This window comes from Oppia nitens, unplaced genomic scaffold (assembly GCF_028296485.1).
Source record: "Oppia nitens isolate AA-2021 unplaced genomic scaffold, nextdenovo-longstitch-racon4-pilon3 scaffold1_pilon_pilon_pilon, whole genome shotgun sequence".
Taxonomy (NCBI): Eukaryota; Metazoa; Arthropoda; class Arachnida; order Sarcoptiformes; family Oppiidae; genus Oppia; species Oppia nitens.
In genome coordinates, this window is record NW_026533199.1 from 12852808 (window position 1) to 12924896 (window position 72089).

At 23.5% G+C, this 72089-nt stretch overlaps 4 protein-coding genes across 4 annotated transcripts in view; 2 read left to right on the top strand and 2 right to left on the bottom strand.

Moving 5' to 3' along the window:
* The window catches only part of LOC128951574 (twitchin-like), an 8450-nt gene extending 3400 nt beyond the window's left edge, over nt 1–5050 (bottom strand). Inside the window, exons 1-2 of the mRNA XM_054296821.1 lie at nt 3268–5050; nt 1–3235 (exon numbers count right to left, since the gene is read on the bottom strand). The exon at nt 1–3235 is cut by the window's left edge and continues 3400 nt beyond it. Coding sequence (XP_054152796.1) covers nt 1–3235; nt 3268–4891 — 4859 coding nt within the window. The 5' untranslated portion in view covers nt 4892–5050. The remainder of the gene's footprint in view (nt 3236–3267) is intronic.
* A 23339-nt stretch (nt 5051–28389) lies between these two features.
* LOC128951576 (fatty acid synthase-like) lies at nt 28390–34596 on the bottom strand. Its single transcript, XM_054296822.1, has 8 exons — nt 34455–34596; nt 33425–33577; nt 32564–32836; nt 31575–31936; nt 31244–31508; nt 29735–30007; nt 28439–28908; nt 28390–28395 (listed from the first exon to the last, which is right to left on the bottom strand). The coding sequence occupies exons 1-8, from the start codon at nt 34594–34596 to the stop codon at nt 28390–28392; spliced, it is 1944 nt and encodes a 647-aa protein (XP_054152797.1).
* A 1554-nt stretch (nt 34597–36150) lies between these two features.
* On the top strand, nt 36151–39196 carry LOC128951577 (uncharacterized). Its single transcript, XM_054296823.1, has 3 exons — nt 36151–37266; nt 38532–38813; nt 39188–39196. The coding sequence occupies exons 1-3, from the start codon at nt 36151–36153 to the stop codon at nt 39194–39196; spliced, it is 1407 nt and encodes a 468-aa protein (XP_054152798.1).
* A 921-nt stretch (nt 39197–40117) lies between these two features.
* Nucleotides 40118–41808, top strand: LOC128951578 (NADPH dehydrogenase-like). Its single transcript, XM_054296825.1, has 2 exons — nt 40118–40669; nt 41194–41808. Exons 1-2 carry the CDS (start codon nt 40118–40120, stop codon nt 41806–41808), a joined length of 1167 nt encoding a protein of 388 aa, XP_054152800.1.
* The last annotated feature ends 30281 nt before the right edge of the window (nt 41809–72089 follow it).

Genomic DNA, 72089 nt, shown 5'->3' on the forward strand with positions numbered 1-72089 from the left:
ACCACCAAATTCTTGAGATCGTCACCAATAATAAAAGGTTTGACAAACCGTGCCTTTACTATCAAGTTTTTAGTCGGATCACTGGGTTCGGAAGGACCGGCCTTATTGATGGCTCGAACTCGGAACTGGTATTGTTGGCCCTCTTTAATAGCTGGCGGAACTACTTTTCCTTCTAATTGATTGCCTGACACTTCCAGTGCTGTGACCCAATCGGCTGAGAGTTTATCATTTGATTCAACAATATATTTTTCAATGGGTGCTCCTCCATCTTTTTCGGGTGCTTTCCATTTGAGGTCCACGTGATCCCTATCCCAGTCGACAATCTCCACGCCTTTAGGTTTGGATGGTTCGTCGTACGGATCTTCTGCCAAATAAGTTTTCGGTGCAGTCAATGGTTCGGACGCACACTTCTTGTTGACGGCACGGACACGGAATTTATACTCTTTCTTATGCGCCAAATCTGTGACATCCATATTGCAGTCGGGAGTGGTTCCCACTTCAACCCAACCGCCTCTCATTGATAAATCTTGTCGTTCGACGACATAATACAATGGAGGTAGACCTCCAGTATCTTTGGTTGGATTCCACGCCAGTTTGCAGCGATCGCGGAACACATCGGTCACATCCAACGATCCCTCTGGAGGTGACGGCACGTCCACAAAGTTAAACTTAAGCGGTGTCTTAGACTCGCCCTGACTGTTGCCTAAACTGAAATCATACGGACCTGAGCTCTCACGCGTCGGTTTCTTAAATGTTATTATAATTTTGTCTTCTTTTATAACAGTATCAACATCTTTAGTACTGACAGGCTCTCCATTGCGCATCAGTTTCGGTAAAACATTAGAAGTACGGGTTCCTTGAACTTTGTACGTAATCTCTATACTGAACAGATGGTTAGCGTCTACCTGATAGTCAGTTTGTGTTAATCGTAGCTCCGGTTTCTTCTCTACCTCTTTGACTTCCACATTACAACTGCATTCAATACCCTTATCCGATGCCACACTATACTCTCCGATATCATCTTTTTGTAATTGTTTGACTCCATTATCTGTCGGCGTCTTTTCACGTGATTTCTCAATTGAAAGTCGTTTTTTCGGTTTTTCAACAGTAATTGAATCCTTTCTTTTGTCATCGATTATAGTTGTCTTTTTGATTTCCATTTCATTTTCTTTGACCTCTTTAGTGGTCTTCTGTTTCGCTCCGGTATCGGTCGGTTGTGGAGTTTTTTTGCGAGATTTCTTCAGTGATAACTTTTTCTTTGGTTCTTCAATAACAATAGAGCCCTTTCTTTTTTCTTCTATCACGTCTTTTTTAATAATCGATTGTTTTGTTTTGTCTTCGACAGTGTTTTTAACAGTAATGGATTCCTCCTCTTTAGTTGACTTTTTAACGGCAACTGATTCTTTGTTCATTTCTTCTTTTCCACGTATTCTACGACCCGAGTCGTCCGTTTGACAACCTTTACGTCGTCTATCCTTTTCTGATGGTTTGGTCGTGATTTTCTGTGTCTTTTCCGACGGTCCACTCTTTCCGAACATATTTTCGGCGAACACTCGGAATACATAGTCGCGATTGGGGTTAAGTCCTGTTATCTGATGCATCAAAAACCTGGTGGTTCCGCATAGGACCCAACTATCTATTGTTGGTTCCCTTTTCTCATTAATATAGTTAGTGATGGTTGAGCCCCCGTCCCACAGGGGTGCCTTCCATGAGAGGGTCACGAAGTCGTCGCCTACCAGTTCGACAATTGGGAATCGCGGCAAATCCGGACAGTCACTGATTTGCATTTTAATAACTTTCGAGTCAATACCCAGCTCATGCTTAGAGGTCGTATTGTAGGGGCCGGAGTCCAGTTTGGATACCCCTTGTGTTGTTAGAATTGCGTGCCTTTCCCTAACTTCGACTTCAAAGTGATCGCCGATTTCAATCTTTTTTTCATCGGCGTCTTTTCCGAAAACTTCAAATATGGTTAATGTATAAGTGTCCCCGTCTTTAATCATACTATACTTTCCGCTGTCATATAACTCTTCGACTCCTTTAAACGACGTAATTGCTGGTTTGGGAACACCCATTACAGTACAAGTAAATATTGTGTTTTTATTCTCGACGGCCATCATTTTTTTTTGTACAATAATAAACACTGGATGAGTGATTCTTAAGTTTTTGATTTTAATGTATCCGGTGTTCTGTAAGGAAGGACAGAGGCCGGCATCGTTGACGGCAAATACTTTGAACTCGTACTGTCGGTCTTTGATTAGATTAATTATATTGATTTGTGTTGAAGGACAGTACGCAACGTTAACTCTTTGCCAGGTTTCCGATCCTGTCTCTCGTTTCTCGACAATATAGCTCTGAATTCTAAATCCGCCATCCGATTGTGGTTTCTCCCAATGAAGGTTAACAAAATCGCCGCTAATATCGGTTTTATTTGGTACTCCCGGTGCCGACGGCTTATCGTAGGGTGGTTTAGCAACGATAGGATTTTTGCCGACTAATGGTTCGCTTTGTCCGTTCTCGTTGACGGCCATAACTCTGAAGAGATACTCTCCGCCCTTATTCAATCCCTGACACGTAAAAGTGGTGTCCTTACAGAAAGAGGTAGCCGCAACCCATTGATTATGTATCGTCTCTTTTCGTTCAATGATATAATGTGTTGTTTTACATCCGTCGTCATATTTAGGTGGTTTCCACGAAATAGTCGCCGAACTCTTGTTGATATCAGTGACATCCAGAGGACCGGTTGGCTTACCAAGCAGTTCATTGACAAACACCTGAACTATGGCGTCAGTCTGTCCGGAGTCGTTCTTAACCATAATCTTATACTTCGTTTCATCCGATTTGTTGACATCTTTGAAAAATACAATCAAATATTCGTTGAATACAGTGAACCGCAAGTGATCCGATTCTTTGACTTCGAGTCCGTCCTTATATAGCGAGACATCGAATGGAGACAAACCCGAGAGATATATCTTGATCTTTGAGTTGTCTTTTTCTGGGAAATACACTTCATTCGGACACTTAATGATTTGAGGCGGCGCTGCAATAGTCACCGAAGCACTGCACCTATCGGTGCCCAAAGCGTTGACCGCTTCACAAGTGTAGTCGCCTTCGTCTGTACCCAAGACTTCGGAAAATATTAATTTAAAAACTCCTTCTTCAGTATCGACTGATCTGATTCTTCTGGTGTGAAGTTCTCTGCCGTTGCGGAACCATCTGCTTGTGGGCACCGGTTTTCCTATGGCTTCGCACTCGAGTGTCATCTCTGACTTAAGAGTAGTGTTTTGTTGAATAGTTTGCGTACAAACTCTGGTTTGGCTCTGCCGGTGATCTTCTGTTCTTTGACTGATGTACTCATAAGACACGTCTCACTCTTACCGGAGCTGTTGACGGCACTGACTCTGAAGTCATACTCATTATCAGTGGTCAGGTTGAGAACAGTATGTTCACAATCAAGACATCCGTATTCATTAACTTTTATCCAATAACTGCTGTTATGTTCTTTACGTTCGACAACGTAACCAGTAATCTTGGATCCGCCGTCACTTCTCGGCGGTTCCCACTTGAGGTCGACATATGTTTTACCAACCTTCTTGACGTGAAGATTCTGCGGCGGCGATGGTTCGGCTCCCTTACCCTTCATTCTGAATGTGGCCGACGGCGGACTCGGTTTACCCCAACCGGCGGCGTTCTTGGCTTTAATACGGAACTCATACTCTTTGCCTTCAATGAGTCCACAGATTGTAAAGTTGGTGTCCTTGACAAGAAATTCATTGCCAATAAGCCATCTACTATCAGTCGGTTCCTTGTATTCCACACAATAGCCCTGTATTTTGAAACCGCCGTCACTGTACGGTCGTTCCCAACTAAGACTCGCCGTATTTTTGGTGGAATCAGTGATCGTTGGTTTTCCGGGTGCGTCGGGAGTGTTGAGCAGAAACTTAGCAGTAATGGGTCGATCCGTTTCAAGTGGTTTACTGACGCCGTACTGGTTCTCAGCACTTACTCGGAAGTGATAGACTTTGTTTGGTTCCAAACCAATCACTTCGTAATGACATTTGCGTACAAAAGCGCTCACTTTAATCCATTGTTTAGTTGTTTGGTCCTGTTTTTCGATGATGTAATTAGTGATAGGACTGCCCCCGTCATCGAGCGGTGGTTCCCACGTCAAAGAGCAGGTCTCAGGCGTCACATCAATCACTTCAAGCGGTCCTTGAGGTACACCGGGAACGTCAACGACCAGTACTTTACAGAAGGGTGAATCACTTCCCTCAGTGTTAGTCAATTTGACGCCACATTTGCCGCCGTCTTTGCGTTTGGCTTTTCTGTTGAGCAAAATTGTGAAACACTCGTTCACTTCTGAGGTCACTCTATCGTCCGGCAAAATAACGGTTCCGTTTGCAGTCCATTCAACCTTCGGTGTCGGCGAACCACTAAATGGTATTCTAAGTCTGAACTGTTCGCCAGCCATTAAAATAATGTCTTTCACTGTAAAGTCGGCATCGATTTTGGGTGCTGTTGGCGGTCGGTGAGCAATAATGGCATCGGAGGCATAACTGAAAGCCCCCTGACCGGCGGCATTTTGTGCGGCCACTCGGAACTCATATTCCTCATTGTTTTCAAGTCCTGAAACTTTGTAAGTGAGGTCAGCTATAATGCCGACGTGACTGCGAGTCCAGTCTTTATCGCCAACCTTCCGCTTTTCGAGGACATACCCAGTAATTGGGGATCCGCCGTCATTGCGAGGTTTAGTCCACTTAAGTGTAACCGAATCGTCACTCGTGTCAATAGCTTTAGGAACTCCGGGAGCGTCGGGCGTATCGAATGGATATTTTGCCAAAACTGGTTCATCAGTTTGTATCGGATCACTAGTTCCGTATTGATTCTCAGCCATGACTCGGCAAAATTTTACGGATAACTGTTAGACGTTTTACTTTAAGATTAGTTTCGTTGACTTAACTGTTAACTTTTGTTCAATTATGATTCACTTATTAACTGATACAGTGTTTAGTTGCAATTTTTCTGTACTATTGAAATCAGACTACAATGCAAGCGTTGGTAGTGGTAGCTATAAATATCTATTAATTTGTTGGGCAACAGATATAACTTTAACTATACTAATAAGTTAATGCTACGAAAATAGCATCAGTATTTTAGGTTACATGACTGTATGCTTGACAAAATTTTCTAAACTTTTATTTTTTTTGTTGAAAATTTTTAAATGCATTTTTTTTTTATTTATTAATTTTTCTAAACTTTATTTTCGTATTTGTGTTGGTATGTGCATTAGTTTGCATATACAAAGTTAAAAAAAAGCTTATTCTCTGTAATTAAAGAGATTGATTTATGCATAAAATGTTTATATAACTTATTTTATAAAAGTTACTTCTGTACTGTATATAAATAAATAAATTTTTGTATGTTATATTTTTAAATGGATATTGAATGTTATACAAAATATTTTGTTAAAAATTTTCTGCAAACTAACTGAAAGTCTGAACTAACTATTATAACAAAAAAAAAATATTATTAAAATAAACTAAAAATTTTTTTGCAAAAATTTTTTTTTCAAATTTATTATGCGATACAAAACTTCTCTAATAACAATCGGATTCAGTAATGCTATTGAATTTAATTAATTGTATTGATTGATTCATTATTACATAATAATATACTTCGCAAAACTTTCATGTTATTCAAGTCAATACCATTTAATTCATTGAAACTTAAGTCTAGATTCTTTAAATTCAAGATATACCCAAAAATAGATCAATTGCTAAATCAGTTAGCCTGATATTAGCTACTGAAAAGTTAACTAATTTAGAAGTAGTTTTGAATGATAGTGAATCCAAACGCTTGGTTTTTTTTATAGTGTGGATCTAGACTCCTAAGGGATAACAATCGGGTGGAACCGTCGTCCGGTAATTCATTTATTCGGTTTGATAGCAGTTTTAATGATACGAGTGCTTGGAGGCGACGGATGGCTTGAAAGGGGAGGCGGTCTATCAAGTTATTAGTCAATAATAACCCTATTAATGTCTTTTCCAGTCTAGATGTAACACATAGAAAGCATATGCATCTGCTTCTTCAATCTTTAATTTTAAATCTTAAATTAATCTTCACCAGAGAAGACAATGAGATATACATCCGTTCTATGGTTGAAAAATTATCAAACAATATGTTGGGCAATTCATTCAATGATTCATTAATGGGATGTACGCTAAAAAGACTTAATCGGTAGTGAAATCAATAGTTTTAAATCATCTCTTATGTCTTTATATAAAATTATTTTTCAGTCAATAAGAAATGCTTTGTCCAATGGATAGCGCGAGCACCGAGACACTCGGCCTTAAATGGCTATCAATGATAATGCTTTTCCATCATTGCTTGTATTGACTGAATCAATATTTGCAACAGATATGCTTTCAGATAAAACAAGAGCTTTTGATACAAACGGTTGACACCGTTACCGCTCAGCTTAATCATTGTTGTTACTGCTATACACTAGATAACTAGATAATTGGTTAGCAAAACAATTGCAAAAGAGCTCAATGATAATGACAGTGATCACCAACACATCCAAGTTATTTGAAAAAAATGTATTTTTTTATAAAATAAAATTAATAATAAACTTATCAATACTTATAACTAGAGATACAGCACTATTGTAGTCAATTATTTCATATAAGTATGTCAAATATTGGCAATTATAACGACATTTCATTAAATAGTAATTAAAAATATGGCTTCAAATAGTAAACAGTTTGTCCACCTAATGGACACTACCTTAAAATTGACTTACTAAGTTATAATAAGAAAATTATAATCTTTATAAAATTAATAATTTTAACAAACAAAACAGACATTTATTATAAAAAAAAACAAAATAAAATAAAGTTACTTACTGTGGTTTTTGTTTATGAATTAATTGTTAGGCCATTTTATATTTGCGTTTTTTCTTTCTTGGACTTACCTGTAGTTGGAAAATGTCGAATGTGGATCTATTGGGCATTTTCATCCCGAGTTCTGATAAAATAGTCAACGGTGTCGGCAATCTCGCTTTCCGCTGGCCAGACATTGTTGGCTACTTGAATGAAAATCTGCTTCGCCTCCTGTGGGTGGGCGGCGGTCCTGGTGCGGGCTCCCGGTCGTCCAACCGACTGCTGATCGCTGGCTAGTTGTTAATTAATTAGTCACACTCACTCATAATTGTAATATTTATTTTCAACACAATTAATAGCAATTTTACAACAATTATAATCAGCAAAATGTTGGGTAACGGTTGTAACCGACTTTTACATAACAACTGACTGTGTTTACTGTACTTCTGCTTCTGCCCTCCGTCCTCAACGACTACCCACCTAATTATACCAGACCGACAACCGAGTTGTGCGCATCAACCCTGTCGTCGGTCCAAATACGGGTGTAGGACGGGACATCGGTTTACATACCTTACTAAATAAGTCTTTAATCTAATGATTCAGCTATTACGTACCAAATACTGTTACAATCTTATAATAATTAAATTTTTTACTTTAAATTTTTAAATTTTAACCTATTTAAACTAACAAAACTTAATCTAAAAAGTATCTCAAACAATATCGAAATTTTTAACTTTTAATTGTTATTCAATACATAAAATATTGTTTGCTTTTTATTGAGCATTTTGTTATGCAAATCTTAAAATTTATAATAACTTAATTTTTAAAAAAAATATTTTAAATTAAATTAAATATTTGATATTTTATTTTAATATGCTAAATTATGATATTATTAAATTTGTATTTTTAGTTTACGTTTTGAGTACTTTAATATTTAATAAATTAAATCAAATAATTTATTAAAATTAATAAAATTTATTGGGAACCAAGAAATAATCTAAATTTTTTATATTTAAATTTTTATAAAAATTATTTTATAAAAACTATTAAATTTTACAGTTTAGAAATAATTAATATAAGTTTTGTTAATTAATATATCTATTTAAATTTAAAATTTTTTTATTTAATATAATATATTAATAGTTTTTAAAATTTATTTTAGTATTTAACACAAAAAAACAATAAAAACATTATATATATTAAAAAATATATATGTTTTATTTTACCAACACTAATAAAAAATAAAAAATTTTAAATATTAAATTTGTATAGATCATCTTTATTAATTAATTACAGTTTAACAAAATATTATTATTATTATTTCAGTAACCAATATATAAAATTTTATATTGAAATACATTTATAATTAATAGATATAATAATGTAAAACACATTTTTAAACAATTAAATAATATAAAATAATTAATTAATGGCACAAACATGCGTCGACAATTGCAATCAATTTAGTTAAGTTTAATTATTTTTATCAAAAAAAAATCATTAAAAATATAATAATTTTTTTTATAATAAATTATTTTTGGCATTAAATCATTAAATATTTAACACTTTAGGAAAAGCTGTCAAATGTTCAAAGAGCTGAAAGAGGGACAGCCGGCCAACGCAGCCATAGCATCGAGTCGAGGACCGGACGCGGAGTTCGACCGATATGTCCAGCTCCGGAAGCATTCATTATTATAATACTATTTTATTATTTAATATGTTTTAACCAATTTGTATATCATTTAATAATACTTCGATAATAAATCTATTTAACCATTGATTGCTGTCTGAGTCATGAGGGAAGCGTAACGATCGCGAAGACACCGACGGAAGCCATAGACGGGAGCCTCAGAAGAAAGTAAAGCCGAGATCAGAGCCGTGAAGTAGATCTGAAAGTGAAGACACGTGTTGTCAGCCCTCGCCTCTCGTTAGCCATATATAAGCGTTGCGCACACCCCTGAGCGCAGTGGTCACCCGGCAGTTGGTGGACCAAAAAAATAGGTTGATAGAGTACCGGACAGGTAGTCCGAGTCCCGCAGAGTCAAGCAGTCAATCAAAGTCATACCACACGCGTGGACACGCATGCTAGCACACGCACGTGTAGCAGATCTACGCATTACATAAGCACTCGTGTTAAGTCTTGTATCGAACAAACTGACGTCGACTTCATCCTCGATGTCATCCTTCTTCAGCGGGCATCGGCTTAAGTAATCCGCGTCGACGTGTTTTACTCCTGAGTTGTGTACCATCTCTAACTCATATCCCTGAAGTGCTAAATTCCAGAACGATAAGTGTCTGTTCGGGTCTTTGATTCGCATCAGTTTACACAATGCGTGGCAATCCGTCACCACTTGAACGCGTCGTTTGTGTACATAATGCCTGAGTTTCTTCAGCGCGTAGATGATTGACAAATACTCTAACTCTGTGGCACAATATTTCCGTTTCTCCACTTCGGTTGTCGCTCTGCTTACACACGCCAATAGTTTCTCGCCTTCGGGTTCTCTCTGTAAGAGGTGTGCGGCTATGCCTTCTTTGCACGCATCAGTACGTAACACCAATTCGTACTTCGGGTTGTAAAACGTCAGTATCGGCTGCTTTATGATCTCATTCTTGAGATTTTCATATGCTTTCTGTTGACTTTCTGTCCAATTAAACGGCTGATCTTTCCGTAAAAGCTTTGTAAGCGGTTCTTGTAAGGTTGTAAAGTTTCTTATGAATCGCCTGAAAAACCCGACATACCCGAGAAATCCACGGATTTCTTTGACTGTCTTTGGAACCGCTATGTCTATCCAGTCCTTAACCCGCTCTTGTATACCGCTTCCTGATATCGTGTGTCCGAGAAATTTGACTTTTGGTAACGCTATTTGACATTTTGTTGGCTTTAGCTTCAGATCGTAGTCTCGCATCCGTTTGAATGCTTCCTCAAGTCGTTATAAAAGCTGTTCCGTACCTTTCGAAAAGACTAGTATGTCATCGACATAGTAGTATAGCTGATCTCTGTTCATATCGCCTAAGATCTCCTCCATAACTCTTGAGCAAACCGCTGGACTTAAGTGCAGTCCGAACGGTAAATAGTTGAACTCAAACAATCCGCGATATGTGACGAACGCTGTAACCTCTTTGGTTGTTGGATCCAACGGGATCTGCCAAAAGAATGATGCGCAGTCTAAAGTGCTGTACACATCAGTGTCCACTAAGCAAACCATGAATTGGTCCAATTCTGGAAATGGATAGCTGTCGCGACGGATCAATTGGTTTACTTTCTTATAATTCACGCAAAATCTAATTTTCTTATCGCGCTTATCGAGCAGTACTACGGGTGAATCCCATGGGCTCTTACTCTTGCTTATGACACCCCTCCTGAGCATGTCTGTCAGCATTTCATCCAACACTCGCTTCTCATAATCTGAAGTTTTGTATGGCTGTTGAAATACCGGCTTAGCATCGCCGATATCTGTCTTGTGCGGCAATTTCTCAATGCGTCCCAATTCGTCGTCTCCTACGGCAAAATGGTCCCTATATTTACACAATAGGTCTTCGACTCGTTTCTTGTCTTCAGCTGATAATTGATCGCCAATTTTGAATAGACTTAAAAGCTCTTCTTTTTGTTTGTCATCCATTGGCTCGCTTTTTCGTACCGCTGTTAACGCTCTCAAATGATATGTTGTCTTTGACGGTAACGATTCGGGCTCTATTTGTATGTCTTCTGGTTCTATAGGAATCGCTTTATCTATCTGGAAGTTCTTCATTATTGTTATTTCTTCATCCGACCAGTTCCGCACTACGATGTGCTGATTATCGACGCCTGTCGGCAATATACCAGTTCCTAATTTTAAGTATTTTAGACGGCAATTCTCTGTCGGCTCGATAAGTGCTTCCTTTTGATCGCTTTCAATGGCTTTACACGCGACCAATGTATCTGTTTTCGGCTTCAAGACCTTTGTCTGCGCTATCTTTACGTATTGTGGTCTAAACGTTAGGCTTTTTAACGGTATTGAACTGTCAGGGGCTTCTGGAGCGCTCTCTGACATAAATAGACTTTCTCTTATTTCACGGGAAATATACTCCGTGTTTGACCTAAAGCTTTGCTCTCGTTGTTCCTCTGCAGACATTTTCTTCGTTTTCAGCGATTCCTTCGGTTGCGGTTTCGGTGTGACGTCTTTAACTTTCGCCACTGCTTTGGTGCTGTTTTGACCTCCCGGTAAGCGTGATGTATCTTCTGGCCAACACAACCTGATCGTAGGCCGCTCTGTTGTATAGCTTTTCCTCTTCTAGTTTAGCGACACGTAATTGATACGGCGTTCTGGCTTTTATTCTTCGGTAGGCTATCGTCATCGAAAGTGTATCGATATTCAAATGGAATGAACGCATCACATCTGTTCCCAAAAGCATCGGTGGTTGACTATTACCCAGTATTGCGGCATTACAAATGACCAATCGGTCTGCGATCGACCTCCACCAGCTTATGTAATGCGTAGATCTGCTACACGTGTGTGTGCTAGCATGCGTGTCCACGCGTGTGGTATGACTTTGATTGACTGCTTGACTCTGCGGGACTCGGACTACCTGTCCGGTACTCTATAAACCTATTTTTTTTGGTCCACCAACTGCCGGGTGACCACTGCGCTCAGGGGTGTGCGCAACGCTTATATATGGCTAACGAGAGGCGAGGGCTGACAACACGTGTCTTCACTTTCAGATCTACTTCACGGCTCTGATCTCGGCTTTACTTTCTTCTGAGGCTCCCGTCTATGGCTTCCGTCGGTGTCTTCGCGATCGTTACGCTTCCCTCATGACTCAGACAGCAATCAATGGTTAAATAGATTTATTATCGAAGTATTATTAAATGATATACAAATTGGTTAAAACATATTAAATGATAAAATAGTATTATAATAATGAATGCTTCCGGAGCTGTCCTCACGAGTCACGGCTTACTGATCGCTGACCTGATCTTAAGGCCTGATAAACAACTGCTCTCAACTGAGGCTATCACTCGACTGAATCTCAAAGCAGTCCCACTCTATCTCATCGTTTCACAATACGTGACTCCTGATGTCAGCACCGGTACTATAATTACATATAAAACGCTATAATAATTATTGAAACATTAAAACAAATTGAAAGCTTAATTAATAATAATATATTTATATTTTCCGGGACGGGTGTGTGGATCTGTTGTTTCATCTCCCACTACTTCGCATTGTGTCCCCGCCAATCAGCGTGGGCTCCTCCACGGTAACTGAATCGATGACCGTAGGTCTCATTCGGTGCCTGCTTGTTGTCATAATAGACCGGCATTGTATATACTGGTGCCGTATACGGTGGGCGTACTCCTTCCGACGCTCCCGCGAATCGCTGGACATATCGGTCGAACTCCGCGTCCGGTCCTCGACTCGATGCTATGGCTGCGTTGGCCGGCTGTCCCTCTTTGAGCTCTTTGAACAGCTCCACTGCTCCGTAAGTGTTATTATTATTTGGGTTTCCGATATCGGTTCTAGTATGGCATCGGGTGCCTTCTCGACTGTCACGCCATCGGACTTATGGTTGCCGTCATTTCCATCGGATTGTCCACCATCAGCGCCCGTCGGTCCTCCGATGTTGAGAAGGCACCCGATGCCATACTAGAACCGATATCGGAAACCCAAATAATAATAACACTTACGGAGCAGTGGAGCTTATTATAATACTATTTTATTATTTAATATGTTTTAACCAATTTGTATATCATTTAATAATACTTCGATAATAAATCTATTTAACCATTGATTGCTGTCTGAGTCATGAGGGAAGCGTAACGATCGCGAAGACACCGACGGAAGCCATAGACGGGAGCCTCAGAAGAAAGTAAAGCCGAGATCAGAGCCGTGAAGTAGATCTGAAAGTGAAGACACGTGTTGTCAGCCCTCGCCTCTCGTTAGCCATATATAAGCGTTGCGCACACCCCTGAGCGCAGTGGTCACCCGGCAGTTGGTGGACCAAAAAAATAGGTTGATAGAGTACCGGACAGGTAGTCCGAGTCCCGCAGAGTCAAGCAGTCAATCAAAGTCATACCACACGCGTGGACACGCATGCTAGCACACGCACGTGTAGCAGATCTACGCATTACATAAGCTGTTAAAATGTTTAAATTATTTGTTAAAATAAAAATTTTATATTTACTATTATATTGAGAAAAATAATAATATAATCTAAATGTTTTTTTTGTTGTTATTTAAACTAATTAAGAATTATTATTTAAAAAATTTAGCAAACAGATAAATTGATATCCAGTGTATTGAAAAAAAATTGTTTAGTCACATATTTATGAGAAGATTTTTAATCTATAAAATTAATTGAACTTTAGTTATACTCTAAATTAAATTAATTGAAATATTTTAATATTATATTCAAATTATAATAAATTAAATTAAGTTATAGTAGACAAGGAGATATTTTTTAATTTTATATTTAACTTTTTGTTGTTGTTGCTAGATTATTTTTATAACAAATATAAAATAATTATATATACAATAATTATATTTAATATAATTATGTATAATAAGTAAACTAGATTATAATGTAATTAATTAATATAAGATAAATTAAATATATAAATTGTTATTAAAAAAATATTATGAATTAAATTTGTTTTTTACTATTTGATATTTAATTTTAATATGCTAACTTATGATATTTTGAAATTTATATTTTTAGTATAAGTTTTTATTGTTTTGAAAAATAATATTTTACAATAAATTAACTGCAAAATAATCTAACGGTTAATCGAGTTATTGAATACTATTGTATTTAATAAATTAAATTATAATTAATTTTTATAAATTTTTAATTTATCAAATAATTTGTAAAAAACTAAAATCATAAAGAATTTTTAATTAATCTAATTTACAATACATTTAAATATAAGGCACTGACTTACTAACAGCCTAACCGCCTACCCGCCCAACAGCCCCGTCGCGGATATCGATTATCGATATTAACAAAACAGCACCAAACAGCCCCGCCTCACAAAAACAGCCCCGCCTGACCCAAACAGCCCCGCCTGAACCGGCTGTTTGGGGCTGTTTGGGTGAGTCGGGGCTGTTTGGGGCTGTTTTGGTAAATATCGATAATCGATATCCGCGACGGGGCTGTTGGGCGGGTAGGCGGTTAGGCTGTTAGTAAGTCAGTGCCAAATATAACTATTAAAATATTATGAATTTAATTAGTGAATTATTAAAACATAAAAATACCCTAAAACCAAACTAATATATTAATACTTTAAAAACTAATAAATTTTAATATTTAATTTTGAAAATACAGTTTATTTTCATTAATTATATTTTGTTGGTTAAATTTGAAAAAACTGTATATTAATAATTAAATATTACTTATATAACTTAAGTAGTTTGATATTAGGCATTAAAATTTGTTAATTAAATTTTAATTTAACTTTTAGAGTATATTTTTTTATAAAATTAATAAAACTATTTCGAACCTTTCACTATTAAATAATACGGTAAAATAAACAATTTATAATTTATTTAAATTATTGATTATTAAAATTGCTAATTGTTTTTGTATAACAAAACATTTATATAATTAGTATTAAATTATTACAAAAAAAATAATTAAAAATGAATATTGTATAATAAATAATTTTAAAATTACTGTTTTCATTACTAAATAACTTTATTAAAATAAATACATTTACTCTTATTGCTAAATATAAAAATCTTAAATAAAACATATTTAAAAAAAATTAAATTTAATAAAATAATTGACGTAAGATAAAAAAATAGCGTAATTTTTTTTAATAATATTTAAAGAAAAAAATAATACTGTTATAATATATTTAATAATTATTACAATAAAATTATTAAACATATAATAAAATCTAATAAAAATAATATTTTTTTAAAATGTTAGATATTATATATCATATATATATCTATTTATAATTTTTTTTAATAATAATGTTGTACTGTAAATGTATTTTAAATATATACTATTAAATACAATAATTAATTTAATAAATAATTTATATTATTGCATAAAATATATAAATAACAATATTTTAATAAATTATAAGTAATTTTTAACTTTTTTTTAAAAAAATCATTATTTTATTTAATAGTTTAAATTTATAAATTGAATAAAACAATAACAAAATAAATAATAGACATTTTGTTTATAAAATTAAAATAATCATAAAATAAATTAATCAATTTAAAACTTAAAAATTAATAAAATTAAATCAGATATTTTTATTGAAAATAATAAATAATAATTTTTCTGTAAAACTAAAATAAACTATATAAAATTATAATTATATATAATAATGAGTATATTATATTAAATATATTTTTAAAACTTTAATAAATTTCCTATATTAAAATTTATTTCTAGTGAGAAGTATTTATTTTATTATTTGTTTAATCAACCTTTTTATTATATAAAAATATTTTAGTTTTAAAAAATCAATTTTTAACATAATCTCCCAATTATAGATAATAATAATAATTATATAATATTATTATTAAATATATATTTTTAAATGATTTAAAAAAACTGTAATACATTTTTATATTTGAAAAAATTTAGACTAAAAAATTGATTTATAATTAAAATAGGATCAATTAAGTCAGTATTAGTATTGAATATTTACAAGTTAACATAATCATTTAATTTTTTTTAAATACTGTAAATTTATTTTATAAAAAAATAATTAAATTATAAATTTTATAAATTTATTTAATAAGGGTATCAGAACCGAACTCATTAGATAAATTTTTTATTTGATATTTTTTTAATTTATTTATTATTGTAAAATATTTATATATTTAATCATTGAATTAGAGTGATTAATGTTTTAAAAAAAATAATTAAATATTTTTAATTTTTTTTAATTAAGCTGTAAATTGAAATAAAAAAAATATCATATATAATTTTCATGCAACTTAAGTATTTATATTATTCATATGTTAAAACTTGATTTTTATTATAATTTTTTTGAATATAAATATGAATTATTATTTTAATTACTAAATAGATTAATCAATTATTTATTAATCAATTAGTATAACAAAATTAATAAACAATTAAATAAAATTTTAAATAATTTTTTAAACTTAAGTAAATCAAGATTTTATTTTAATAATATATAAATAAGTTATTTTTGTTTTAAAAATTATGTTTATCATTAATGAACTATTTATTTATTATAATATTTTTCATAATTAATTATTAGATTAAAATAGAATTAATTAATTACAGTTCAATAATACAATAAATACTGTATACAAAGATATTAATTTTTGATTAATGATTTTTTTTAATTAAATTTAATTTTAATCATGTACAAAAATCAATATTTGTATACAATAAAGTAAACTATAATTACAGTAAATAAATAAAATCTTGATTAAAAACCAAAATATAATAATTAATAATAATTTTTAATACATTTACAAATCTAATATTATATAATTATACAATAAAATTACTATTATAATTTATGTATAAATAAATGTATAATAGCACCTTTTAGAAAATAAGTTTTAATGTCAGCGATTTAAAATAATTATCCAGGTTGTTTATTGAGTTTGTATAAAAATATAAATTATAATTATTAAATTTTAAAAAAACATATTTAAAATTAATTAAGTAAAATTATTATAATAATTGTTAAATTATTTTACGGGTTTGCATTACTAAAAATTTAATTTAATATTTTAATAATTTAGTTAAATAACATTTCAATGATTATATTAGTAAATATTATTAATAATAATCAATTAACATTGAGTTTTAAATGTATTTTAATATACATTATACTTTACAGCCATATTTATTTATATAGGATAATAACTATTAAAAATTATTACCTAAATTTTTTAATCTTAATTAAAAAAAATTAAAGAAATTGAAAAATTAATAACTTTTGCGGAGTCTATTTATCTAATTTAATATTTTAATAATTAAATTAAAGCAAATCATTTTTAATTAATTTCAGTTTAATACTCAAATTAGTAAATTAGTAAATAATTTATTATAATTAATAATTAATACATTATACTAATTTACTTATTAGATATATTTACAAAAAAATGTTTATATTATTAAATACATGTTATATATATATATATATTAAATGTTAAATTTAATAATAAAATTTATTTTATAAAAAGATTATTAGAATATAATGAATAGTTTTGCATAAAAAAATAAAATAATAAAAAAATGTCATAATTTTATATTAATATTAAAACTCATAATAGAGTAAAAATTAAGATATTTATTAAATGTTATGAAATTTATTTTTAAAATTACTTAAAAAAATATTTTTTATATTTATTTTTTCTTTACTATACATTTGTGATATTCACTTGATTTACAGTACTATTTAGATAAACTGTAATTTTATTTTAATAATTTTGTTATTATTATTGTTTATTAAATGCGGCCAAAATTTGCTCTTCAATAGCACCGGTATGTAATTGTGCCGAATTTGGTGTATCAACAGTTTGAACAGTTATAGTATCGGTATGAGTAGTATTAGTGTCATCAATCATTTCCTTAAAATTATAAAAGTAATAAAAAATTATTATAATTGATAAAAAAAAATTTTAGTTTTTATAGAAATACATTTCATAAATTTTAATTTTTTTTTTAAAAATCAACAAAAAAATTTTAGTTTTTTTAAAATAATTTTTTTTAGTTTTTCTTTTTAACAATTTTTCTAGTTTTTTTAAAATAATTTTTTTTACTTGTTTTTTTTAAATAATTTTTATCTAGTTTTTCTTTAAAATAATTTTTTTTCTAGTTTTTCTTTTAAAATAATTTTTTTTCTAGTTTTTCTTAAATAATTTTTTTCTATTTTTTCTTAAATAATTATTTTTAAGTTTACAATTTAACTATACATACATTTGCACCAGGTAGAAAATAGGTTTGACGCGATCGATCCAAATAATCATCAAGGTTATCTATTGTATCAAATTTAAACGGTTTAATCATAATCAATTTCCCAGATAATTTAGCTAATTTTTTTGCCAATGTCCATTTTAATTTTCTAGCCAAACCACTACCACTACCAGTGCCATCACTACTACCAGCACCACCACCACCTAATTTCAAGCGCCTGTATTCAATCAACATTTGATAGCGTTTCCAAATATTAGCAAGTATTTCATCCAAATCTGGTGCTACAAATGTTTTACCACCAAAATCCCGGAGCTCTTGACCCAAATACTTGAGCTTAGCGTCCATATCGGGATAGCCAGACATTTCACGGCCGAGTCGATCCCGGAGCGAATCGGGCAACTCTTTACTGAGTAATTTCATAATGAAATCGATAAACTGTTCGGGTTTTAGATTACTGGTTGAATCCATATACTTGTGATCGGCTATAACATCGACAATGACAGCCCTATCTACCCGTCCCTTGGCTAACAGTTTAGCACATAGTAAGGCACCGTCAAAATAGCCGAAAACATCGTATCGGCGGCGACTAGTTGGCTCCAGTTTGTCCAACAATTGGCTATAGTAGGCAACCATATCTCGCATCGACCCGATTGTACGACTGGCCTCACGTGTCCAGTTCAGGCCAATAGCCGGTCGGTTCAACTTACGGGCCATCGATTCGTATGCATAGAAATTCTGATCAATTGATGGCATAAAATATATGGGTTTACCCGCCGTTACGGTATTCAATCGTACAGTCGGTTCGCCCGGTATGACAAACCGTGATTTCAATAGCTCAGCCCTAAACTCCCGAATACTATCCAAATGTTTACGTATTTTTTCCTCCCGTCCCGATTCATAATCTTTTAACATACCGATGCTTATACTCTTAACATGATTCAAGCTTATGGTGACTGAATACTCCCGTTCCAACTCCTGTTGTAATTCGACGGCAAACATAGACTCGAGTCCTATCTCGCCGAGTGTCAAGTGATCGGGTGTCGACCGGGGATCGATACCCAATGCCCGCCATAGCTCGCGGACCATTTTTTTCGACTTACCCCCCGATTGTTGCTGTTGTGTACGTTTTATCTACAAAAATACATATAAAAATATATAAATTATTACTAATTTAGAAAAATAAATAAATTATATTTTAAAAAATAAATAAATTATATTTTTTAAAAATAAATAAATTATATTTAAAATAATAAATAAATTATAGTTAAAAAAAATAAATAAATTATATTATGATATAAGATTTTTTTTGTTAAAAAAATGTATTTAATTAATGCTAAATATTAATTATTATAGTTTAATATATAATGCAATAATCACATAATTAATGCATCTATAATGCAATAATAGTAAAAAAATTTTTTAATGTTTTTTTGTGTTGATGTTTATTGAATACTAATTGAGTTTTATTAGATTTATTAATATAAAATAATTAATAATAAATTATATTAAGTAACATTTTTTTATTTTATCCGAAAAATCTTAAATTTTTTAATCTATTTAACTTATAATTAATTTAAAAATATTTTATTTAAAAACACAGTTTTAATTATTCTATCAAATATTAATAATATATGAAATATTTTTAATTTAATAATATATTTAATATTATATTTAATATTATATTTAATATTATATTTAATATTATATTTAATAATAATTTAATATTATATTTAATAATAATTTAAATATAAAAAAAATATTTATATTGCAGCGGATCTCGCTAATTTTTAAATATTAATTTACTTAATTAATAATATATCGTATATTTTAATATAAAATACAGTTTTAATATTTTTTTTTTTAAAAAAAAAAATCTATAACTAAAATATATTGTAATAATTAACTAAATTAATTGTCAAAATCTTATATTAATAGCTTAACAAACTAAATATAAAATAATTAATTTTATAAAAAAAAACCAAAACACACATAGACACACACATAGACACACACATAGACACACACATAGACACACACATAGACACACACATAGACACACACATAGACACACACACATAGACACACACATAGACACACACATAGACACACACATAGACACACACACATAGACACACACATAGACACACACATAGACACACACATAGACACACACATAGACACACACATAGACACACACCTAGACATACACACACACATACACACAATATTTTAATAATACTAAGGGAACCGTTAGCTTACATATGATGTGACCACTGGTTGCCTGATCTGCAACAACCGGTCCAATACATCGCAACACGAATTGATACGTTGCTTATCCATTGTTGAAAACTTCAGCAACTGATCCGATGTTTCCGATGCAAACACACCGACATCACCAACCGGTCCGTACTGTACGGCCAGTCCGTGTAGACCGTCCCGACGCCGTTGTTCACATAAGCGCTCGCACAGAGAGTTACCGTAGGAGTAGTTTGATTGGCCGGCATTACCTTTACCACAGCTAACCGATGAAAATACAACAAAATAATCGAGCGGGTAGTCCAGCGATCGGCGGGTTAGTTGATCCAAGTTATCAAATATCCGGTATTTGGTATCAACCGATGCCCGAAACTTATCCAACGACATACTGTCCATTAGACAGTCGTTTAGTTGGAGTGCCAAATGAAATATACCGCCAATTGGACCCAATTCCTGGGCTTCGCCGAGCAATTGTCGGCAACCATCACTGGTCAGACAGTCGGCAGTCGACACCCGAACCTCGGCGGCAAAATAGCGCATAGTTTGGCCAAACTGGACAAACCGGTTGACAACATAGCGCTGATAGTCGGTTCGTAGGCCCGACCTGGAGGTCAGCAGAAACCGTTTGGCACCCATTCCGGACATCCAGTGCATCAGTTCCAGTCCGAAACCACCTAAACCTCCTGTTATTATGTACGACTTGTTTGGATTGAAATAGGTTTTCTTGGAAACCATCATTTTGGGTGCCGGTATCAACTGTAGGCTACCAGTGCTATCCTCCCCCTCCACCTCCCTATCCTCTTCATCTCTGATTTTCAAAACAATTTTCCCAATATGTTTGCCAGTAGTCATATAGCGAAACGCACGTTCAGCATCCCTGGCCTCGAACACTGTACGGGGTAATGGTCGGACACAACCACCCGTACCATCATCGGCACCGGTAGCCATACTACTGTGCATCCATTGGAAAAATCTCTGAGCAAAATCCCGTTGCTCAGCAAAAGCTACATCAGCTGCCAATCCAATAAAACTAATATCCCTCAGAAAATCAAACATACCCAGCTGGCGATTTTGAGCCAGATCAAATTTCCCGAGTTCAACAAAACGGCCACTGTTGGCCAGACATTCATAACTGGCCAGTAGTTTATCGCCGGCCAGCGAATTCAGTACTATGTCGACACCTTTACCTCGAGTGGACTTCATTACGGCTAAACGAAACTGTAGATCACGTGAACTGTACAGTCTATCTCCCGATAGACTGTACTCTTTGATGAGAAACTGGCGTTTTTCTTCGGTACCAACTGTACAGAAGATATCGCATCCATAGTATCGGCATATGTTGATAGCCGCCTGACCGACACCGCCGGCTGCCGAATGTATGAGTACACGATCACCCCGTTTCAGCCCAGCCCTGACAATCAGTCCATACCAGGCTGTACTATAAGTGGACAGTACGGTAACTGCATCAACCATTGACCACTGGTCGGGTATCCGGGTTATCATGTTTTCCCCTGCATTGACACCCGTAGCAAAACAACGGCTCATTTCGAAACCCATAACCCGTTGGCCGGTGTCTTGTCTACGGCCGGCAAACTCGCTGCCAATCAGACAATCGGTAAACAATAGTTGCGGTCCACTGGGGATACGGCCTAACAATACAGTATATATCAATGGGAAGTCATATTTTTTGTTTGTTTGGTACATACCTGTAGCTACCATAACATCGTGAAAGGTTAGTCCCGAACTATAGATATTGACAGGTATTTTCGTGACCTGACTATTGTTAAGGTCATAGTTCATGTCCTGGTCATGTTTGGCCACAATATTATTGCCGTCAAACCATTCAAGCGATGCCAGATCACGGGTTTGGCCTAAATTTAGATAATAGTTATCGGATAGGATTTTATTGTCGTCACCCGATTTGGTTAGACCAGACAATCTCTGGTGACGATAGGTTCCCACTATTTGCCGATCATTTAAGACATTGATAACTAAATCATTGGCCAAAATATCTGAATAGGGTTTTTCATGAAAGTCTATCTGCTGTTTAGTGGCTACCGTTCCCCCTCTAGTATGGATAATACATCTTAAATGTTGACCACCCGGTTCCAGTCGCAGGCAATTCATTAGACCAATAATACCGGTGACGGTTGAATCGGTATCGTTGTTGTTGTCATTTATTAGCCAAATATTACGGTTATTTTGGTGGTCAGTGTCTATAGTTTCAGACATACGGAGTTTTAGTTTGTCAAACCATTGGCCATAATCATCGGTAATCCTAATAACATCCCTGTCCCAGTCGGGTATGACCATCTGATCTCTGTTTGCCAGCAGTTTACGAAACAACAGTCCAGTCGTACCGATTGTATCCGATTTCTGGGCAATTAGTCTCAATCCTTGACCACAGAGTTTGTCGGTAAACTCTTGAATTCTGGCCACAAGTTGTTTATCACTACTACAACCCGTACCCGTAGTACTGGTGGTGGCGGTCAGTAATGACTGCAAAGCCAGTTCCGGTTCGGTTAGTCGGTAGCGAAACATTGCCAACAGAAAACCGTTGGTCAGTATTGAGTCGGATATATCGTTGACAAACATATCCAACTGTCCCGTTGTCCACATAATATCAGGTGTATCTCTATAGACAATCAGATTACTCGATTTCATGGCCACCCGTTCCCCAACATTACGCCATTCAACTGCATTCGGACGGAACTCCTCGGGAACCGACTGTCTGCAGGCAACCAACATATGATAGTCAACCGATACCTGATTGACAGCAAACCCGGTCATCAGCTGATAGACTTCGGGAGCCAAATATCCGGCCGCCGACGGATTAATTTCCAATACTTTCCACTCTTTTTTTGGTAACAAATTTTCGCTAACAATGTCTACCAGTGCCCGAACTAGACGTTCATTTTCGGCAACCGATTGATTAATCAGATCTTTGTTGAGATCCAGTTCCCGATCAGCGGATAGTTCGGCCAAAACTGCCGATAATTGCTGATCAGTTAGTTGATCGACATTTTGATTAATGTCGACAACTTTGGCCAACAATTGGTCAAACCATCTGAAAATTATATGATTTTCTTGTCTACCGTTACGTAGATTTTCAATAGTTTTCGTATCAATGAGTTGTTTGCAATCAAACTGACAAACCATTTGTTTTAAACACATTTCTCGTTTGACTTTCAGAGCCATTGATTTGCATAACTGTTTAAATAAAAAAAATATTTTTTTTATATAAAATAATAATAATTTAAATTTATATAACAATTAGTTTTTAAAAAAATATTTATAACAATTAATCAATAAATAGGACATAATTTTTTTTTTTGTTGAAAATTTGAAATTAACAATTTAATGTAAATTATTTAATTATTTTTCTAACTATAAAACAAACTTTAACTATGATATAATTAGTTTAAATAAATAAATAAATATTTTTTAAAAATATATTATATTTTCAATAACTTTAATAATTAACTTTAAATTATATAATGTATACAAAACACAAAAGAAAACTAAATTTATCTAAATTTATAGATTATAATAATATAAATTTTTTATAGAAAAAAACTAAACAAATAAATATTTAACAATTATTTAATTAAATTAAAATAATGATTTCAGTTAGAAACTAAAAAAAAAAAAATATTTCTTTTAATTATATAAAAGTAAAATTAGGATTTTTAAAATAATTACAGTTTTACAAAAATAAATAAATAATTATAATTTTGATATTTCATATAATAGTCGTTAAGGTAATAATCACATAAAAATTATTATTATATTATATAAATATTTTAGTTTATTTAAAAATAATTTTAAAAAAAATTGAAACATTAATTTTTATAATATTTAATATTTTTGTTAGTAATTTTTTTTTTTAAAAAAATAATGAAAAAAATAAACTGTATTATTATTTTAAATTATATGTTACTATTATTTTATTAAACAATAAAATAACATTTTAGACTTGCTTTAACGCCGTTTATTATTTTATTTTTTTTTAATGTTTATAAATAACTAAGAAAAAAATATTTTTTCAAAATTTATTTTTTCGAAATTTATTAATTATTAGATAAAAATTATTATTAATTTTTTTTTATTATAATAAAGATTTTATATACTAAATATATAATTAACATAAATGACAGTTAAATAAAAACATTATTAATAATTTATTTTTTTTTAAATAATAAATACTAATTAATAATAAAAATAATAATGTGTATATTTATTTTTTTTTGTTAATTATATTATTTAAATATATATTTTTTCAAAATTTATTAATTATTAGATAAAAATTATTATTAATTTTTTTATTATAATAAAGATTTTATATACTAAATACATATACTTAACATTAATGATAGTTAAATAAAACATTATTAATAATAGTTAAATAAAAGCATTATTAATAATTTATTTTTTTTTTAAATAATTAATACTAATTAATAATAATAATAATCTGTATTTTTTTTGTTAAATATATTATTTAAAAAATATAATTTTTTTCAAAAAAAAAATTAAAATAATAATAATAAGTAACTAACCTCTAGATAGTCAATCAGTTCCCGGTGCTGATCGGATCCGTCCATATAAGCCGTACAATCATTGTTGGCCAGAAATTCATACGAATCAACTACGAGATCGGTAGTATCCATACGGCGCGGTATCGGAAATGCGGCCACATTTTCCACTTCGACACCGTAGGTGACCAACAATTTGGTGTCCGTATCGAAAACAAACGGCAACCGAGACCGATAGACACAAAATCTTTCGGTAAATCTATCGTATTGTTCGGTAAATATTTCGCCCATAGTTTCCCGTATAGTAGTAGTAGTAGACTGATCCCTGTCCTCATTATCTATCGGTTCCTGAGTATCGCCACTAAACGGTAAATTCAAATCATCGGACGATTTATTATCCGACAGTGATTTGTTGTCCGCCGCCGCTGCCGTTGTCACCAATCGGTATCGTTTGATGGCCGCAAACAATACCCGCGGATCAATACGTATGGATTTCATCATTACGGGTACCATTAGTTTCCGGAACGGTACAGTCAGGGCCATTGACTGTAACATTGCGTCCAAATAGGTAACAAAACGTCCGTCCCATTCAATAGTACCGTCTAACTGGCCAAAAGTATCGGCGGTGCTTACGCTAACCAACCGTTGAAATGCCGGTCCGTAGTCGTAGCCCATAATCCGTAACTCCTTATAGATATCGGCTCTCGATAACCGATATTTACCTATAGGTTCACCAGTAGTTCCGGTTGTATACCTGTGCTCGACCTCTTGTACTAGATTTTGTGCTACCAGTAGGTCATCATCGGCTCCTAACCGGCACCGGCCTACTACACATACATTATCGTTTTCCGATATGGCAAAATCACCTAGATAAATTTTTTTCAAATAAAAAATTATAATAAATATATTATGTCTGAAAAAAAATATTGTATTGTATTTTTACAATTTAGTATATATTGTATATTATAAATATAAAAAATAATAATAATATTAAATAGTTATTAATTATATATATATATAATTATAAACTAATAAATTTATTATATTAAATTATTTAAAAAATGTTTTTTTCAACCTTTACTATTTACAGTATATATTTATTTTAATTCTGTTAAAATTTAAAGTTTTAAAAATAATTACAGTATTACAAAAAAAATTATAATAAATATATTATGATTATAAGGGAGAGTATGAAAAAAAACAAAATTTGTTTTTTTTCATACTCTCCCTGATTATAACAATATTGTTTTGTATTTACAATTTAGTATATACTGTATATTATAAATATAAAAAATAATATTAAAAATAGTTATTAATTATATATAATTATAAAGTAATAAACGGGAGAGTATGAAAAAAAACAAATTTTGTTTTTTTTGGTGAAAATCGCTATATATATAAAAGGGAGAGTATGAAAAAAAACAAATTTTGTTTTTTTTGGTGAAAAGTGCCATATATATAAAACACTAAATTTGTTTGGAGTTACAGTCTATAAGTTAACTAAATTTAATTATTTAATAAATTATACATTATAGTTTATCATTATAACTTTTAAATCAATTTAAATAATATTAATTAATAAATTATAAATACCTTACCGTACTTAAATGGTCAGTTTAATTATTAATGGTCAAAAAATTTGTTTGGAGTTACAGTTTATAAGTTAATTAAATCTAATTATTTAATAAATTATATATTAAAATCAATTTTTTATTACTAAATATCTTCAAAATAATTTAATTTAAATAATTATAAATACGTTTTATTTATAAAATAATTTTAAATGGTCAGTTTAATTATTAATGGTCAAAAAATGACCATTGGTCACTGTGTATAAATATTTATGAAAATTTATTTACAATTGTGTAAATTAAATTATTTTAAAGATATTTTGTAATGAAGAATTTATTTTAATATATAATTTATTAAATAATTAGATTTAATTAACTTATAGACTGTAACTACAAACAAATTTAGTGTTTTATATATATAGCGATTTTCACCAAAAAAAACAAAATTTGTTTTTTTTCATACTCTCCCGTAATAAACTTATTATATTATAATTTTTAAAAAAAACATTATGACCTTCCAACACTATCTACTATATATAACTATTTTAATTGTGTTAAAATTTAAAGTTTTCAAAATAATTACAGTTTTACAAATTTATATATATATATACAGTATATATAAAAACAAAACAAAATAAATATATTATGTCTAAAAAACAATATTGTATTGTATTATTACAATTTTATTTAATAAAGTGTATATTATAAATATAAAAAAATAATACTAATAGTTATTAATTATATAATAATAAACTTAATGTTAAAGTAATAAACTTATTTTATTAAATTTAAAAAACAAAATTTTGGCTTGCCTAGACAATATATATTATATGTTTATTTTAATTGTGTTAAAATTTAAAGTTTTCATAATAATTACAGTTTTACTACAAAAAATAACTACTATTTCCTATATACTGTATTATATCTATATATTTTGACTATTAATCTAAATATCTAAATACTATATTATTATTATTAGTTTTTAAATAGTGTTTTTAATATTCTAATAATAATAATTAAAAATAAACTAGTTTTAAAAACTAATATTATTTTTTAATTAATTACATTATATTTATAAATATTAGAAAAAAAATTATTAATTAATAATTAATAATTAAAATAATAATTAAGTAATAATTAAGTAATAATTAGAATAATAATTAATTATATATTTAATTAAATAATAACTAACCTGTGTTTGGATGATATTTGACTTTAAGCATCGTTGTGGTACTGTCCTGCAAAAAGGTAGCCCTACGTAGCTGTATGTTCTCGAAAACAACCGGTACCTCTGTCCACAATTTACCGCAATGAGCGGCCAACTGACGCCAGGCTAGCATCAGATAACCGGTTGCCGGAAACACCGGTTGGCCATCGATCGAGTGATCCAAATAGTATGACTCGTCTTTCGTATTCAACATCAGTTCGACATTCATATCGCCGGCCGTATAGCGACAGTTGACCGTCGGATACCTGAGCTTTTCGTAGTCAACCCTATGATCCCATTTGATTAGCGAACCTATTGATGGTGTCGATCGACCGACTGGCCACTCAACCCGTGGGTACAGGTTTTCAATACATGGATTATAACCGTATTGGTAGAGTTGGCCGATACCTGCGAGTAGTCGATCCAAATTTTGGTCATTTTGGTCCCGTTGGATAAGTGATAGATAGTCCACTGTTTGGTCGGCCAGTGTTTCGGTGACCACTTTTTTGAACACCCCATGCGGTCCCAGTTCTAGTACTACGGCATCGGTAGGTATGGACGCCGAGAGTTTGTCGTAAAACTCCACTGGATTTACTAGATTATAGACATAATACTCGGCCGATGCATACATAAGCCGATCGTCATTAGTGTTGTCTATATTAGGTTTTGCCACCAATGAAGTGGACACCCATTTACTAGATCTCAGTTTCGGCGCCGGTATGTATTGTTTGATAGCCTCGAGCATAGGTTCGGCCGATGATTGCAAATAGTCTGTATGATAGGGTATACCACTGCTGTCCAATTGGCGGACAAACACCTGTTTACCCGATAATTGTTCAATAGTTTGTTTCATTTGCTTAACGGGTCCTTAAAAATAAAAAGTTATTATTATTATTATTATTATTAGTACAGTATATGTTAGATATATATAGAGAGAGAGGAAAGTCATACAATACCTGATATAACTACACTATCTTTTGAATTATTACAGGCTATCCTAACACCCTGGGGTAACATTGGTTGTAGTCGTGATTTGGACAGTCCTACCACTGCCATCAAACCCGGAGGTATCAATGGGTCGTTTTCGGTAACCGAACCTCTATAGTAGCTAACAATCATAGCCTGTCTGGTCGTTAGACAACCGTCCGCATAGCCGCAAGCAATCTCGCCAAACGAGTGGCCAATTATACCCGCGATAGGGATGTCCAACGATCGGATCACTTCGTACAATGCAATCTCCATAGCGGTAGTCGATATAAACTTAGCAGTCATTGTTGCGATAGCCAAGGGGTCGTCCGCGAGTAGTATATGTCTGAGATCGACACCAAACAGCTCGTGAAGTATTTGATGACATTCCCCAAGTTTATCGGCAAATACTTGGACGGGCATCAATGCCCGGGCCATACCCGGCCATTGGCCGCCCAGTCCGGGAAACAGTAGCCACAGTGGACGTTGTGTTTTCCGACTCATAAAACCCAATTGTCTCCGATAGTCATATTGTTTGTTGCCGTCATCAGTGACATGGGTGTCGCCGCCATTGGTTTTCTTAATAAACAATGTACCTAGTTTATTTTTTAAAAATAATAATAGTTAAATTTATTATCCAAATATATATATATAAGGTTTATATATATATTAAATTTTACAAAATAATTAATTTTTTAAAGTAATAATGAAAAAATGACTGTAATAAATTTAGAAAATAGTAATTTTATATATTTAAAAGTTTGATTCATATTTTAAATAGAATGTAAATGGCGGACCGATTTAATTTTTTTTTAAATTGTACTATTTATTTAAAATAGAAATTTATTTAGAATTAAAATTGTTTTATAATTTTAAATAATAGTTATAAATTAAAATAAAAATTATTATTTGATAATAAAATTTAAATCAATAAAGTTATTATAATGTATTAATAATTAGAATGTTTTAAAAAATCTTATTTTAGTTTTATTGACTATTATATAAATTTTAATAATTTAATTATAATTCTTCTTAATTAATTAATTTAATTAATATATAAATATATTAACTTGATAATAAAATAATTATTATATTAATATATTTTTACTAAAATCAAAACTTATTAAATAAGTTAATTTTAAATTTTTAAAAATTATTAAAAATCTTCGACAAGTGAATTAAAATAAAATAAATAATTATTATAAATTTTATAAACTAGAAAATTGTAACAATTTTTTTTGTTAAAAAAATTAACAATTAATTTTTTTTATTAGATTAGATTATTTAAAAAAAAACATATTGCAGAAATAAATTGCTTTTTAATAGTTTTACAAATAAAAATAAAAATAATAATATAATTTAATAAAAATATTTATTAATTTTATTTATTATTTTTTAAAAAAAAAATCATTAAACATTTACCTCTATAGGGAAATCCCGATGAATTAATATCCGGTGTATATCTCATGGTTTCGGCTAAAAGTGCCAAAAATTGTTTGGTCACACGTCTAGGATTTTGTTGAATAAAATCCATAATATAGTTGACCGCCGATTCGGTTCGGCCACAAATGTTGACCAAACGTGGTATGGGATCGGCTATCGACAAGTCGGCATCGGTTAACAGTTTGTAATTTGGTTCAAGTAGTACGTGTCCATTGGCACCACCGATGCCAAAGTTATTGATACCGGCAATACCTTTATATTTATACATTTTATAGACAACATTTATATAGACAATAATAAAAATTTTAACAAATTAATAGTAATTAATATATATATATATAATTTAAAATACTAAACAAAAATTTTTTTAAAAAAATACAAATTATTAAATAATTGTTAATAAACAGGGTAGAGTATGAAAAAAAACAAAATTTGTTTTTTTTGGTGAAAAGTACTATATATATATAACACTAAATTTGTTTGTAGTTACAGTCTATAAGGTAATTAAATTCAATTATTTTTATTAATTAAATATTAAAATCAAATTTTTATAACTATTTCAAGTTAAAACAATTTAATTTAAACAATTATAAATTAATTTTTATAAATATTACTACATAGTGACCACTGGTCATTTTTGACCGTTAATAATTAAACTGACCATGTAAGTAAATCAAATGTATTTATAATTTAATAATTAATATTATTTAAAAGGACATAATTGTAATAAAAATAAATTAAAATATTTGATTTACTAAATAATTGAATTTAATTACCTTATAGACTGTAACTACAAACAAATTTAGTGTTTTATATATATAGCACTTATCATTAAAAAAAACAAATTTTGTTTTTTTCATACTCTTCCCAGTTAGTAATATTCTATAAAAATATTAAAAAATAAAAGTATTTAAACAATAATTTTTTTTTAGCTATGTTAATATTACAGTTTAGTTCTAGTATAGTTTTAATTATATAAAAACTACCAACAACAAATAAATAAATAAAAAACAAACACTATATTTAAATTATTAATAATAATAGTTTATTAATTAACTTATTTTGTTTTATTTATTTAATTTTATTTAATAATAATTATTTATAAATAATATAGCTAATAGTCAATGAAATAAATTTAATATATAAAAAAAAAATTAAAATCTAATTGAATTTTAGATCTGAAAACTAAATTATAAATAACATAAAAATTAAGTAAATCAATAATTTTATTTATATAGGATATTACAGTTTTTTTTTGGTAAACAAAATAATAATCAATAATTTTTTTTAAAAAAAAAGTTAATTAAATAAAATAATAAAATACTTACATATTTATTTATATAAGCATATTACTGTTTAGTTATTAGTGTTTCAAATAAAATAATATTAATAATAATAATTATAATGTCTAATACATTATAACTTAATAATGTATAATATTTTATTAATTGCATATTTAATTGATATTTATATATATAGTCAACTAACCTGGTTTATATGGATAGGGTTGAGTAATGGGCATCAATGGTGGACAGTAGGCTTTCAGTTCATCTTTGAGCTGGGTCATATTAATATTGGGCGGTATCGACTCGTTTTCGTAGGCAATGATAACTTTGACAATTGATGCCAAACCCGACGCACCCTCTGTATGGCCGATATTACTCTTTAGTACACCCAATGGCAACGGTTCGGTACGACCGGGTAGTTCACAGTAGGCCTTATAGATGGACTTAACCTCCTGGGGATCGCCAGCCTATAGATAAAATAACATTATATATAGCTGTATATATATATACTGTAGAGGACTGGTAGTCAATACCTTAGTACCAGTTAGATGACCTTCAAATAGGGTCAACTCTAGCGGATCGATACCGGCCTCACTGTACGACTTGACCATTAGGTCCTGTTGTGCGGCGGCTGACGGATAAAACATACCAATAGTTTTTTTGCCGTCAATATTCAACCGCGAGGTCAGCACACGGGCGTACACTCGGCGGGCCTGCGGTCGACGTTGTAGTACTAGTACGACAACGGCTTCGCCTTTGACAAAACCGTCGGCCGACTGGTCGAGTACTGCCGACACACCACGCGGTGAACACAGACCCGATTCCTGTTGCATCTGCAGTATAAACGGCTGGAGTGTCATATGGGTGCCGCCAATGATGGCATAATCGGTGTTTCCTATGTGTGTATAATGGATATAAGCAATTAATTAGGTTATTTAGGATGGGGAGGGGGGAAAGGGATATCTTGGATACAGTCTATATATTTACAGTCTATATATACAATCTATTAACAGTATATATATACAGTATACATATACTATATCTATATACTGTATATATACATGTATATACTGTGTATACATGTATATACTGTGTATACATGTATATACTGTGTATACATGTATATACTGTGTATACATGTATATACTGTGTATACATGTATATACTGTGTATACATGTATATACTGTGTATACATGTATATACTGTGTATACATGTATATACTGTGTATACATGTATATACTGTGTATACATGTATATACTGTGTATACATGTATATACTGTGTATACATGTATATACTGTGTATACATGTATATACTGTACTGTGTATACATGTATATACTGTATATACATATACTATAGACTGTATACTATAGACTGTATACTATAGACTGTATATATAGACTGTATATATAGACTATAAATATATAGACTGTATTCAAGACACCCCTTTCACCCCCATCCGAGATAACCTACAAATTACAGCATATATATACACAGTATATATATATATGGGTCATACCTAGTCGTAGGTCATTGTAGGCCAGATTGAATGCGGTCAGACTGGCCGAACAGGCCGTGTCGGCCATCAGCGACGGACCGCGAAAGTCAAACACATAGGATATCCGATTGGCGTACAGACAGCGCATACCGGCCATCAGCTGAAACATTGTCGACTGTTTATTGGATACCAGATCCGGCTGGTGTTCCTCCGGATAGTTGTCAATCATCGGATAGACAGACATACCGATGTAGACACCGGTACGCGAGCCGCGCATCGACTGTGGATTTATACCTAAAAAAAAATCAATTTTTTTGTTAACCCAATAGTATGTGTAATAAATAAATAAATAAATAAAAATTTTATTTATAAAAAATTATTAAATCATATAATATTGTTAATTATTAAAAAAAAATATATATATATATTAAATATTACTTATAATTTAATTAATGTATATAGCGCTATGTAGAAAATTGCAAATATTGTAATTATAATACTAATACTAATAATAATAATAATAAATTAAAATATAATTTTATAATTATTTAAAATAAAAAAACTATTTAATAACTGATCAGCAATTTTTTATTATTATAAATCTATAACAATATTTTATAGATATTTAAAAAAAATATTATTGTGAATTATTATTTAGCCTGATTAATTTGTTTTTATATAATAATAATTATTTATTTATATAACATATTAATTAATTACAGTTTAATATTATATCCAAAAATTATTATTTATTAAAGAAAAAAATTACAATATATTTACCTGAAAATGTATTTCAAATTAATTTATAGATTTATTGAGTTATATATATATATATATATTATATAATTAATTAAAAAATATGATAACAAATTTGGGACAGACCTGCGTCGACAATGGCCTCATAGGTGGCCTCCAATAGTAGACGCGACTGCGGGTCCAATATTTCGGTCATTTGCTCCATAAGCCCGAAAAAAGTGGCGTCAAATTTGCTGTAATCTTTGATTTTACCCATTCGGCTGTTCATACCATATAAATCTATATAAAAAAATAAATAAAATTAAATATAGTATTAATAAGAAAAATTAAATATAGTATTAATAAATAAAAAATTAAATATAGTATTAATAAATAAAAAATTAAATATAGTATTAATAAATAAAAATAAATATAGTATTAATAAGATAAAAAAATATAGTATTAATAAGAAAAAATAAATATAGTATTAATAAATAAAAAATTAAATATAGTATTAATAAATAAAAATAAATATAGTATTAATAAGATAAAAAAATATAGTATTAATAAGAAAAAATAAATATAGTATTAATTAAACAAAAAAATATATATAATATTTTGAAATAATAATATCAATATATATTAAAATATAAGATAATTTTTTTATTTGTTTAAAAAATAATATAAAATATTTATTATTTACTTTTTTAGATTTTTCATTTTAAATTTATTATATACATATAAAATAAAAATTTATTTGATGGAAAACGGGCTACTAACTCTCAATATAACTTTAATAAATTTAATTAATTAAAATGATAATATTTTAACTACAGTTTACTAATGTAATATTAATAATAATAATAAAAGTTAAATAGAAATTTTTAATTAATATTTAATTTTATTGTTTTTTACAAAATTAAAAGTTATATATATATATATAACAAAAGTTAATTAATTGAAAATTATAAAAAAATTTTCTATTTGTGCTGGGTTATAATCTAAATAGTAATAGTAATATCAATATTTTATTTTATATAAAAATAATATTACAGTTTCTAAAAAATATGAATTTTTATTATATATCATATATATATATATATATATGAATATATATATATTTAAAAATAATATATATTTAAAAATATTTTTTTTAAACTAAATTTTTTTCACTAACCTTTTGGCCACCGATGGCCGTCCTCTTCGGTAACCATATCGATGCCGGCGTAAAGATTTTTGGCCAACTCGTCGACAGTGTCCGACATCGGAAAGCGGCCACTCATACCGCTGATGACAATATCATTACCGTTAGCCGACATTTTTTATTTTTATTTAATTTTTAAAAAATAATAATAATAATTTTATATAATGTATTAATTATTTAGTTTTCACTTTCAACAACAACACTAACAAAAAACTTATCCAAAAAACTAATAATAATAATAATAATAATAACTATTATAACTGTTATGTATTTTTGTGGTCTAATTTTGTTTTCTTAATTTTCTATTTTTTTTTTATTTTTTTGCTAAATTAAAAAATAATAAAATTGATTTTCAAGTTTGTTATCAGTAGTGGGGAAATACATTACTTAAATAATTAATAGAAAAAAAGTCTATTTATTTTGAGCTGCTTTTTATGTATACTTTATTTTTTTCAACAAAATAAAAGATAACACAACAGGTATTCAATACATTTGATATATATATATATATATTAATAGTATTATTATTATTACATTATATAATATCCCATTAGTAGATGCAGTAAATACCGGTATAGACTTAAAAATAGACATAAATATATATATATATATATATTGTGTTATAGATATACATTTATATATATATATTGTATATATATATTTTTTAAAAGTTTTTTTTAAATATCACTAATAAGTTTTACATAATATAATAGTTTATTTAATTAGTTCATTATGATAACATACAAAAAAAATCTATTTATTGATTTTGATTTAATATTAGGTCATAAATTAACTATTTTTAATATTATGATAAAATAAAATAAAATTAATGTAAAGTATATAAATAATTGTTATTATAATAAATTAATTTTTATATATCATATATTACACATATTACATATATTTATTTTTTAATGTTTAAAAATTATTTTTAAAAATTTTAAATACAATCAATTAGTTACACAAAACTGTAATAAGTTTATTATTATTTTAATTAATAATAAACTTTCAAATATTATATTTTTATTTTAGCCTATTGAAAACTATTTGCTATATTTGTTGTTTTTTTCAACAATAATATTGTTAATTTAATTTTTTTAAAAATTATTACAAAAAATCTTATAAATATTAATTAAAAATCATAATAATAATACTATTTTATATGATTAAACTTTTAATAAAACAATTAATAATAATAATACTACTTAATCAAGTACTATTATCAATATACAATTATTTATTTTTTTAAAATTATATGAGAAACTAAACATATTTATACTATAATAATAATAATAATCAAAAACAATATACAATAAAAAAAAGATATCAAATATAATTAGACATATTTATTAATTCACACAATAATTAAAACAATTAATAAAGTATAGAAATATTTTTATAGCAAATAAAACATTGCAAAACACTATTTGTAGTACTTTTTAATAAAATTACTAATAATTAATTAATTAAAATAAAAAAATTACTAATAATTTTTTATAATAATAAAATTAATAATAATTAATAATAATAATTTTATTATTAATAATTAATATTAATAATAAAATTATTAATAATTAATATTAATAATAATAATAATAATAAAATTATTAATAATTAATAATAATAATAGTAAAACTACTAATTAATAATTAATAATAATAAAATGAGCATGATATATTATGCATTATTTATATTAATTCAATTAAATCATCATCATCATGGTGTTATTGGTGACGACGACACATATACAGTCAAAATAGATCCGACTAAACAATGGGGTCAATGGGACGGTTGGGGTACATCCCTGGCCTGGTGGGCCAATGTATTCGGCGACCGGGATGATCTGGCTGATATGATGTTTACATTGAAATGGGTTAACTATCATAACAAATCGGTACCGGGTCTCGGTTTGAACATTGCCCGCTACAATGTAGGTGGGTGCTCATGGAATACCATTGATAATAGGAACGGTACCACCACTACCAAACATATGGTTGAATCGCCAAACATACCCAAGTTTCGGCAAATGGAAGGCTATTGGCTGGACGGCGAATCGGAGGACAAACCCGATGACTACCGAAGCTGGAATTGGACAGCCGATAGCAGACAGCGCCAGATGGTCGGTAAGGCCATGGACAGGGGTGTCGATCAGCTGGAAATGTTTTCCAACAGTCCTATGTGGTGGATGTTAGCCAATCTGAATCCGAGCGGTGCCGGGGATGGCGGTGAAAATCTCCGACCCGACTCCTATCGTAAGTTTGCCATATATTTGGCTACAGTAGCCAAGTATGCCCGCGACAAGTGGAACATGACGTTTGTATCGGTTGAACCGTTTAATGAGGCAACCAGTTGGGGCTGGACTTCCCAAGGTAGTCAAGAGGCCTGTCATATTGGTACGGAAGCACAGCAACAGGTTATCCGATATCTGAGACATGAGTTGGACGTGCGTGAACTCAGGGATGTATTAGTTGCCGCATCCGATGATAATACATATGACGGTGCCCTGAAATTATGGAAAAGTTTCCCGGGGGATGTCCGTCAATTGGTCGCCAGGGTTAACGTTCACGGCTATCAGTATGCGTATGGCCAGCGAAAAGAGTTGTACGATTTGGTGGGTACCGGTGCCGGTGGTGACGGTAAGCAATTGTGGAATACGGAGTACGGAGAGGGAGATCCGTCGGGTATACCGTTAGCCCAGAATCTGATGCTCGACTTGTTTTGGTTACATCCGACCGCTTGGATCTATTGGCAAACGTTTGACGGATCCGATTGGGGACTCATTGTTGTAAGCATTTTATAAACTTAAGTCTCTCTCTCTCTCTTTCTCTCTCTTTCTCTTTCTTTCTCTCTCTTTCTCTCTCTTTCTCTCTCTCTTTCTCTCTCTCTTTCTCTCTCTCTTTCTCTCTCTCTTTCTCTCTCTCTTTCTCTCTCTCTTTCTCTCTCTCTTTCTCTCTCTCTTCTCTCTCTCTCTTTCTCTCTCTCTTCTCTCTCTCTCTTCTCTCTCTCTCTTCTCTCTCTCTCTCTCTCTCTCTCTCTCTCTTCTCTCTCTTTCTCTCTCTCTTTCTCTCTCTTTCTCTCTCTCTTTCTCTCTCTCTCTTTCTCTCTCTTTCTCACTCACTCACTCACTCACTCACTCACTCATTCTCTCTCTCTCTCTCTCTCTCTAATTTTAAACTTCACAACTTCAACACTTTAAACTAGTTTACCCCCCCTTACCCCTCCCCGCCCTAATTTATTTTTTAAAAGTAAACTTTACACTGTACCAATAAATAAATTAATTAATAAAATACAGACAACTATAATATAAAATATAGATTTTATTAAAATACTGTATATAATAAAACTGTAACTTAATGTTAGACTAAAAATTTAATTTATTATATTTTATAGATTAAATTAATTATAACAAATACACTTGATTTTTCATTTTTTAGTTAAAATAATTAACTAATTAATTAATAACTTAAATACTAATAGCTAATATAAATAATTTAATTTTTAGACTAATATAAATTTAGGTCTAACTTAATTGATCTTGTTTAATACAAATAGTTTTTTTTAAATAAACAAAAGTTATTAAAATTTATTTATTTATTTTTTTAAAATCAAAAATATATTATTTTTTTTGGTTTTAGATAAATTCAATAGATTTAATATTTTTATAAATAAATGCATTAGTTTATTGATATATACTAAACATGTTTATATTATATATTAAAAAAGTTTCCATTTTTTACTGTAAAGTTATTTAAAACTAAAATTTTAATTTATAGAAAAAACATAACAACATTTAATTATGAAAAGTTTACACTAACTTTGTTATTAAAAAAAAAAATTATTATTATTTAAAAAAAAACTAAAAAAAACTATTTATATTTGAATACTTTATTTTCAAACTAATTTTTAACAAAAAATTATTTATTAATTAACAAAAAATTATTTATTAATTAACAAAAAATTATTTATTAATTTAAAAAAAACTAAAAAAATATTTATATTTAAATACTTTATTTTGAAATTAATTTTTTTTTTAAATATAATTAATTTTAGACAAATCCGGCTGAAAAACAATTGGGTCGTCTGAATCATAAATACTATGTATTGTCACAGTTTTGCCGACACATTAGGAAAGGTATGCAAATACTATCAACCGATCGATTGAATACTGTAGCCGCCTATGACTACCAAAATAAACGTCTAGTTATTGTTTCCTTAAATTTGGATCAATCATCAGTTAATATTACCTATGATTTAACAATGTTTGCTACTATAAAAAAGGGGACAGTTGTTAACCGATGGACAACACAACCTAAAAATGATAAAATATTATATGTTTTTGATAACAAACTAAATATTACTACGAAATTATTTCAAGTTATATTAGATAAGAGAAGTTTACATACATTAGAGATTAATAATGTAAATGTTATTTAATACTAATACTAATAATAATTAAATACTACTAATAATAATAATAATTTAATACTAATAATAATAATAATTTAAAATTATTTGAAAAATTAATTATACTATTATTATATAGTTTAATTAAAATATTATATATATATATATTATATAAAAGTTATAAAATAAATGTTTTAAAAATTTTTAAAAATATTATAACATTTTTGTTGTTGTTTTTGTTGTATTAAACTACTATTGCTTAAACACTTATGCAATAATTTTAATTAATTTGATTTTGTTAGTTGAAATAGTGTTTAAATTTAAATTATATATATATAGTTATAAAACATTTTATAAACGTTTTAATATCATTGATATTATTTATCGTATATATATATATATATATATATATATATATATACTCAACATTAAACATCCAAGGTTAAACTAATTAATATATAATATATTAAAACGTTAATAATGTATATATGATTGTAAATATATTATAGTTAATATTTTTTACCCATACTATCCTACTATACACTGTACATTAAAAATGTAATACACTGTATATAAACTAGTAATAGTTATACAGGCAAGTTATAGCACAAACAAATAGAGAGTAATACAGTACAATCACTATATATATTACCAAAAAAAAAAATCAAGTTACAGATATTAAATAGTAATCTATGAGTTGTTTAACATGTATTTGAAACTCTAGTTATAATTAAGATAATTATTGCAATATAAGCCTTAAATATATACAGTATAAACAATTGCACTTCAAATGTACGTTTAATTAACTAATGCACCTTTAATTGGGTGCATAGTTATAGTAGATATAAGTTTATCAAAAAAAAATAAATAAATTATTGTATGTATTGTATATATCATAAATTAATTTTCTAAAAAAATAAAAAAATAAATTTTAACAAATATTTAATACAGTAGTACTTTTAATGAACTTATATCAGTATCAAATCAAACATATGAGAGTGATATTTACATTCAAAATTAAAAGTATATAAACATTTGAAAATAAATTTTGTGTTATATTTTCTAATAAAATAAAATTTATTTATTTATTTATATAAATAGATTTTTTAAAAATTAATAACAGTTTTTTTTAATTTTTTTATATAAGTTTGTTTTTAAAAAAAAAACATATTCTAAATTATATTTACAGTATTTTTTTAAATTTTTAAAAATTATATTTAAATTAATTAAATATGAGTTCCTCCACTACTATTGATATATTAAAAATAAAACCGGTATCCAAACTGTTTGAACCGATAACCATTAGGGGGACGACATTCAAAAATCGTATCGGCGTATCACCGATGGGTATGTGCTCAACACGTGGTGACGGTATACCCCATGAGTTTCATTTGGCTCATTACGGATCGTTTGCTATCGGCGGTGCCGGTCTAGTAGTATGTGAGGGAACGGCAGTCGAACCCCGGGGACGGGTAACAACTGGTTGCCCGGGACTATGGACTGACCAGCAAATCGAGCCCTGGTCTAAGATAGTGACTGTCCTCAGGGGACAGGGATGTGTAGCCGGTATACAGCTGGCACACGCTGGCCGTAAAGCGGGTACTTATGTCGGTAATAGTCGATCGTTAAGCGATTCGGATGGCGGTTGGGATACAATAGCTCCCAGTGCTCTCCGATTCAGTGATGTTATGAAAATACCCAAAGAGGCAACTGTTGATGATATTGATATAATAGTCAACAGTTTGGTAACGGCAGCTCAGAGAGCTATTAGTGCCGGTTTTCAGGTCAGTTAGTAATGTTTTGTTTTTTAAAAAAAAATAATTATTTATAGATATATGATTTTCTTTTCTAATTTCAAACTAAAGTATAGTTAATAAAACTAATAAAAAAATATATCTAATATTATTAAAGTATCTTTAAAAAATTATTATAAATTATAAATTACATAATTTTTATAGATTCTAGTAATATAAAATTATGTCATATATTTAGAACTATTAATTAATCTATAAATACATTATAAATTAAATTTTTTAAAAATTATTTCAATTACAGTTTATTTTTAAATAATAATTTTTAATTAAGCTTTAATAACTTTACTAAATTAATTAGTATATTGATTATTATTATTTTTTAAATAATATTAATTAATATATATTTATTGTAGAATAAAAAAATACTTGAATATGAGTTTAAATGAAATATTATTTTAAAAATTAAAAAAAATTGAAAATTAAAATTAACATTAACATTATATTTATATAATTAATTTTTTTTTTAAAACTAATATTATTATTATTAATTATAGTTAATTGAACTACATTATGCCCATGGCTATTTTGTCAACTCATTTCTATCGGCGGCAACCAATCGACGCCAAGATAGATACGGCGGATCACTGGCCAATCGGATGCGTTTGGGTTTGGAAATTGCCGACAAAGTACGCCGGGCTATACCCGCCGATACTGTACTGGCCGTTCGTATATCGTTTACCGATTATGTTGTCGACGACAACAACGGTTGGGATATCCAACAGTCGGTAGAGTTGGCCAAACAGCTCAAAGCACTGGGAGTTGATTTGATTGATGTCAGTTCCGGTGGTGTTGTATCGGGTATTGGCTATGAATTCCTCAATACATCCAAACAACAACATTCGGCAGCGGCTGTCATACAACTAGAGGCCGGTATCCCGACGGCAGCTGTCGGTAAAATTCGTGATCCATTGATGGCCGAAAAACTACTTCGGGATAACTGTTCAACATTTGTGTTCATCGGTAGGGCGTTCCTCAATGACCCGCACTGGCCGTACAGAGCCAGCGATCAACTCAAGGACAGGTCATTCAATTATCCCAAACCGTATGACTGGTGTATCGGTTGGACAGCGTATATGAAATGGCGTAGAGATTTAGATTCAAATCAATAATAATAATAATTCAAATAATAATTAACAAAAAAAATAAATACTAGTAAAATCTAATATTTATGTAATAATTTATTTTTTTTGAATTTGTTATTTTATTAAAATAAAATTTTTAAAATTTATAAATATTATTTTATTTTTTAAAAATAATTTTAATGTATATTAGTATTAATTTTCACAGTAAATAAAAATAAACCATCAACTTTCGTGGCTAATAAAAAAATTTCATAATATAATTATAAATTCAATATTATAAAAAATTTTGATGTACAGTTTATTATATTGTATTTATTATTTTAGTAGTTTATAGTTTGATTTTATTTTATTAAATAAGAGTAATATTATGTTTGTTATGATGTTTAATAATATTTATATTAATGATAATAATAGTAATAAAAATAACAAACTAAAAAGTTTCATAAATAAAATTACATTTTTTAGATATTTAATAATTTAATAATAACTTTTTTGCTAATAAAATTTTAAGATTTGTATTAATTTAATTTAATAGAAATATATTTATTAAAATTTATATTTAAAAAAATCTAATACTTATGTAATAATTAATTTTAAAATTTTTTGTTATTTTTTTAATTTATTAAAATAAGTTTTTTTTATAAGTTATTAATAGAATAGAATAGAATTATTTTATTTTTTTATATAATTTTTGTGTATTATTAGTATTAATATAACAACAATAAAATAAATAGATATATTTTAATTAAAATTAAATTAAAATATATTTATTAATTAAAGATAAAAAGAGTAAGCTAAAAAATATTTCTAAAAATAACTATTAATAAAATTTTATAAATAATTTTAATTTAAAGTTTTTTAAAAAATTTATTTTAACATTTGGATATATAATTATCAGAGTCATTGAATAATAAACTAATCTTATATTTATTATACAATAAATATTATTACTATTTGTTTACAATAAAATTTAAAATTTAAGGTATGTTAGACACTAAAAATATTTAATGTAATTATCGATTTAATATTAAATGTTTATATAAAAATAATATTATAGTTTTGATAAACAAATAATTATTTAATAATTTTTTAGCAAGAGTTATGGCTAAATTAAATGTTAAATAAAGTTTTAAAATTTTTACTAATAATTATGAAATATAATTTATTTGTAATAAAATTATTAATTAAAAAACAATTTTTTTTTTAAATAATCTATTAAATAACTTATACTAACAATAATTTATATAATTAAATACTTAAATATAATACGTTATAATTTTTACTAATTAGATAAATAAATTAAATTTGTATTATCAATAATTTTGTCATTAATTATGTATTACTATAAAAATTTTCATAATATAATAATAAACAATAACTAAATTAAAAACAAATTACAGATTTTTTTAAAAAAAATAATAATAAATATTTTTATTGTAAAAAATTATTAATTAGTATTCAAATGACATAATATGCAATTTATTATAATAGATTATAGTTTTATTAAAAAAAAAAATATTTGTATTATATGTTTAATATTTTTTATATCAGTAATAATAATAAACTAAATTATTTAAAAATTATTTACTTTATATTAGTGTAAATCATAAATCATTGATATATTGATTGTACAGAATATATTGATTGGCTATTTATTCTCTAAAAATAAATTTGTTAAAAAACAACTATAAATATAATTTTACAAAAATAAATTAATGTACAGTTTTTTATATTGAATTTATTTTAGTAGGTTATAATTTAATTTTGTTTTTTTAAATAGGATTAATAATATTAATTTTATATTATGTTTGTTAAATATAATAATTAAGCTTTGATTACTTTAATATATTAATTATAATTATAATTGTTATTTTATTAAAATAAGTTTTTTTTAAAGTTATTAATTGAATTAAATTATTTTAATGTTTTTTTTAAAAAAAATTATTTAATGCTTATTATTAATATAACAATAATAAATTAAATAGTTAGATTGGCATTGGCAATTAATTCTAATTACAAATAATTTAAAAAATACAGTTTACAGAGATATATACTATAGACAAACATAAATACATACAGTATATTATCGTTATAAAGACAAAATACGGCGTATCACTGGCCAGTATAGGATGCGTTTGGGTTTGGAAATTGCCGACAAAGTACGCCGGGCTATACCCGCCGATACTGTACTGGCCGTCCGTATATCGTTTACCGATTATGTTGTCGGCGACAACGGTTAGGGTCTCTACGAGTCGGTAGAGTTGGCCAAACAACTCAAAGCACTGGGAGTTGATTGAGATTGATGTTAGCTCAGGTGGTGTTGTATCGGGTATTGGCTATGAATTCCTCAATACATCCAAACAACAACATTCGGCAGCGGCTGTCATACAACTAGAGGCCGGCATACGGACGGCAGCTGTCGGTAAAATACGAGATCCATTGATGGCCGAGAAACTACTTCGGGATAACTGTTTTGTGTTTATCGGTAGGGCTTTCCTCAATGACCCGCACTGGCCGTACAGAGCCAGCGATCAACTCAAGGACAGGTCATTCACATATACCAAACCGTATGACTGATGTATCAAAGACAACTATAAATTTAATTTTATAAAAAAAATTTCAATCTACAATTTGTAATATTTATTTTAGAAGGCTATAGTTTAATTTTTTTTTATTTTATTTAATAGGATTAATATTATGTTTGTTAATGTTTAATAATATTTATATCAATGATAATAATACTAATTAACTAAAAAGTTTCTAAATATAATTTTGTGTTATATATTATATATGCTAATTAATAATTTATAATAACATTTTTGCTATAAAATCTTTTTAAAAAAATACAAATTGAATTAATAAATATGTTATAATAAATTTGACTAATCTATTGATTGGACACCATATAAGAAAATAGCTTAAAGATTTAGATTTCAAACAATTATAATAATTTAAATAATTTTAAATAAACAAATAATAATTTAAATCTAATACTTTTGTAATGTTTATATTTTATTTATTTATTATTTTATTAAAATAAATTTTTATAATTAATTAATTTAATTTAATTATTTCCTTTAAGATTAGTATAGAAAATAAAATCAATAAAATAAATAATTAGATTCTAACCTACATTGAAGTATTAAATAATTTTATTTTATTTATATAAATAATTTTAAGGTACAGTTTAATTACTTTTATAAAAAAAAATTATTATTATAAGATTGAATAAAATTATAATTATCAGAGACATTGAATAATTACAAATATATTTATTATACAATAATTATTATTATTTACAAATCTAACAAATTGGTAGTTAAAAAACTGGAAAAAATAGGTTTATCATGTTTAAACTAATAATAATTAAAATATTAAACATTTTAGTTTTAAATATTTACAGAAAACTTTTTACAGTTTTAATAGAACAAATAATATTATTATTAAATAATGATAATAATAATAATATTAAAATTGAAAGTAGAAAATATTTTTTTTTAAAATAATTTAATATAACTTATACTATCAATAATTTAGATAATTTAATAGTTAAATTTAATATAAATTTGTATTAATTAATTTTTTTTTAAAATTGTTTGATTACTAAACTGAAGTTTAACTGAATTTAGTATTATTGAAAAATTATCATATTGTAAGAAAAACAATTATAAATTTTAATTATTACTAAACTAGTTAGATCTCCACGTAATAAAATGTGTATCAATAGTTAACACGTGAAACAATACTTACGCGCTTACAGTTTTTTTTATAAAAAGTATATTTTATTTATTAATTTTTTATTTAATAAATTAAAATTAATAATAATCGCGCGACACATTAAATTTAATTGTTTGCGTGACAGAAATTTGATAATTTTGAAACATTTCCAAATTATATAGTAGTATAGATAATAATAATTAAAATAATAAACATTTTAATTAATGAAATATTTAAATAAAATAATAGTTAAATCTTGATTACAGCTATAAATTTAATTTTATAAAAAATTGCAATGTACAGATTTTAATATTGAATTTATTTTTTTTTTGTAATAGTTTAATCTAATTTTTTTTTAAATAGGATTAGAATTATTTTTTGTTTATATTTAATAATATTTATATCTTTGATAATAATAATAAAAATAAACTAAAGATTTTCAAAATAATATTTTGAGTTGGTATGTTTGCTAATTAATAATCTAATAACATTTTTGTTAATAATACCTTTAAAAATACAAATTTAATTACAGTTTTTTTAAATTAAAAAAAATAAAATATAAGTTATAATAAATTTACTAATCTATTGATTTGATAACATATATAAAAATATCGTAAAGATTTATATTTCAAACAATTATAATCAAAAAAATTATATTTAATAAACAAATAATAATTAAATACTTATTTAATACTATTAAATTTCAGTATAATAAAAATATAATATACTGTAAATGTCATATATATATATATATATATATATATATGAGTTGTAATATATATTGTATTAATTAAAAATATATTAATTCAATTATTTGAATCAATTAATGTGTTTCTAATATTAAAAATTAAAAATTACTTCTATATATATCTTTTACACAGAAATGAATTACATTTTTTAATTGAAATATTACAAAATACTATTTGTTGTATTTTAATTATCTATTTAAAAAATAATAAATTTTTTACATAATTTATTATTCATCAAAATGTAATGTTTTAAATTTAAAATAATAACTTAACTTAATAGAAAGAAATTAATTGCATTTTATGATAAAAATAAATCAAAAAATCTAAAATTAATGTAAAGTTATTAATTTAATTGAATTATTTTTATTTTACCACTGGATATACAGTATAATTATGTGAGACATTTATTTTTATTGAATTAATAAAATTTATTTTTAATTGTTAATTTATTAATATAAGTTTTTATAAGCTATTGATAGTAAAAAATTATACATTTAAGAAAATAATTTAATGTATATTAATTTAAATTAGTCTAAAAATATATTTTTTAAAAACAACTAGAAATTTAAATTTATAAATAATTATAAAATTACAGTTTTTTCTTTAAATTTAATACATTTAACAATCGATATTTAAGTATTATAATTATCTTAGAAATAAGTTTTTTTTATAAATTATTAATAAAATAAAATTTTAATGTAGATTAGTTTTATAGTAACATTAATAAAATATCTGAATAAATTATGACTAAAAAATCTATTTTTAGAAATAATATTAATTTACAATTTAATTTATATTTATAAAAAAAAAATAAAATTACTATAAAATTGGATAACATTATAATTATCTGAGTCGTTGAATAATTATCTATAGTATATTTATTATAAAATAATAATTATTAAATTAATTATTATTATTTTATACAATACTTAGAAAATATTTAATTATAAATCTACATAAAATAAGCGCTTCGCTGACTATCTATTAATAATAAAAGTAATTAATATTTTAATTTTAAATATTTTTATAAAATAATATAACAGTTTTGATAAACAAATAATTTTATTAATTTATAATTTTTGTTGTTGTAAATCTTTTTGCTAAATTTATATGTTAAGCAATTATTTATCCATTATATTATAATTTTAAAATTTAAATTAATTGCTTAATATGGATGATATATACATTCTTTATAATTAAGGTATTAAAATACATAAAAAAATTAAAAGTAATCTACTATAATCTGTATAAACTGTACTATATTTTAGATTAATAATTTTAGCTTAGATTAGTGTTAAAATAACAATAATAATAATAATTGTAATATAACAAAATTTATATACAGTTACATATAACTAAATTAGTTGCAAAAATAAATAACATTTTTCTAAATTAATTATTTAAATACCTAAAAAAAGTTTCTCTAATTTATATTAATCATTAAATTTAATACTTTAATAAAGTTTAATTAGTTATAATTAAATAAAAAATTAAATAGTTATAGGACAAAATTATAAAAAATTTAATAACTAAAATTAAATTTAATTAATTATAATATAAAAATGTTAATAAAATTTTACAATAACTATCTTAAATATATCTAATCTCTATAATCAATATCTAAAATAAATTTTCATAAAATTAAAAATATTATTTAATGTATATTAATGTAGATAACACAATAAAAAACACATCAATTTTTATTGGCTAAAAAGCTATTTTAAAAAACAACTATAAATTTCAATTTTATAAATAATTATAAAATACTGTTTTTTTTATAAATTTAGTTTCAACATTGAATATACAGTATTATAATTATCAGAGAATTAGAAATATGTTTACATAAGTTATTAATAAAATAAAATTATTTTAGTTTAATAATTTTAGCGTAGATTAGTGCTATAAAACAGCGTAATAATAAAAAATTTAAGTAATAAATTTTTTAAAAATAATAATTTACTAGTATTAATATACACAACAATCAAAAATTACCGATCTACCTGTTTTGGCTAAAATGTTATTTTTAGAAACAACTATAAATTAAATTTTAGAAATAATTTTAATTTACAGTTTGTAATTTTATATATATTTATATATATATATTAGAATAATGTTTATTATTATTTATTTTTTTATTTGTTATTTTATTAAAATAAGTTTTTATAAGTTATTAATTTAATTAAATTATTTTCTTGTAAATAAGTATAAAAAATAACATCGATAAAATAAAAAATAAGATTCGCACCTGCATTGACGTCTCAATAATATTATTTCAAAAAACAACTATAAATTCAATTATATAAATACTTTTAATGTACAGTTTAATTAACTTTTAAAAAAAAAAATTTATTATAAGATTGTATAAAATTATAATTATCTGAGACATTGAATAATTACGAATATATTTATTAAACAATAATTATTATTATTTACAATTCTAGATAAATTATTAGTTATAAAAATGCAAAAATAAGATTATCGTTAATAATCTAAAATAATAATTAAAATATTAAACATTTTAGTTTTAAATATTTAGATAAAACTTATTACAGCTTTTATAGTATTAATTTTTACTAAATTGTTATCAAAACTAATTGCTAAAATATATGTTAAACAATTATTTTTTCATATTTTAATTGTTTTAAATTTAATAAAAATAATTTCTAATAAATATCTAATATCTAATAAATAAATTTCCTTGTAATAAAATTGAAAGTATAAAGTAATTTTTATTTAATAATCTAATATAACTTATTCTATAAATAATTTATACATTTAAATATTTAAATTTAATATAATTTTGTATTAATTAATTTAAAAAAAAAAAATTTTATGACTAAGTATTATTGTAATATTATCATAATATAAAAAAATATAAAATTTAATTATTATGATCTAATAATAATTAAAATAATAAACATTTTAATTTGAAATATTTACATAAAATAATATTTAAGTTTTGATGAACCTAAAACAACTTATTTTTTAAAACAGTTATAAATTTAATTTTATAAAAAAAAAGTTCAATGTACAGTTTGAAATATTGAATTTATTTTATTAAATTATATTAACATTATTTTTGTTAATGTTTAATAATACTGTATTTATATTCTTTATAATAATAAAAATAAAGTAAAAAGTTTCAAAATAATATTTCGAGTTGATATCTGTGATATTTAATAAAAAAAATAACATTTTTATTAATATTATCTTTAAAAATACAAATTTAATTACAGTTTTTTTTAATTAAAAAATAAAAAATATAAGTCATACTAAATTGACTATTTTATTAATTTAAATTAAGATTTCAAACAATTAAAAAAAATTAAAATAATATTTAATAAAAATAAATAATAACTAAAATCAAATACTTATGTAATACTATTAAATTTCAATATAATTACCACATAATATACTATAAATATTTCTATATACAGTCGATGACAAAATTGGTGAACGAGGTTTTTTGTGTAAATCTTTAGAATGAAAAGAAATTATAACTGCTACTATTATTTATTGGGACGGTCATTTTGGTATTGTCACTTTTTATGTATTTGTGCTCATGTATGCAAGGACAGGGATGGTCAATATCTCGAAAAATATAATAAATATTAAAATTCTAAAAATTGCTAGTTATACTAAATCAAAAAATATTGGACACGTGCTTTGGCATTTTTAATTAAATTGCACAGAATTAAAGTAAAATAAAGTTATCCGCTGCAAAAATGAAATTTTAAACCGTCATAACTTTTAAATGCATCAATATATCATTATTTAGTTAATTGATTTAAATTCTATATTTTAGTACTAACAATTTATCTATACATTAAATTTAATTAACTTGTTTAGTTTTTTAAATAATAGTAGATTATTTATTTTCTATTATAATAAAGTACTCATTACAGTCTTGTATTTCATAACATTAATAACAAAATCTGTAATTAATTATAATTAAAAAAAATTATTTCTCAAATATTTAAAAAACTAAACAAGCTAATTAAATTTAATGTATAGATAAATTGTTAGTACTAAAATATAGAATTTAAATCAATTAACTAAATAATGATATATTGATGCATTTAAAAGTTATGACGGTTTAAAATTTCATTTTTGCAGCGGATAACTTTATTTTACTTTAATTCTGTGCAATTTAATTAAAAATGCCAAAACACGTGTCCAATATTTTTTGATTTAGTATAACTAGCAATTTTTAGAATTTTAATATTTATTATAGTTTTCGAGATATTGACCATCCCTGTCATTGCATACATGAGCACAAATAAATAAAAACTGACAATACCAAAATGACCGTCCCAATAAATAATAGTAGCAAAAAAATTTTTTTGTTATAATTTCTTTTCGTTCTAACGATATATACAAAAAAAACCTCGTTCACCAATTTTGTCATCAACTGTATATATATATATATGCATGAGTTGTAATATATATTGTATTAATTAACAATATATTAATTAAATTATTTACATAATTGTTTCTTATATTAAAACTTAAAAATATTAATTAATAGCTATCTCTATATATTTATTACTCAAAAATTGATTACAAATATTAATTGAAATCTAATACAAACTATTTGTTGTATTTTAATTATCTATTTAAAAAAAATAATTTCTATAATCAATTCGTTATTCGTCTAATGTAATGTTTAAAATTTAAAATAATAATTTAACTTAATAGAAATAAATTAATTACAGTTTATGATAAAAATAAATCAAAAATTAATGTAAAGAATTAAATTATTTTTATTTTAATTTAATAGTTTTTTAAAAATTTTATTTTAACACTAAATATACAGTATAATTGAATAATTTGAATTAATATTTTATTTTTAATTGTTAATTTATTAATATAAGTTTTTATAAGCTATTGATAGTAAAAAATTATACATTTAAAAAAGTAATTTAGTGTATATTAATATAAATAAGACTAAAAATATATTTTTTTTTAAAGACAACTACAAATTAAAATTTATAAATAATTATAAAATTACAGTTTTTTCTTTAAATTTAATACATTTAACAATCGATATAAAGTATTATAATTATCTTAGACATAGAAATAATTTTTTTTTATAAATTATTAATAAATAAAATTTTAATGTAGATTAGTTTAAAAATAAGGTACAATCTTAATCGCCCCATCGCCCCATCATCCCATTGCTCCAATATTAATTACTTAAATATTTATCAATATTAAAATTAAATTTAAATATTTATAATTTTTTATTGTTAAAATACTTTTTATTTAATAAATAGTAATTTAATTTAAATATTTTTTTGGTAGTTTTTTTAAATAATAGTTATTTAAATAAAAATAAAATTTCTGATTTTTGATCATTTTTGATTTAATTACAATTTTTAATAATAAATAATTGCTAAATTAATTTTTTAAACTTATTATATTATTAATTATTAAAATTTGTAATTAAAATAAAAATGTTAATAATTATTTATTTTATTTTTATTTAAATACCTATTAGTAATAAAACTACAAAAATATATAAATAAAATTACTATTTATAAAATAAAAAGTATTTTAATAATAAAAAAATAAATAATTATAAATAATTTTAATAATAAAAAATATCTAAGTAAATAACTAAATAAATATTGCAGCGATGGGGCGATGGGGCGATTAAGATTGTACCTAAAAATAACATCAATAAAATAAATAATTAGAAATGTCTGAATAAATTATGTCTAAAAAAATATTTCAAAATACATCTATAAAATCAATATTTTAGAAATAATATAAATTTACAGTTTAATTTATATTAAAAAAAATAAAATTACTATAAAATTGGATAACATTATAATTATCTATTGTATATTTATAATACAATAATTAATTATTAAAATTAATTATTACTATTTTATATAATAATTAGAAATTATTTAATTTTAAACATATAAATTTTTGTTGTTGTAAAACTTATGGCTAAATTATATGTTAAGCTATTTTTTATTTATTATATTATAATTTTAAAGTTTAAAATAATTGCTTAATTAAGGATGATATATAATTTATAAACATTATTTATTTATAATTATTTGAGAGATTAGAATAAATTTAAATTAATTAATTTTTTAATTTTTTTTATTTTATTAAATTAAGTTTTTATAAGTTATTGATAGTATCAAATTTTATTTAACATTTTAAATAAAAATAATTTAGTAAAGATTAGTAAAAATAACATAACATTACATAATAATATAAATAATCATTTTATAAATTAGTCTAAAATTTTATTTTAAAAAAACAACTAAAAATTCAATTTTATAAATATGGGAGAGTATGAAAAAAAAGTAATAAATTGATTAGTTTTTTTCATACTTTGAGTTGAAAAGAAGTAAGAACGTATGATATTACAGTTTGTAATTATAATTAAATTAATAATTATTTATAATTTTTAACTATAAATTAAAAAATTTCTTATTTTAAATTAAAAATATATTTTTAAAATTAAGTTTATTTATAAATTTTTAGTTTAAATTTGCCTAACTGACCACTGGTCAATATTAGTCATTAATGGTAAAAACTAACCATAACTTATAATTATTTTATTATAATAAATTAAATTAAAATATACTTTTATTAATTATGAAACAATATTTTAGATTTATTTATGACAATTATATAAAATTTTAATTTTTGTTAATTACAAAATGTAAGTTAAACATGTTTAGGTGTTTTGTATATTGAGCCATTTTTTACATTTTTTCATACTGTCTCTATAAATATTTATAAAATACAGTTTTAAAAAAATTAAAAAAACATCATTTTATTTAATTATTTTAAATAAATAACTATTAATTATATTTAATATTTTAATAAAAAACAGTTTTTAAATAAATAGTTATGTTAAGAAACAATATTTTTTTATATAAATACCAGTATTATTAATTATTTGAATTAATTAAAATATGAAAATGTTAATAAAATTAACAAGTAACTGTATAAAATATGTTTAATTTATATATATCAAACAAATTTATATATAAGTTTAATTATAAGTAAATTAGCTATAAAATAAATAAATTATTAGTATTTAACTTAAAAAATAAATAATTATTATGCTTCTTGATTTCTAATTTGCTATAAAAATGAAATGTTATAATAATATAAATATTACAGTTTAACAATAAATAAAATAATACGACAAAAGTATAATAATATAAAGTTTAGGTACAATCTTAATCACCCCATCGCCCCATCGCCCCATTGCTCCAATATTTATTACTTAAATATTTTTATTATTAAAATTAAATTTAAATATTTATAATTTTTTATTATTAAAATACTTTTTATTTTATAAATATTAATTTTATTTAAATATTTTTATGGTAGTTTTTTAAATATAAATAAAATAATTATTAACATTTTTATTTTAACTACAAATTTTAATAATAAATAATATAATAAGTAAAAAATTAATTAATTATTTAATTATATTTTATTAAAAATTGTAATTAAAATAAAAATGTTAATACTGATTTTATTTATATTTAAAAAACTACCAAAAAAATATTTAAATCTGGATTATAAATCCCCTCAAAATTGGATTATAAATTTTGTTATTTTTAATAATTTTTTTCTTGATTTGCAAATAGATATATTAATTGTTTACCTATTTATCTATCAATTAATATAATATTTATTTATTATATTTATTAATAATTTATTATATATGTCAGGTATGCCGAGTGAAACATACAGTTGCTTAACAATATAAAATAAATTCTTTATTCAAAATTTGATGAGGGCTTACAATATAATATTTAATACATAAATTACTATTAATAACAATAATATATAGTATAGCGGTATCCTATACTATAACTAAATGGTTAGGCATTATCGGGTGTATAGTAATAATGGTATTCTATACTATACTAAGTGGACTGTAAGACTGGGTGTTGGGTGACTCTCCAACAAGTAAGTGCTGGGATGGTGGTCCAACTGAGAGTGATTTTTGTTCACATTTTGTGCTGTATTTATATGTTAACTAAAATGTGAACTTTGTTTCTATAAGTTCTAGAAGTTTTTCTGTGTTTGTTTTTCTCTCTGTATATTTCTATATAATTACAATTTTGTTTATTTGTATTTTAGTGGAAAAGTTTTCTATTAAATTATTGTATGTTTGTGTAAACATTAATGTCCAATTTTAAATTTTAAAATATATTTATATTGTATAGAGCTATCATTTATTTATTTTTTAAATTATGTATGTTTATTATTAAAATTTTAAAAATTATTTTATTACAAGACTAACATTGGCTTTTATTATTATTATTTAGATTACTTAATTAAATTTTTTTTAAAAAATAAAATAAATTATTGTAGTATATTTTAAGCAAAAATAAAAAAATGTAAAATGCAAATAAATTATATTGATATTGATATTTGATGAATTAACTAATAATGATAAATTAATTTTGTTTGATCAAGATTAAAAATTATTAACTTACATAAAATACATAAATATAATTGTACATTTAATTGACTGTAAATAAATTTTTATTATTAATTATTTTTATAACATTATATTAGAATAGGATGAGTGGAGAGTATGAATAAAAATAATTTTTTTAAAAAACATTAAAATCCTTTAATAAATAAAACGATGAATTTGTTTATAATTACTGTTATTAAAATTTAATTAATTAAAAAGTTAAGTTTATTTTTTTCAAAAGCTTCAAATAAGTGTTTTTTAATAAAATTTTTTATTAATTTTAATTAATAAGAATAATAATAAAAAATTTTATTATTTATTTGTTTTAAGTCTGCTTTTAGATAAACAAAAAAATTGATTATTTTTAAATTAGAAAAAAATAAATTGTTTTATGTAATTTTTTTTTTATAAAAAATACTGTAAACTTAACTATACTTAAAAATTAATTTATTAATATTTTTATTATAAAGTTTAATTTTAGATGGCGAAAAAATTGGATATATATATAATATTATTAATTGTATTATTATTAATATTATTAAGTGATTTTTTGATAAATAATTTTTTTTTTGTGTAGACTTGTAGAAAGTGTTTTGACTAACAGTGTTTAAACATTTTTAATTCAAGAGAGAGAGAGAGAGAGAGAGAGAGAGAGAGAGAGAGAGAGAGAGAGAGAGAGAGAGAGAGAGAGAGAGAGAGTACAGATATGCATCAAAAAACGATAATTTATAAAAATAAATAAATCAAAATTATAAAAAATTAATTAAGTACTAACATATGTGTACTAACAAATAACGTGTAAATATGTTTTAAATAACATTTTTAAAAATAAATTGTTTTATGTAATTTTTTTTATTAAAAAAAACTGTAAACTTAACTATACTTAAAAATTTACTAATTAATTTTTTTATTATAAAGTTTAATTTTAGATGGCAAGAGAATATGCTATATATTTAATATTTATTAAGTAATTTTTTGAAAATAATTTCTAGTTTTTTGTATGTAGATTTGTAGAGAGTATTTGGTCTAACAGTGTCCAACATTTTTAGTCAATAGAGAGAGAGAGAGAGAGAGAGAGAGTACAGGTATGCACAAAAAAAACGTGTTTAATATACTAAACAAACATTAAAACATCCCTTATCTGGACCTGTGTCTCAATGTATTGTCAAATAAGTTGTTTTACTAATTAAAAGTATTAATATTTAATATTTTTAAAAAGTTTTTACTATAAATTACAATAAAAAAATATAATCATTAATATTAGATTTTTGTATATAAATTATATAGTTTTTAAGTTTTCTAATTTTATTAATATAAATATATTAAATAATGCTATAATAGATTAAGTCATTATAAGATATAACATATTTTTTTATAAAAATAATTAATTATTAGTTTATATATATTAATATTTATATAATAATTTACAGATTACTAGTTTGCAAATTTTTATATGGGTTTTTAATATTAACTACAAAAACATTAAATTTTTTTTGAATATTTTAAAAGATATAAAATAACTATTTGTTATTTTTATGTGTTAATCAATAATATAAATCATATATTTTTTTTTGCATAATTATAGATTAAATTATATACTGTATTAATAATTAATTAAAACATATCATCATTTTTATATAAGTTGCTACACATTTAATTAATAATTAAATATAACTTTATTAAAACAATTGTAAATTGGTACATAATTATAATAATTAATAAAAAAAATAATAATTAAAATCTTATACTTATTTAATAATTTTTATTTAAATTTGTTAATTTATTAAAATAGTTTTAGTGCATTAATATAACTACAATATAATAAATAAATAAATTGACATAAATATATAAATCCAAAAACAATTATAAATTAAATTTTATAAATAATATTGAAATATTGTTTTTTTTTAATTTTTTTAACATTGAATATACAGTATTATAATCTAAGACATTAATATAAAATAATATTTAGTAAATTAATTATTATTATTATTTATTAAAATGCAAATGCAACACAACACAATATTATATAATTAAGAAAATAACCAAGCATCTTTTTGGCTAAAAAAATATTTTAAAAACAATTAAATATTCAATTTTATAAAATATTTGAGTGTACAGTTTGATATATCATAAAATGAATTTATTTTAATAGGTTATTGCTAAATTTTCTTTTATTAAATAAAATTAATATTATGTTTGTTGAAGTTATGATGTTTTATATTATTATTATTATCCTTGATAATAATAGTAATAAAAAAAAACAAATTAAAAATTTATAAATAAAATTGTGATTTTAGGTTTTAACTATTTATTAATTTAATAACATTTTTGCTAATAAAATCACTAAGAATACAAATAAAATTACAGTTTTTTTTAAATTAAAAAAAGTAAATATAAAGTATAAATAGTTTTATTTGAACATTGGATATATACTAGTAATATACAATATAATTATTTTGATACATTAAATAATTATCTATTTTACATTTATTATACGATTAAATATTATTAAAATAATTATTTACAATACAATACTAATAAATTTTAATAACAAAAAAAAATTAGGTACATCATTTTCTTCCTAATAGTAATTAATGTAATAATTGGTTTAATATTTTTATGTTTACATAAAATTAATATTACAGTTTTGATTAACATTAAGATTAATAATAAATTTTAAAATGTTTTCTTATTTTATTAAAATTTATTTTTTTAAAAATAATTTAAGTTTATGATTTGTATTATTATAACAACACCAATAAAATAAATAAATGTATTAGTTGTATAATTCAAAAATGAATATTTCAAAAAACATTTATAAATTTAATTTTATAAATATAATTTTATAAATATAATTTTATAAATATAATTTTATAAATATAATTTTATAAATATAATTTTATAAATATAATTTTATAAATATAATTTTATAAATATAATTTTATAAATATAATTTTATAAATATAATTTTATAAATATAATTTAATAAATATAATTTTATAAATATAATTTTATAAATATAATTTTATAAATATAATTTTATAAATATAATTTTATAAATATAATTTAATAAATATAATTTTATAAATATAATTTTATAAATATAATTTTATAAATATAATTATAAAATACAGTTTTAAAATAAAATTAATTTGAACATTGTATTATATTGTATTAAAATTATTTTAGTTTGATACTTTTAGCGTAGATTAATGTTAAAATAACAATATTAATATAAAATAATAAGATTGTTATAACCATACAATATTTTTTAATAAATAAAAATTATATATAAAATATGTTTTTTAATTATAAAGAAAAATAATTAAAGATATAATTTTTTTTTAAAATTGTTATTTATAATCTTAAAAAATTTATAATAAAATAATTTAAATTATTAGTTTTTATACAATAGTTACCAATACTGACCATGTGTGGTTATTATTGTTTATATATATATATAATTGTTATTTATAATATATTACAAACTAAATTTATTTTATTAATTTAATATAAAATAAATTTTATAAAAATAAGATTTTTATTTTTTAAATTATGGGCGATTAAAATTGGATCTTATAGACCACTAATAATATATATCAAAATACAACTATAAATTCAATTTTATTAATAATTTTAATGTACAGTTTGTTATATTGAATTTAATTTTAGTTGGTTATAGTTAATAATTTTATTTTATTAAATAAGATTTACATTATGTTTTTTGATATGATGTTTAATATTATTTATATTTTTGATAATAATAATAATAACAAAATACAAAAATTTTTTATAAAATTTTTAATTGGTGTAAAATATATAAATTTATGTATACGTAAGTTACCTAAAAACTAATATAAAGTATTATAATCGGAATTAATTAATTAAAAAAAATATCGATCGATCTAATAGCTAAATTTGATAAAGAATTTAGCTATAAAAATAAAATATAATAATTATATAAATATTACAGTTGAACAAAACTATTATAATATAATTTTTAAAATTTTATAACTGGTGTATGATCTATTTAATAATTTATAAAACTTTTGTTCATAATAGCTTAAAAAATAAAATTTCAATTACAGTTTTTTTTATTAATTAAAATGTAAATATAATGTATAATAAATTTGACTGATTTATTGATTGGACAGCGTATATAAAATATCGTAAAAATTTCAAGATTTTTTCAAACAATTATAATAATTTAAATAATACTTAATAAACTAACAATAAAAAGTTTTAGGAAAATTTATATATAATTTTTTGTAATTAGTTGAAAAATATCTTAAATATTTTAAATAAATTAATGAAATATCTAATCATTTTGTAAATAAAAAACTCATTCTGGCTATAAAATTAATAATTTTAATAAAAAGTTTAAATAACTAATTTTATAAATAAATTTAATTTAAATTATTGTACAGTAATATATCAATATACATATGTTTTAATAATATCTATTAGTCGACAAATTAATATTTTTAATTGGGATTCAAACTAATTTAATTATATTTAATACACTATATATTAAATTTTATTTTATTTTTTATTTTACAGTTAAATACATTGTTAATAATAATGAATAAAAATTATAACCTAATTTCTATTAATTACATTAATATTAGAAAATCATAAATAAAATTATAAATATAAAACAAAATAAATTAAATTATATAAAACTAAATATTTATTTATATTTAATTAAACTAATAATAAATTCTAATAGTTTTTTTTAAACAAAAAAAAATAAATAATTAGTTTTACAAAAATTAAGTATAAATAAAACTAAATTTATTCAAATACTACTAATAATTATTAGTTTATTTAACATAATTTTATTTAAAAAATTTACAATATAATGTATTTGAAGCGTATATAATAAAAATTGTGTATCAATATTGTCAATGATGTCAAAGCTCCGGTAGTTTATTGACTATGACTTTCCAATAATATTGTACAGTATATCCCAACAACAACAACAATTACTTGAGAGTGTATAACCAGTTGTAACACACAGTTGTGTTGTAGGGCTATCCCCTGCCTCCTCCTCCTCCTCATCATCAATGACCAGCACTGGCCGTTCAGATCCAGTAGATGTACACATAAAAGAACCAGTCGTTCAAATATACTGTACGACACTATTGGTTATGACTTGTGTGTCTGTTTTTTTTGTTGTTAAAAACATGTTATAAATAAAATTAATTTACAAAAAATTATTTAATTATAATTTCAAAATATAATAAAAATAATAAACATTTGAGATAGAGATTTATATCTACTTAAAAAAAATTACAAACAAATAATTAGCTAAACTTAAAAATTTATAATTTATTGCAGTTTAACTAACTAACGAAAATTAATTAAATATATTATTTAATTACAAACGTATTATTACATAATTATAAACAAAAATTTACAATATAAAAACTATAACACTAAAAACTAATAAAAAAAATAAGATAGTACTATATAAATTCAAAAACAATAAAATAATTTACCAATGTGTATAGCCTATTTTTAATAAGTTTAAAAAAAATTTAATTTACAGTTATTTCAAATTAGATTATTTACATAGTAAACTTAAACTAAATTAAAAAAAATAAAATTATTTTTTAATATTTTAGATTTACTTTCCAACAGTGATTTAATTATATTTAAAATTTATATTTATATTAGATAAATCTATAGAATTAAATCAACAATTTATAAAAAAATATGTATATATTATTAGTTTTAAATTTCATTGATTTATATATATCTGTGAAACAAAATTTAATATTTAAATTTAAACAAAATTAAGTATTTTTATAGTTGTCAGTTTAATATCTAATTATATTTTTTTATTAAAACACTTATAAAATTAAGTTTATAAATTGCAAAATAAATTACAGTTTAGTCAGTTAGAAAACATTTATAAAATGACATTTAAATTAATAACTAAATTTAAATTTAGAAAACAACAAAATTTCAAATAATTCAACATTAATTATTGTATATATTGCTAATTATTAAAAACATTAATATATTTGAATTTTTATTTATTAAAATTACTTGAAAAATCATGTATCATTTTCTGCAAGTTATTAAAATTTAAAAAATAACTGTAAGATAGTTTATATATTAGCTATTTATGTACATTATTATTTAAATAATTTTATTAATTAATATAAAAATTTATTAAAATTAAGTTATTTTATATTACCAAGTTCATTATAGTCTAATTTTATTTATCTTAATTTTTAAAAAAATAAATAAAAACTATATTAAAATTATATTACAGTTGCAATAATTAAAAAACTGTAAATTAAAAAACAAATCCAAATATATCATATACATTTATATATATGTTTTATATAAGTATTTTAAATTAAGTATTTTAATAATTTTTAATAAGTTATTATTAACACTATTTTTTAAAACTATATTTCTTGACCCATTTATATTAATTTAATAATAATTTTCTAAACAAAATTTAAACTATATTTTTATTATTTTCTTAACTTAAGTTTTTTAATTTATTTACTAGAAAATTTTACTAAAATAATGAATATTTTATAATTAAATTATTAATTTTTTTATATATACTTAATGTACTGTAAAACCTTATTTAATGTTTTACATAATAAACAAACTGTAAACTAAACAAATTATTTTTATAATTAAATTATATAATCATTAAATAAGCCGTAATTTTGATAGTCATAAACCATTCCGTTTTATTTTATTTATTTTAAAGTATAACTAAATATAATAAAAATAAATTATTTTATAAATCTAATTATTGTTTAATATAAATATTTATATTTAAACTAATACTTTTTCAGATATATTAATTTTTTAATATAATTAATGATTTAATAATTTAATATAATTGTTTTTGATACTATATATAAAGTAAAATAAATATTAATTTTTATGTAACTATTTTTTTTGTCAATGTTTTTGCAATACAAATATTAATTCAAAACAAATAAATATGTTAACAATTAGAATTTTAGTAAAAAATAATTTAAATTAAATAAAAATATAATTATTAAAAAAAACTATTGATAATATAAACTACTATATAACTACTTTTTAAACTAATAATATGTTAAATTTTAATGATAATAAAAATTACAGTTTAACATTAATTTAAAAAATATCTACTTAATTTATTAATTAAAATTTTTATTTAATTTTAAATTTATTCTTGAAAATTTCATAATTTCATAATCTTTAAATTATTATCAGTTATTAACTAATTTATTATCAGAAATAAACGTGTCGATAGCCGATCGCAAACCACTTTTTTGGTAAATATTTTATTTTATAAAAATATTAATTATTAGATTATATTGAATTAAATTTTATTAGGTTATAGCTTTTACTATTATGTAATAATTATTTTTTATATAAATTTAATTTGTTTTTTATTTAAAAAAATGTATTTATATAATTTATTAAAATTTTAAAAATATACATATTTTAAAAAAATAATTTCACTGTTTATTAATGTAGTATTAGTATTAATATACAAAACAATAAAAAGGCACTGACTGAAAAGTAGACATGGTAGACATGGTAGACATGGTAGACATGGTAGACATGGTAGACATGGTAGACATGGTAGACATGGTAGACATGGTAGACATGGTAGACATGGTAGACATGGTAGACATGGTAGACATGGTAGACATGGTAGACATGGTAAACATGGTAGACATGGTAGACATGGTAGACATGGTAGACATGGTAGACATGGTAGACATGCATGATAGACATGGTAGACATGCATGATAGACATGGTAGACATGGTAGACATGGTAGTCCTGGTAAAATGGTCTATGTCAGATACCATGTCTACCATGTCTACCATGTCTACCATGTCTACCATGTCTACCATGTCTACCATGTCTACCATGTCTACCATGTCTACCATGTCTACCATGTCTACCATGTCTACCATGTCTACCATGTCTACCATGTCTACCATGTCTACCATGTCTACCATGTCTACCATGTCTACCATGTCTACCATGTCTACCATGTCTACCATGTCTACCATGTCTACCATGTCTACCATGTCTACCATGTCTACTTTTCAGTCAGTGCCCAATAAAAATAAGCTATCTATGTTTATTGACTAAAAAAACTATTTTAAAAAACATCTAAAAATTAAATTTTATAAAAAAAATTAATGTACAGTTTGTTATATTGAATTTATTATAGTAGATTTATAATTTTGTTTTATCAAATAGTTTTATTAATATTATGTTTGTTGATGTTTTTAACATTTAATATTATTTATATACTTGATAATAATAATAGTAATAAAAATTACAAACTAAAAAAAGTTTATAAATAAAATTGTATTTTTGGTTTAGGACACTATTTAATAATTAAAACAATTTTCATGATAAAAACTTCAAAAATATAACAAATTCAATTTAAAAATTAAAATATAAAATATTATAAGATTGAGTGATCTATTGATTGGACAGAATAGTGGCAAAAAGGCTTAAAGATTTAGATTTCAAACAATTATAATAATAATTCAAATAATACTTAATAAACAAATAATTAAAATTTAAACTAAATTTTTTAAAGATATTATTTATATTTTATTTTAATAATTTGAGTTTAAATAAATTAAAAAGAATATAATAAATAAGCATATTGTTATACAAACTCTAAAAATTATATATCTAAAAACAATTATAAATTCAATTTTATAAATAATGTTAAAATACAGTTTTTTTGAAAATTTTATTTAAACATTTGATGTACAGTATAATTATCTGAGACATTGAATAATTATCTAATATATTTAATATACAACAATAATTATTAAATTAATTATTACTATTATTTTCAAAAAAAAATTTATTAAAAATTATTTAATAAAAAAACTGATAATAAAACTTGAGTTTGTTTCCAATCTAATAATAATTAATGTAATTATTAGCTTAATATAAATAATTTAAATAAAAATTATATTACATTTTTGATAACAATAATAAAAATACAAATAAAATTATGTTTTGATATATGCTCTATTAAATAATAAAAAATAAATGTTGATAATAAAAGCTTAAAAATAATAAAAATTCAATTTTACAACAAATTCTAATGTATAATTTAAAATGGCGTTGTATATGCTATTTAATTATTTAATAAACTTTTTGCTAATATAATCTTAAAAAATACAAATTCTATTACAGTTTTTTTTATTTAAATTTATTATTAAAATTTCTAATAAATAAAACTATAAAATCAATTATAAAAATAATTTAAATTTTATTTTAACATTAGATATACAGTATAATTATTTAGTAAATTTATTAAACAATTATTATTATTAAATTAATTATTACTATTATTTACAATACAATAATAAAAAAATATTAAATTAAATATCTTCAAAAAATTTGGCCGATATTATTAAATCTTATAATAATTAATGTAAAAATTAATTTAATATGAAGTGATTACATAAAAATAATATTACAGTTTTATATAAACAAATAATTTTAATATTTATTAAATTTTTAGCAATAGTTAAAGCTAAATTATATGTTAAACGATTATTTATTCATGATATTTTAAAATTTTAAAATTATTACTAATTTATTTTTAATAAAATTATTAAATGAAAAATTTTTTGTTTAATAATCTAATATAACTTATACTATCTATAATTTTTATAATAAAATACTTAAATTTAATATAATTTTGGACTAATTAATAACTTAACTAATGTTTGTCTAAATTATGTATTATTGAAAAATAATTATATTATAATAATTTATAACTAAATTATAAACTAATTACAAATTTATAAAAAATAAATATTTTTATTATAAAAACTATAATTAGTATTTTAATTACATAAAATTCAATTTATTTTAGTAGATTAAAGTTTTATTTAAATAAAAAAAATAGTATCAAATGTTTAAGATTATTTATATTAAGGAAAATTATAATAAAATAAAAGAAAAATAAAGTTACTAATAAAAGAATATTTAAATTCTATAGCTATTATATAATTTAATAATATTTTTGATAATAAAAACTTATGAAATTTAAATTCAATTACAGTTTTTCATTTAAAAAATGAATGTTTTAATTTAATATAATAATTTAACTAACAAGAAATATATTGATTACAATTTATGATAAAAATAAAATAAAAATCTAATATTTATCTAATATTTATTTTTTTTTTAAATATTTGTTATTATATTAAAATAAGTTTTTATATGTTATTAATGGGAGTAATTAAAGTAATTTTTTCATACTGTCCCACTTATTTATACTGTTTTATACTACTAATTTTATAAATATATTTAACTAAAATTATTATACAGTAATATATCAATATAAATATATACATATGTAATATCCATTAGTAGACATAATAGTATTTTATATTTTTTTAAAAATATCAAAATTGTGTATTCAAACTAATTCAAACAAAAATTACACTGTATATTAACTTATTATTTATTTTTTTATTTTACAGTTATATACATTTATAAATAATAATGAATAAAAATTAACATAATTTTAAATAATTAAATATATTAGATAATCATAAATAAAATTTAATATAAAACTAAAATAAAGAGTACTTCCAGTAAAGAGTAAAACTGATTATACGTTTAATATAAAATAAAAACTGTAATTAATAACAATTACAAATAATTAATTTATGTTTTTAAAACATATTGTTAATAGATCACAAAAAAAGCTAGAAATTTTATTTCATGTTTTTAACTACAGTATACACTATATAATATAATTAATAATTTTATTAAATGTTATTTTTATTTACAAAAAAAATAATATATTAAAACAATTATTTTTCACAAAAATAATCTAATTAATAGATTTATTATATCTATAAAAAAATAGTTGTTAATTTAATTTAGATTTTAAAAAATAATTTATAATAAAAACTACAAATAAAATGATTAATTTATTTTGATATACAAAATCTATATTAATAAATTTAAAAATTAATTTAACTAAAAAAAATTGTTAATATATTTGAATTTAATTTAAGTTTGTTTTAATTTAAAAAAATTATTATTCTATAGTCTTTTGGGTCATAATTAAATGCTAACAAAAATGACTTGTAATATTTATTTGTATAAAATTTTTTTTTAAGTTTTTTTAAATTAACAATAAATATTTTTAAAAAAATTTAATATGTAAGACATATTAAATTAATAAGTAACAAAAAAATGTAATAATTATATATATCTTAACAATAATAAAAAAAATTTTTTTTTATAAAACTACTATAAATAATTTTTATGTACAGTTTAATTTAAATTTTAACATTGGATATGTTATAGTTTAATTTTGTTTAATTAAAAATTGATTAGTATTTTATATGTTTATTATTCATTATAATAATTAAGATAATAATAATTATAATAATAATAAAAATAACAATGTAAAATGTTTAATCAGCTAATTAATAATTTAATAACACTTTTGATTTTAAAATTTTTATAAAATAAAACTTAGATTACAGTTTTTTTTATTTAAATAGTAAATATAAAGTATAATAAATTTGACTCATCTATTGATTGGTCAGCATATATGAAAATGGCTTAAAAATTTAGATTTTAAACAATTATAATGATTCGAATAATACTTAATAAACAAAACGCTACAAAAATCTACTAAACGCTATTTAATAATTTAATATCACTATTGCTAATAAAAACTTAAATAATACAAATTCAATTAAATTTTTTTTAATTTAAAAAGTATATATAAAGTAAAATAAATTTGACTTATCTATTGATAGGATTTTCAAACAATTATGATAATTCAAATAATACTGTAATAAAAAATATTAATTAAAATCTAATACACATCAATAATAATAATTAGTTTTTATAATAAGTTATTAATTGAATTCAATTATTTTATTTTAATAATTATAATACATGATTAGTATTAATATAAAAACAATAAAATTAAATTGACTTTATCTAAGGATAATATAAATTAAAATTTAATAAAATATTTAAAATCTAATATTTATGTAATAATTAATTTAGCCAATTCGTAACTAATATAATATTTATAAAAATAACTTTACAATTAAATTTTATAAAAAAATTTCAATGTACAGTTTGTTATATTCAATTAATTTTAGTAGATTATAGTTTAATTTTGTTTTATTAATATTATAAATACGATTAATCATTAATAAAAATAATAATAAAAATCTAAATAAAATTTTCTATTGATAAATCCTCTAATTAATAAATAAAATATTTTTGGATAATAAAAACTTAAAAATTACAAATTCAATTACATTTGGTTATTTAAAAAGTAAATATAAAATATATAATAAGATTAACTGATCTATTGATTGGACAGCATATATAAAAAAGGCTTAAAAATTTAGATTTCAAACAATTATAATAATTGAAATAATAATTAATAAACAAAAAAATAAAATCTAATAAATATAAGTAATAATTATTTTTTTTTAAATTGTTATTTTATTACAAATGTTTTTTTTTTAATTTATTAATTGAATTGAATTATTTTATTTTAATAATTTTTTGTTTATATTAGTGAAAAAAGGGAGAGTATGAAAAAAAACAAATTTTGTTTTTTTTGGTGAAAAGTGCTATATATATAAAACACTAAATTTGTTTGGAGTTACAGTCTATAAGTTAATTAAATTTAATTAATTAAACACAAAAATCAAGTCTTTATTATTATATCAATTTATAACAATTTAATTTAAACAATTATAATTAAATTTTCATAAATATATTTACAAAGTGACCAATGGTCATTTTTTGACCATTAATAATTAAACTGACCATTTAAGTACGGTAAGGTATTTATAATTTATTAAGTAATATTATTTAAATTGATTTAAAAGTTATAATGATAAACTATAATGTATAATTTATTATATAATTAAATTTAGTTAACTTATAGACTGTAACTCCAAACAAATTTAGTGTTTTATATATATATCACTTTTCACCAAAAAAAACAAAATTTGTTTTTTTTCATACTCTCCCGTGAAAAAATAATAAGATCTAATGAATTTTTGGGTTCAAAATAAATATTCAAATTTATAATTTATTTTAAAATACAGTTTTTTTGTAAAATTTTATTTGAACATTATATATATACAGTATAATTATCTGAGATATTGAATAATCTAATCTAGGAGATTTATTATACAATAAATTAATTATTATTACTATTATTTTTCAAACAAATTTTTTTATTTTATTGCATACTTTGGTTGAAAAAAAAGAAACAATTGTTTGTTTTCATTAAGAAAAATTGTTTTATTTTCATACTTTCCCTAATTTAGTGTTTATTAATGTAGAGTAATATTAATATAATATATACAATAATAAAATAATCCTTGTACTTTTTTTATTCTAAAAAGTTATTTTTGAAAAAATAACTATAAATTCAATTTTATAAAAAAATTAGTTGTACAGTTTGTTATATTAAATTAATTTTAATAAGCTATAGCTTAATTTTGTTTTAATAAAATAGGATAAAAAAGTTTCAAAATAAAAATTTGCCGATTTTCGTTGTTTACTATTTACTAATTTAACGAAACTTTTGCTAATAAAAAATACAAATTCAATGACAGTTTTTTTTAAAAAATAATAAAATAAATACTAAATTTCTAATTATAATTGTATAAAAATAATATAATAAACTTTATATTATTACCCTTTTGTTTGTTTTATTTTATTGTTAAACTGTAATATTTATATTATTATAACATTTTATTTTTATAGCAAATTTAATCATTAATATTAGAATTAAAAATAAAGGGCAATAGATATAATTTTTTATATATTTATTATAAAAATACATATAATAATTAAACAATAAACTGTAATTTAAATTTTATAATTTATATTTATTTCAATTTGGAATTTTTAATTTTAGTCATAAAGAATTGTTTAATTAATTTAGATTTATTTAATATAAATTAATTTTTATATAATTTACTTATAATTAACTTAATATAAAATTTTGCTAAAATATATTAATATTTTAAAAAAAAAAAATGACAAAATATTTGGCAATTAAAACAGTTTCACTAATCTAAACTAAAATTATAAGTATATAAATTTTTTTTATAAGTTATTAAAATTTTAATTGATAACAATTTGAATAATAATCAAATATTAATTTAAATATATTTTTTATCGAATTGTATTATTATTTTTATAAACATAATAAAACTTGTAATATTTTTTTTACATTAAATATTAGGTAGTGTTTAACAAAATACTGTTTTTTTGCATTATTGTAATTAAATAAATTGTTAGCATTCTAAATAATAGTAATAAATAATTTAGTATTATTTATTACTATAATAATTTTTAAAATAAAAAGTTAAAATAATTTTTACTTCCTAACAGTTATTTAATAATATTTTTATTGCATAAAAATACTATATCAAATTTAACGCTTAAATCATTAAATTTTTATTGAATTTAATTATTTTTATATATTTTACAACATAAGTTGTTAAAGATGATCTAAAATAAACTTTAATTAAAAAATATTTGGCTTGTAAACTAAATGATTGTTTCATAAAAAATTTTAATTAACATTTTATTATTAAAATTTTTAAAAAATTATTATTTACAGTTTTATGTATTATTAAAGTTATGTAATTGAATTTTTTTAAGACAAATCTATAGTCTATGAAAACACAAAGTGATTATATGATTAACATATTATAAAATCGTAAATTAAAAATAACGATATATAATCTATTTAAAATATAATCTTTAAATAGTTTATATATATATTTAATATATTTTTTTAATTTAAGTAATTATATTTTTTAAATAATATTTACACTTAATGCATAATCTTATTTAATGTTTGTCATAATAATTAAAAAAAACTTTAAACAAAACAAATTATTTTATAATTAATGTATGTTTTCTGTAACTAATATATAATTTTGATTTTGTAAAACTGTACATATTTTTTGTTGGACAATAATTTACTAACAATAATATATTGATAAATAAAAAATACAATTGTTGTATTATTTAATAATTTTTATTTAAAAAAATGTAATAAAAATATAAATTTAACAAAAATTTTTATTTTTTATTTATAACAAGTTGACTAAATTTAAGAAAATTAATTTTTTTTAATAATATTAAAAAAATAGCGTAATTTTTATTTATTGATAATTATAAATTTATATCATAAATTAAAAAATAGAAAGCTTTTTAATATAGGGTACTATAAATAAAAAATTAATAATGAACTTTTATTAATTTTTTTACTAAGTATTTATTTACAGTTTTTTAATTCAAATATTTTATAATCGATAATTAATTGTTTAAACGACAAAATTTATTAATACTGTATTTAAATTTAAAAAAACAACTTATATATTGTATAATATAATCATTTAAATTTATTGTTAATTATACAACAACAAAAATATTAAAAGACAATTACACAATGAAAAACTTATTTATAATGTTTAATAAAATTTTATTAAATTATATTTTAGATAAATTATTGTACATTAATATATCAATATATGTTAATTATGTAATATCCATTAATAGACAATATATTGATACTATTTTATATAATTAGAAAATATTAAATATATACTGATAATAATTTTATATAGTTTACTACACTATATATATAAAATTTTATTTAATATTTTACATTTAAATAAATTTTAAATATTAAAAATTAATCTGATATCTATGCAACTAAATTTTTCAAAAAAATAATTAGTTAAACATAAAAATTTTCATTAATTAAATAAAGTTTTACAAAAATATGTTGTATAATAATTATTAGTTTTTTTAAATAATCTAATATAACTAATTAATATAATACTTTAATAAATGAAATTGTTTTATGTCTTAACTAAATTTGTCTGAATTATGTATTAAATCTAAATTATAAATTAATTTCAGATTTTTTTTTTTTATAATAAATTATAGTTTAATTTAGTTTTATTTTTAAAAAACTTTATTATATGTTTAGTATTATTTATTATCAATAATAATAATAATAAAAATAACAAAGTAAAAAACTTTTGACTTATATCCTATTTTTTAATTAAAACACGTTTTTGCTAATAAAAATAAATTATAAATTATTCAAAAATTTGGTAAAACTGGCCGTACATAGACAGCGATGCACTACAAAGACATTAGTTTTTAATATTTTTAAAATTTTTTATAATTTCAATACATGTTTAATAAAAAAAGCAAAAAAAAAATAGATAGATAGATTGCATTACAAAATTTAATTCTAAAAAATATGATTCAAAAAAAACATCTATAAATTCAATTTTATAAATTATTTTAATATACAGTTTTTTAAAAAAAAATTTAACATTTGATATACAGTATTATAATTATCCAAGACAGTGAATCTAGTATATTTATTATTATATAAATATATTATAAATTAAATGAAAATTTGATATGTTAAAAAATAATTAATTAAACTATTCAAAAGATTCCTATTTATAATTAAATTAAAAAATAATAGAATTTATAATATGTACATATAAATAATAATACAGTTTGATAGACAAATAATTTTTTTATTGTTTTCTTTCATAAAAAAAATCTACTGTTTTTAAATAATATTTATTTTTAATTTATTTTAAGTATAAGTAATTTAGGTAAAAAGTTATTAGTATTAGCACTTTTTTAAAAAAAATTTTTGGGAAGCTTTTGTTTTCAAATATTGATGATTGTAATTTACTATAAAAATAAAATGTATTAATAGTATAAATATTTCAGTTTAAGAATGAAATAATACGATAAAACTGTAATAATTAAAAGTTTTATTATATTTAATTTTTATACAATTATAATTACAATTTCTAAATCCTATTGATAAAATTTTTTTTATTGTGTATAAAAAACTGTAAAACTTGTAAATAATTTATGATTGAATTTTTTATATAAAATTTTTTCCCTATCCTTTCCATCAATGACCAGCACTGGCCGTACAGACCGGCCAGTAGTTGTACTCTCAAAAGGACCAGTCATTCAAATATACGGCCGACACTATCGTATGACTGGTGTATAGGTTTTTTTATGGAAATCATGTTGAATAAAATTGAAAAAAATTATTTAATTTTAATATAAATTATAATTATAAATAATAAACATATTCCAGATCTTCTTCCAAATAAATAAAATTACATTTTGTAATAAATAATTAGCTAAACATTAAAATTTAAAATTTATTACAGTTTAACTAACTAAAATTAATTAACAATACTATTGAATTACTTGTATATTATAGATAATAATTTTTAAATAAAATTTCAATTTATAAAATCTATAAAA

What these genes read in the sequence shown, in the direction of transcription:
- LOC128951576 (XM_054296822.1), bottom strand. Translation starts at nt 34,596, where the DNA reads ATGTCGGCTAACGGTAATGATATTGTCATCAGCGGTATGAGTGGCCGC. An exon ending in CGGCCATCGGTGGCCAAAAG is followed by an intron (nt 33,578 to 34,454) that starts GTTAGTGAAAAA and finishes TTTTTTATATAG; the next exon opens with ATTTATATGGTATGAACAGC. An exon ending in GTCATCTAACTGGTACTAAG is followed by an intron (nt 31,509 to 31,574) that starts GTATTGACTACC and finishes TTTTATCTATAG; the next exon opens with GCTGGCGATCCCCAGGAGGT.
- LOC128951577 (XM_054296823.1), top strand. Translation starts at nt 36,151, where the DNA reads ATGATATATTATGCATTATTTATATTAATTCAATTAAATCATCATCAT. An exon ending in CCGATTGGGGACTCATTGTT is followed by an intron (nt 37,267 to 38,531) that starts GTAAGCATTTTA and finishes AATTAATTTTAG; the next exon opens with ACAAATCCGGCTGAAAAACA.
- LOC128951578 (XM_054296825.1), top strand. Translation starts at nt 40,118, where the DNA reads ATGAGTTCCTCCACTACTATTGATATATTAAAAATAAAACCGGTATCC. An exon ending in CTATTAGTGCCGGTTTTCAG is followed by an intron (nt 40,670 to 41,193) that starts GTCAGTTAGTAA and finishes TATTAATTATAG; the next exon opens with TTAATTGAACTACATTATGC.